Raw genomic sequence first — 60,948 nt, forward strand, 5'->3', positions numbered from 1 at the left:
GTAGTGACATGCAGCCACACAATATTTCACAACAGGATGAGGGATGCTAGCCATAGTGTTTGCCATAAAAAATTCAGAGGTCATATGGTGGCAAGAAAGACATATCTGAATACTGACCACCAAGTTCTGACAGTTCCAGCATCAGTGAGATTCACATGCAGCCATATAATGCATTGGGTAATGGTGATCCAGCAATATTCCCTCAATATTAGATTCTGTAAGGTAGGGGAAAAAAAAGCAAGCTGACTGGTCATCTATATTCCAATGCAGGGCGTCAGAGATGACCATTGTTTGTGGCAAAATGATGAGGTACTGATGACAATGGTAACACTCTAGAACCAGACATACATCCATAATTATGGAAAAAAGATTGTAACTGCACAAGACCTGCAGTCAAACATAAGGAGAATAGAAGACTTCATCCAGAATGGAGAATGGTGTGTGGGAGAGGATATGACATGAAATACTGCCTTAATGTACACAAACAACAAAGGTATCTGCATCAAAAGGAATGTGATGCAGCAAAGGCGGAAGATTTGGGTACAAGAGGATTTAGTTCAGGATGTGGTTAGAATATATCAGTGATACTAAACAGTGGTTACAGTGATACTAAACAACTGTACAAAACTACTGATATAAAATGGAACGCAAGGCATTACATAAAAGGATCGCAACAATCATAAATAGATGTGGCATGTCAGTGCATAAAGATGGTCATCCAGGTGAGAGTAAAAATCACCGAGTTGCTCTCAAGAACCTGCTAGTGCAAAACTTGCAAGTTTAGAGGGATCTGAGAGTTACTTCTTGAGTTTGAAATGTGGCTGCCCAATAGCTTATGAAGCACAAGTCAGACACTAGTGGACAGTCTTTTCCTGCCCTCTCCAAAAGTAGTTCACCAAATACAAACAGTGTTCATTTTGTGAGAGTTTCTCTCTGAAAGCTGTGCCTTGAAAGATGCCAATACACAAGAGGCACAATTACCAAGAAACAATCACTTATCAAAGTCCACATGCAATGTTCTCAGTGTTCGAATTTTTCAATAAATATGAGGTGATATTTATTTATTGTTTATTACATGAAATAGTCGCCTACATTCCTACCTGTAAATATTTTCCTTTTAGAGCATTATAAATTGGTGGAGCTACTTGTGTAACTATCTGACCAATCATGAACACAGGGATGCAAAAGAGGTACATGAACAAAACTACTGATATGAAATGGGATGCAAGGCATTAATTAAGTGTGATAGGAAGGGAGTTCACCTTAAATTTTGGCTTTTGCGAAGTGATAAAACTATTTTAACATCTAGTAGTCTTACCAGTTGCGAAAAATCTTAAGGTAACTGCCAATCTATCCCATACTGATGGTTCTTATCTCATTTCTATGTCCTTTTTATAACTAATAGCCCAACCAAATCTGTAATAAATGCACTTAACAGCACATTAACTGGCAGACTGTTCAAAATTGCTAAAGATCTTTAATCTAGAGATCATAAATTAACACGTGTGTTGCACCTAATTGACTTCTCCAATGTTTCCGCGATTTAACCTATTTCCTAGAAATAGTTAGTCACTGCAATGGCGATGACTTGCACCTTGCGTAAACTCTCCACTGCTGACTGCAAAAGCTGCCTAGTGAGCACTTCCTCTAGTGAGGTCAAAAGTAAATCTCTCAGATGGACACAGATCTGAAAATGAGTCTCAAAACTTACTTTCAAAAATTCTCTCAACCAGACACCCACCCCAAAACTTGTATATGCTCTGACATGTGGTGAGTTTCATGTTGTAAAGCAATGTGTACCAAGCAATATTCTTTGTGTGGTTTCCTTTGGACCATTACCTTAAGGGTGATTTGGGAGACAATATATCTTTGTATTGGTAGATGCAATCACTGAACACATACATCTGTTAGTTGTATACAGATATACATGTTCAGTGAATGTGTCTAATACAACTAACTGGAGTACGATGACACACTGTCTTCAGATTCTGATACAACTGTGCATACCAGATGCTGGAGCATGCCTCAATATGCAGTTCATAGAAGTGGAAGAATTAACTGATAAAGAATGGAATAAAAGTAGCGTTCTCATTAATCTGCAACCACCAGTCAAATGTAGCCAAACAGTACTTGCAACAGTTGGGTGTATATTTTAGGATATTAGTGTTGGATAAGCACTCAAAATAGAGATTCTTCTTTGAAGAAGTACATTACAGTACAGGATATAGGCTTGTTGATTTATACTTCAAGAAAAGAAATCAAACTTTAGCCAAGAAGATTGTAAAGGTCAAATCATAGATGGGGCTGAAAACCTCACAGAGAGAATCAAAAAGGCACAAGAGTATGTACTAGATAAGGCTAACAGGAAAGCAGAAAGAGTGGGGGGATGAGCAAAAGAAGGCTTACAAAGTGGGAGACTACATCCTCATCAAAAACTATGAACTATTTGACATGAGGAGAAAAGAAATAACAAAGTTCTTCTATATGTATATTTAGCCTCATACAGCTGAAAAGGTTGTAGTGTCGAACACTTATCAGTTAGAAGAACACATGAGGGAAGTCGGAACCTTCAGTGCAAGAAATAGGAGGGAGTATTTCATAGTGTAAGGGTATATTTATGAAAGAAAGTTAACATCAAGTATGAATTGGGTGGTGGTGTAGTTAATGATAATTTGTTAGTTAATGAGAGGCCTATGAATGTGATAATTTTGCTGTATAAAAGAAGTGGGCAAAAGAGGTTTGTGAGTTGAAAATTAGGGGACTATGAAGGTAAAGAACTTTCACAAACAGTGAAAAGCACAAGTTTTCATAACAGTCAACTGGAACTGATGAAAATGAAAAAAAAAGACAAATATGAGAAAACAGTGACAAAGGACATTGTAGATGAAAATCAATGAAAGAACTATAATATCCAAATCAGTTGTGTTTACTTATGAGAGTGAATAATCATTTTCTTATGTTTGATTTTCTGTGGATTACTATATTTATTTTCATCTCTCTTGTATAGTTATATGTATTCTGTGTGTATATGAACATCTGACATGAACTTGTCACCAAAACACATGATAAATATTTTCTTTAATTTTGATATAAACTATGATTTTGGGCTACAGAAATTAAAGTATTTTTGTTTTCTCTTTGAACATATTTTTAAAATTGTATATGCTTGACATTATAAAGTTAGGGGGTGATCTAGATTAATGTAGAAACAGAAGTACAATTTCAAACAGCCAAGATTGCCATTGTACAACATGTATTGTGATGACTGGTTTCAGCAAACTATATTGCCATCATCAAATCTTCTGCAGTACATTTCACTGAATAGTGATCAAATGCATACTGCATCACATATCATAGAATGATGTTTCATGAACATGAGAACAACAATGCAAGCATTGATGATATACTATTATTATGGTGTCTAGAATTTTGCTTAAGTGTGTGAGACGCATACCAAATAGGACTAACATGGAATATTGAATATACGCAGTGAAATGCAGCACAAATGGGCACACATTTGTTTGAACCATGGGAGAGGAAATGCACTGGAAGGCTCTTGCAGATACACGTAAACTATCCTGAGAAATTCTGTTAAATAAGTTTTAAGAACCAGCTTTAAATGATGACTCTAGGAATGTGCTTCAATCCCCTACATATCATTCACATAAGGATCATGAGGATAAGACTAGAATAATCTCATCATGCACAGAGACATTCTTCCCGTGCTCCATAAGTGAATGGAATGAGAAGCAACCAAATAACTGGTGCAAGAGGACATACCCTCTGCCATGCACTTCACTGTGGTTTTTCAGAGCATAGATGTAGATATGTTGCCCTATTATACATCTACATTATGTGATCAAAAGTATTCAGACAGCCTCAAAAACATACGTTTTTCGTATTAGGTGCATTGTGCTGCAACCTGCTGCCAGGTACTCCATATCAGCGACCTCAGGAGTCAGTAGACATTGTGAGAGAGCAGAAAAGAGTGCTCTGCAGAACTCACGGATTTCGAATGTGGTCAGGTGACTGGGTGTCACTTGTGTCATACGTCTGTGCGCGAGGTTTCCACATTCCTAAACATCCCTAGGTCCACTGATTCCGATGTGATAGTGAAGGGGAAACATGAAGGGACACGTACAGCACAAAAGCATACAGGCCCAACCTTGTCTGTTGACTGATAGAGACCACCGACATTTGAAGAGGGTTGTAATGTGTAACAGACAGGCTTCTGTCCAGACCATTGCACAGGAATTCCAAACAGCATTAGGATCCACTGAAAGTACTCTGATAGTTAGGCGGGAGGTGAGAAAACTTGGATTTCATGGTCGAGCAGCTTCTCATAAGCCACACATCATGCCAGTAAATGCCAAGCGATGATGCCTCGCTTGGTGTAGGGAGCATAAACATTGGACAATTGAACAGTGGAAAAACGTTGTGTGGAGTGACGAAACATGATACACAATGTGGCGATCCAATGGAAGGGTATGTATATGGTGAATGCCTGGTGAACGTCATCTGCCAGCATGTGTAGTGCCAACACTAAAATTTGGAGGCAGTGGTGTTATGGTGTGGTTGTGGTTTTCATGAGGGGCTTGCACCTCTTGCTGTTTTGCATGGCACTATCACAGCATAAGTCTACATTGATGTTTTAAGCACCTTCTTGCTTCCCACTGTTGAAGAGCAATTTGGGGCTGGCGACTGCACCTTTCAACACGATCGAGTACCTGTTCATGATGTACGGCCTATGGCAGAGTGGTTATACGACAATAACATCCGTGTAATGGACTGGCCTGCACAGAGTCCTGACCTGAATCCTATAGAATACCTTTGGGATGTTTTGGAACACTGACTTAATGCCGCGCCTCACCTACTGATATCAATACCTCTCCTCAGTGCAGCACTTTGTGAAGAATGGGCTGCCATTCCCCAAGAAATCTTCAGCACCTGATTAAATGTATGCCTGTGAGAGTGGAAGCTGTCATCAAGGCTAAGGGTGGGCCAACACCATATTGAATTCCAGCGTTACTGACATAGGGCGCCACAAACTTGTAAGTAATTTTCAGCCAGATGTCCCGATACTGTTGATCACATATAAGATTTTAGAAAGGTGTCATAATGCTCAACCTTTGTATGATTGTGTTGGTAATTAGTAATTTTTTTAGAACTGAACAAATATAGCAGGAAATGTCAAATGTTATGGTTATCTTAAATGCAACCTTTAATAACTCCGAGAAAAAGTAGTAGGCCAAATAGTTAAGTATATGTGTGTCATGGAGAGATCATAACTTACATGCAAGAAATTTTTCATGCTGTTAAAAATATTGATCATTTAAGTCATGAACTCTGCAATATATCAGCCACACCAGGTACTCAAACTGCTGTCCAGACACAGTAGCCATCTGGTACTGAAGCTGGGAAATGCCTTCGCAGTTTGGACCTGAGTAAAGGCATAGAGTGTTCCATCAGTCTCTGTTGTACTTCAAAACAAGAAGTGGACTGGTTGCCAACCCACACCACAAACTGGAGTGAAAACAGATGTTTGTAGATTTAAAGTTGCTTTTTGGGGGCAGAGATGACAAATGGACACAGTATGTCTGTACTTAAAGAACAAGATGCAACTTGCCAAGTGAAGAAATCCCTTCTAGAAATAACTTACTTGGCAGTTGTCTGTATTCTTTCAACTGTGGGAATTGTGGGCAGTACACAACAGTTAAGAAAAATTACAAAATAATTTAACTAGACGGAAGAAGATCATAAGCTGGCCGGTCGGATGCATGGACATATCCATGGAGATCTCAGCATTCCTTGATTTTGAGACAGCAAAGAAGACACTTCCCACTGAACCTTAATAGCAGAGATAACAGCTCAAGATACCAGAGTAGGGACATTAATGACAATCTTGCTGTCTTAGCTTGTGAATATTGCTACCATAAACATTGGACATTCATTTCTGGCTGCTGCTGATAGACACACACGTACATGCCACTGCTGGGATATGCTGCAAACTGACTGCATTGCACATTCAGCTGTGCCACCAACAGCCTGATGTTTGCCCGTACATGACCTGCACAAAGCACAGCACTCCCTCAAAGTCTACCTGCCATTTCTCTTAGTCTCTTTGCAAACATCAATAAAGTCCAGGTTATGACCCTGAGAGTTTTATTTTGTTTATAAAGTATTTGCTGCAATAGTCCAAAATACTGTAGTTTGTCAAAATGGGACAATCTATTACATTCTTTTACCTGAAACTCCTAATCTCTTTATTAAATATGCAAATGCTGCACTCAAGTACAAATAAAACTAAATGATTTGTAGCTAATGATATACTCATGTTTTGCATTTATCTATGCTCCACAATACACTGTATCTTGGTAGCACACAATACATGGTGTGATAGAATCTGCTGTGTCCTCGTCAATGGATGCAACTGGAGCTGGCATGCTGAGACAGTTTTCAACAGGCACCACAGGCAGCACTTTGAAATTTGCCATCAGCCATGAGTGTGGCTCAATCGGCAACCTCCGCACTGCTGTCAGTGACATGGACTTCTACAATGTGAAAAATGGCAACCACAGTCAGCAACAGTCCATATTGGGCATTAGCATACATCAGTTCTAGTACAGAATTCCAGTCTTGCAGTTAGTAGCTGTAGATTATAGAGGAGATCAGCCTGTGTGACTTAGACTACAAGTAGAGTCACCTGTAGCCTTCACATAGGGACAACTGTTTACAACAATGAATGGCAGTGTTGTCCCCAGGACAGACATAATCTTCTTGACATTGTATTCAGTAACGCACACCTTGATAGGCCACTGCTTAGTTGTATCTGCCAACAAGCAAATCCAATGTGTTGCTATACAACTTATGTAAAGTGTTGCAGCTCAATAAAGTGTATATTTGTGTGCCACTAATTTGTTTGCACTGTCGGAGTTCCTCCATCCACCTCCGAGCACCTAAACTTAATATGACGTGTGCGAGTCATTCTACCCAAACAACCCGTACACATCAGAATCATTCCACCCTCTCCTCCTTACCTGTTCCATTTCCAGTTGATGAGCAGGAAGAAATATTACTGGCACCCCTCTGTATACACAAAAATTCCTCTAATTTTAATCTTATAGCCATTCAAGATAGAAAGTTGTAAAAAATGTTTTTTCTTTCACTTGTATTATAAATAGGTCACTGAAACTTTGCACTGATGCATGCATTTCAAGATGGCAGTGTAACAAGTGAAGATTGAGAGCTATGAGGTGCAAACCAATCACAGTGCAGTAACAACCGCCGTTCGTGATGTGACATCAAAGCTCTTGAATTGCCAGCTTTGTTTCGTGTGAACACGATAATGTGCATTGTGAATGGTTTCTACTATGTACCTGTGTTGTACTGTGCTTTGTTTTGCTGTGATTTTACAAGTTCTGGTACTTGGAAAATTCCACTGAAATTACTTCATTCACCTAGTGTCAGTCCTTTGCATTGGGATGTGCTGAAAAACAGCCAGGCAGTGTGGAGTTAGTATAGAGAACTCATGAGTTTTATGAGCAGAAGAAAGTGCACAATCATCAATTCCTGACGATAAAATTGTTAAATGAACATCAAAAGTGCTTGGAGTTAGATCAAGAACAGTAGTTAGTAAGGGAATGTTACTGCAAAAGTTGAAAGATTGAGACATCAGCCATGATTCTGAACCGTCATGGCTGAAATAACCTCAGTTGTTATGTATTTTGTAAACTACATACAGCAATGTTTTCAAGATATCAGTCGTCATCAAAGGCTAATTTAGTAGCTGGGAAGAAGCAAAAGCAGTCCCGTCCTGTCACCAACTTGCTCCTTTTCAGACTAACACAATTCATAAGCATTATTTTATGTTTACTGCAGCATGAAAGAGTATCCTAATGTAGCAAAGCTGCTAATGTCATTAAGGGAAATTGAACTTTTCATGAGTGACAAAACAGCACTAAAAGTTTTGCTGAAAAGTATGGATTTCCATTACAAAATGCTACAAGGATGCAAAATCCTTTGAGAAAAGACGCATAATGTAATGGCTCATGTCATTTTGTTACTCGAAATTGTGGGCAACAACATTCATTTCATAATATGGCTAGATGAAATGTGGGTTAATGCTGCGGAAGTTGTAAGTAAATGCTGGTCCAGTGACACTCCTAGCAGGAGTGGTCATCAGTGGATGAAAAGAGTAGCTAGATTAATTGTGGTCCATGCAGGCTCTTCCAGTGATTTTTGTCCCCATGGCACTTACAGCCTCTTGGCACAAAAACACAGGTGATTACTGTAAAAACATGATCCACACATGAATTGTTGAGTGGTTCAGTAATCTTTTAAAACAGTTTCCTGTCCCTACAGCACTTGTAATGGACAACTCAGTGATATAGAACAAAGCCTCAATCACAAATGATTGCAGAGAACTTATGGTGCAGTAGTTATAGGTGTGAAACGTTACCTCTAATGCATGATGAGATTTCTTTTCTATTCACTTGTTAAAGGTAAGCCTATGACACCTACATTTGTAGTAGATGAAATCATTATGAATCAGCATCGTATTGTAATAAGTTTGCCACCATATCAGTGTCATTTTGATGCCAGTGAGTTAGTTTGGAGTGATGTGAAGATGTACATAAGGAATAGAAACAAGTTCTTTACAATAACAGAGGTCGAAGGGCTATCGCATGAAGCTCTTGCGACTATGAATGCTGCCTCATAAAGGGAAAAGGTCGAGCTTGCTGAAAAATTTATTCGAGCAACACATACAATGAAAGATATCATCAGTACTCACGAAAAGTTAACAATTTGTCTTGGTGATGACAACAAATAAGGCAGTTTTGGTGCTGATTCTGACAGCAGTGACAGTGGGAAGCTGGATGGAATTGTGCCAGTGTTGCCATAAACTGGCGAGAGAAAAACTATGAATGTCAGCTATTTATTGCATCAGTGTCATTATGAAATGTAGAGTGTGATGTTACAACCTCAGTTGTTATGTATTTTGTAAACTACATACAGCAATGTTTTCAAGATATCAGTCGTCATCAAAGGCTAATTTTCTATATTTCTTTGTGCCATTATCAAAAGTGTGTACTTAGATATGCTTGTATCTACAGTGCTATGCAGTTGTTGTAGTAGTAGTAACCCAAAAATGAATTCTTATATACATTGTTATTACTCAACAGCTTAAATTTACGAGATGCAATGGAAAACCTTATCGGCTGTTACGTGTATTAAAAGCTGCTGTTGCAATATCATTGTTCCAGTGTGTCAACCTAACTTGATGTAATACAAACTGTCAAGTACAATGTTTCTCCACGGCAGGTATAGGATGGCGGTTGGAATTTTGAAAGTAAGGCTTTGTCATGTCTATGATGGGTAGTCTGAAGGCTGTACTTATAAAAGGGTGTATACGACCCGGGGCATCCGGGAAAACCCCGGGAATTTTTTTGAATTCCGGGAATTTTTCATTGTTTTAGTTTTCAGTTAAATTTTGGTAGTTTTGACTGGTAAGAACCATTACTCTAACAAAGGATATTACTGTATCCCGCTACTGCAGAATAACACTTCAACAATAAAACATGAACGAAAGAAAAAAACAATTAAATTGTACAGGGAATGCAAAATGCATCAAAGGCTTTAGAAGGATTCTGCAATGCTTCTCAACAACAAATTGCTTCCTATGAGCGTGAAGTCACAACTGTTTACATTACATTAGTTTCAGCAGTTACGAGAGAGCTCATGCGCATACGAAGTTGAGTTGCGTTTGAGTAGTGGACTCTCCCGCTTCTGGCTACAGGAATGTGGCTGTTGGCTGTGCAAGCAGCCGCAACAAGCAGCTAGGTGTTATCGGGAAAAGGGGCCACCAAATTCATATTCTTGAGGAAACAAAAATCTTGTTTCACAAAGCGCCTAGCATCCAGCGCACGTTGATCTATCGATTATTCATATTATTTTGAAACGCATCCCTGTTGGTTTCTGGACATTTTTGAACACATTTTAAGTTGATTTCTGAATGAATCTTAAGTTGATTTTTGGATGCATGCATAGTGTACGTGATGTGTCTGTCAGGTGAATCCTTGTCGCATCTAGAAATAAACTTTCCGCAGACAAAGGGGGACGGGGCTATACGAGCTGATCGGAATAAAGCCGAATGCATGAATGCCAATCGCTGTCTGATTTTGTGAATGATCAGCGTTGTTATTTTTACTAGTGAAATGCATAGATTCGGACTACCAGAGTGGAAATAAATGACTAGCAGGAATAACAGGCAAGAAAGATTACGTATTATCTTCTCGGTGTATCCAAGAAAATGATTTGAAATAAGTTTTGACAATGGCAGGAATAGTTACAGAATTAGCGATGACAAGATTGTTTGTTAGAACGAAGAAGGAGAAGGAACAAGGTCATCACATAATTCATGGAAGAATATGACGATTCCAAATGTATATAAACATTTCTTACTACTACTTTTCGATCTCATACTTCAGTAACTGAAGCATGTGAATGAAATGTGAAACTATTTCCTAACAGAAAGCTTTTTGCCTGTAGTAGGCACTACATGAATCATATTCTGTCGTGTTATAAAAATGACCATTTGCGTCAAAACAGTTTCATTTATTTGGTGTGTGTTACAATTGCTGCAATATTAGAAAGACTTATCTAGCAGATAATGAATGGTATCTTTCAACGTGTCCACATAGGGGAAGTCCACGACTTGTTAGCTTCTTCACTATTGTAAGTACCCTTTCAAAACATTGCGCTAGTAGATTTCTTCTATCTCAGCATATTACTCTAAATGGTTATCTATTGTTCCAAGTGACTTTTTTCTTGTTAAGAGTGATAACTCAGAATTTTTGTTTTCAAGTGAATTCTCAGGATGAGATAAAATATTAGAAATATTTTTCCAATCTGCAATACCATTAGTAACAATCGCTGCCTTACCTCCAAACAATTTACATGGTACACAAAAAACAGCACTGATGGTATAAGAGTATACTAGAAAATCACGCAGAGTTGTTCGCTATTTAAAAGTTTACGGTAAAATAAATTTTTATTCATATATCTGGTTTTACCGCCTATTGATCTTCTTGAATTAGAAAAATCACCGTTACAATTTTGATTAATGCCACGTTGAAAGAGGATGTCAATTGTTGATTCATTGACACACCATTCTTCAGGGTCATCACTAACGAGGTTATTTCCTTTTGTAATGTCTGACTCGACACACAGTTTTTCGTGAAACTCGAAATCAGGAACAATTTGCTTTCCATTTTTAACTTCTGTTTCTGCAGTGCCAGAAATATCACATGTACTACTATAACCAGCAATATTTTCTGTGAAAAATTATCTATCCTGCCAATCGTTTTTAGAACATTGGCTTCTCGTTTTCGCCTTTCCTGCGATAATTTAATGCCACCCCACTTAATATTCCACGTTTGGTTTTTTCACTGTTATTCGTGTCAAGGCACTTGTAAAATTGTCAACCAACAGACAAAATAAAAGAATAGAATTCTAAAAGGAAAGAAAGAAAGACTGTATCCATTTCAAATCGTACTACACCGCACATGAGCACAAAGCTTTTTACTTTAAATACGGTACCCAAACACAAAGATTTTTCCTTTAAACACGAAGCGATGAACTGACCAACTTGGATTACTGGACGGTACTGTGCTATGAAAGAACGACAATGCAGAATAATTTAATTTCATTGTCACCTGTTTCTCTATGGTCGGTACACAGTAGAAGCACACCTGCCAGCTGGAATTCGTCTTGTGAAGAAAACGGGAGAGTCCCTTCTTGGCTTTGTTTCACACATTGCAGGAATTTTAGCTGGGACGCAGATATGTTCTGAATATTCTTGAGACTGTCTTTCTAATTTAAAAATCAAATAATTTTTGCAATTTCTTGCAGTGAGGTGCGCTGGATCGACTCTTATCCCACTTATTCCTTCAACATTTTATCGGTTTCTGTGGGCAGAGAAGACAGACTTCAAAGTTTAAGCAGTCTTGTTGGCAGTTGATGTGGTGTGTTATCATTTGTGTGAACTCTACACACAAATGCACCTTTTGTTCCAACATAAAATAAAAATAACTTTCCTTGAAGAAAAAAAGCTTAGTCAAGAAATTTAATATAAAAATTTGCAATACCAAGTACTTTTCGATTGCACAGAGCAGCAACTTTGATACTGTGCACAATAAATGAGACAAACGAAAGTTGGTTTCTTTCTTCTTTTTTCGCCAAAAAAAGTAACTAAGTAAATAAATAAATAACATTTTTAAACTGTTGCAAAGTGTATTTCACACATTATTAGATATTCTGCTTATTTTCTTTTCATATAAACATGTGTTTAAAAACGTAAAACATTCCCAGTATTAACATGTTTTGTTAAACGGATGTCATTAAATCAAAGCTCAGATATTGAGGACCACAGAGCTTTCATGTTAATTTCAGTAATGGAGCCATGACTTGATACTTCCCTGTAATTTATACAAGAAATTTAAGTAGAGTTGGGTTTTATATGCTGAGGCCCACACATGTTACAGCATTTAATAAACTGCTGATTAGTTTATCACAGCTATTCAGGGGTCTCGGTATTTTCATGGGGAAAATATGGTAAGGTTAAGTAGAAGCTGACAACATTCTCGGAGTAACAACATTTCAAACATTGTATTGTAGATTGCCGTCCTGACAGCTTCAAAATATTTTGAACAATCATGAAAATGATACCAGACAGAAACACAATGTTAAATTTCCATTCGGTCACCAAGTAATCTATGTATATTTCCAAACTGGTATTGTCGAGTTTCGTTCTTAAGGCTTATTTAAACTAGCAAGTTGTTTAACAACATTAAAAAATTTTGTCATTCGTAAGCACAGTTATTTTAAAATGTAAAAGGTTAAAATGAGTATAGAGCAAAAAATGCCGCCGCCCTTAATGTGCCGCGCCTAGGCCTGTGCCGCCACTGTATGTGGCCACCCATTCGGAACGCAGCTACATATCCACATCGCTGCCACCACCACCCTCCCGCCTGATATGAGTGGTCGCTTTGCGAGAGGACGCGCCGCGCTGCTGTACACATTGTTTGTCGAATCAGACACAATAGAATGCGCTGTTCAAGTTGTTTTTAAATTACTCAAGGCCTGCTTCAGTTTGTATTTGTCAGATTTTCAGAAAAATGACATCGAAACTTAGACAAGGAGGTCTTCTTTGCTTTTTTTTTTTCACTGAAAAGGAAGAAAGAAGAGGTAGAATCGAGCGAAAATGAACCAGTAAGACCTGGAAAAATATTGGTGACTTATCATTGTCGACTCAACGTTCAGCAGGTACATCTTTCTGATTATTTTGCATGTAATTCCATGACATTCACACAAACACAGTTAGTAGAGTTTGTGACTTATTATTGGGTTCAGTTGGCTGATCTTTCAGTTGTTGTGGTGTGGGTGGCTGTGGAATGGACACTGGATCAGTATTGCAAAGTTAGTAAATTTTCCCACAAATTTTGATGGTTTTGAGTACCTGCCTAGTGTGCAGAATTTGCATCCTATGGCTGGCGTGAATTATTGTCGATTTTCAAACGATGTGGGTTGTTTATAGTAAAATTACTTTTTAAAATCACTTTATCCATTCTACATACAGCAAACAACACTATTTAATTTGCTAACGTCTAGTAGCTCTTAAATTTATATCACATAAACATTTACAATACACAGTACTTTATCTTCATTTCTGTGTTGTTTTGTGGCTGTGTTGTTATGCACCCATTTTGTTATGCACTCTAGTATTAATAAACCTGCAATTGAATTTACAGCGCTTATCTGTAGTTGCAGTGGTAATGTGGTGCTTCAAAAATCACTTGCTGCTGTTTTAGTGCTAAACTTATGTAAAGTAAAGGGACACTATACCCAAAAATTTCGTGCAGAATCACTACATGATAGTAAATTTGCAGACTGGCTAGAAAGAATTCAAGGTGATGACACAAGAGCATATTGTAAATTTTTCCATAATGTTTTGTTAGCTTGTTCTACCGGCATAATAAGCCACAGTGATGTAAAAAAAGACACAATACAGTGGCAGCACCATTGCCAACAAAGAAAAATACCTTTCAAAACCGTGAAAGAGTATTCAGAAGTGAATCAAGCTGAGGCTTCCCTTGCATTATTTGTTTCACCCATTGTCTGATCATGTCATGTCATCACTTAACTAATTTGTGCAAGAGAAAATTCACAAACAGCAAAATTGCCAGGAAACTTAAAACATGTACAACAAAATGTAGTGCAGCTACAAAAGATGTAATAAGGCGGTATTTTGTGGAAAATTTGTGGCAAGATATTGGTGACAGCATGTATATTATTACAATTAATGAATCAACAGACATTAGTGTGACCAAATTTTTAGGAATAACAATAATATATTTGAGAGCTGGAAGCAATGCAATCATTTCAATGTTTTTGAAATTAGCCGATCTCGAACATTATAATACACAGTCTAGTATAACAGCAATTAAAGACATGCCTCAAGAATTCAATTAGATCTAAAAAAGCTGTAGTGTCTTGGCACAGACAATACGAATGTAATTGTAGTTGTTCACATTGGTGTCAATCCAATTTTGAAAAATATAATTCTGGATTTGATTGTTTTAAAATGTGTAAGCTATTCAGTTCAACTTGCTACTTCTGCTGAAAGTGAGACGCTCCAGGAAGCCTGGACTTATTAGTTATTGACACAAATTTGGTTTTTGCATTCTTCAACTCACCAACTGTTGAATAATGATCTTTATCAGAGTTTCAAAGGAGCAAGATGCCTTAAAACTCCACACACATGTGATACACAATGGTTGTCCATAGAGCCTGCAGTAACAAGAACTACGGACCAGCAGTTAGACCTTAGAATGCACATTGAAATAAAGTGAATCAAAGACAACTGTTACACTGCAGAAATGCTTTATTCAGTGTTTTCTGATGAATCCAGTTAGGTGTATTTAAATATTTTCCAAGACAATTCTTTCAAATTTACATCTAGTTAATAACATTTTGAACCCAACACAGAGGACCTGTTAAATAGTGCAAACAGAATTATTAATAAAAAAAGTTTTTGTCCATACATATACTATGCAAAGAATATTAAATTTAGACTTTGAAAACGACTTAGATCCCGAAACATATGTAGGATATTAGTTCGAAAATAAGATTAATGAATTGAGGAGATCTTAATTATACTCAGAACAAGAATATGTCCTATGTCTGAAATGCATCTAGTTTGTGTACCAATTAATAATTCAGTTCTTGCAACGATTTTCAGACACCAATGAAATTTTGAAGATAATTTCACTTCTTCCAGTGTCCAGAGCTCTTCGTGTCGTTAAAGAGTCATTGAGTCCTATCCTTGAATCATGTAATATTGATTATAGCACACTAACAACAACTGATTTTCAGTGACAAAATTCACTCTTGTCAAATGGTCTGAAACCGACGATGTCAATTTCTGGTGTGAAGTGTTTCAACACAGAGATGAAAATTACATCAACCTATTTCACGAATTGACAACTTTTGTGCTGCCACGACTAATGTTACCATGGTCGAATGTGGAAGTGGAAAGACTTTTTAGCCAGATGAACATTATAAAACGAAAGCGAAAAATAAAATGAAATCCGAAATGATGAATTCGCGTTTGTCGATTAGAGCAGGAATCGGAAGGAAGAAATAAAGTTGCCACAATAATGACCTGCCAACAGAAGTGCTGACACAGGTAGGAACTCGCTACTTTGTAACATGGGCAGTTACAGCCATTGAAATACATGGCGACTAGAAACTGAATGAAACCGCAGACAGCTGTTAACTGATGGTTTATTTACCCGACCGGTTTCGCTGCACTAAAGCAGCATATTCTGGTGTAAGTGGCGTCACATAAATTAGCACATGGGGCTGCTCCCAACGTTCATAGTCAGAGAATCCACTAGTGCTGTACCTTTACGACTACTGACTACAGTTGCCGCATCCCCTGCACTATTCGCCCCAATGTTTCGCCGATTTTTATTCGTTGGACACTTCCCCTCTTCATGGGATTGAATTATCTGACTACGAACGTTGAGCGCGTCGCCATGTGCTAATTTATGTGACACCACTTACACCTGAAAATGTGCTTTAACGTATTAACAGACAATCAGTTAACAGCTGTTTGCGGTTTCATTCAATTTAATGTGACCTGTTAGGAACTGTTAACGACATATAAAGCATCTGAACATACTTTATCCGCTACTACCTCTGCCTCTGGTGTTGACAACGACGTTGAGCTCTTCATTTTCTTTTAGCTTAGTTTGCTGTGCCACATTCCATAATTTTGTTCTACCTTTAACAAAGGGATAAATTGAATTGTCTCATACTTTTGGTTACTCTACATACTCAGTGCTTAAAAAATAGCAATCTAACGGTTTTGTTAAAGGGACGATAAAAAAGTAGCGGTTTTAAATAAGTTATTTAAGCAGGAACTCTCATTTCACTGTTGACAAAAACATTCTCCGAATGCTCGATCCTCTATACCTGTTCTACAAGGGACAGCGTGAAGTAATATTTAGCATAAATGATGCAATGTAATATCAATCATCTTGTTTGTTTGGTTTTGAATTCTTTTTAAACTATATTTCTTCGCGCACATACCAGTGTTGCCGCAAATTCCACACTTTTATACCGCGTTATTTACGTAAAATCGGTAAATAATATTTTAATGGCTTAAAGTGTTCATCAATAAGAATAAGTTTCACTGTGGGACCAACTTCAAAATCGCGAAAAATGATCTGTTTCATACATTTTTGTCGAGTAGATTAGTTTGTATGTAACTGTTACAGGGATATCTGATTTCAAGTATGTACCATAATAAAATAAAAGCTTCATCTTAATGAGTTTTATTTTAAACCCTGAAATGATGATTGGCCTTTTTAAATAATCATGTAATACAGCTCTGAAGAGTTATTTTAGTTGTTAGTAAGTCGTTGATTTGTTTATGTATGAGTCTCTGATTCATGTACAAGTTGTGGTTTTTGTTTGCTGTTGTTACAGAAATGGAACCAGTGTCAGTGGGAGTGACTAGTACATCAACTACTTGCACTGAAAACCCTTTTGATATTTCTAATGTGGGAGGAAAAGTACTTCATGACGAGGAAAAATATGAATATCTGTCGTAGTCTTCAGAACAACCTCATAATTATTAATATCCGGAGCAGACATAGGGTGGACAAGAAAGAAAGTTCTGTTCCAGTTGGCTAAAGGAATACTCTTGGCTAGGTTGTAGCCAACAACAGAACGGTGCATATTGTTTGTCTTGAGTACTTACCATTTTCTGGTCAAGATAGTGAGGGCAAGCATTCTCTGGCTCTAAGATCTTTTATCACTCGTCCACTTTGCAAATACAAAAAAGTACACATTTCAAAAGTTCATATGAAACTGAAAATGATTAAATCAAAAAGAGAGCGGCTGATTCCTATAGTAAAGACAATCATATTATGTGGTCGAGAAAATATACCGTTAAGAGACCACCGATTGATAGTACACTGAGGGATGAAATCAGCCAAGGAAAATTTCGAGCACTTTTAAAATTTCGCGTTGAGTCAGGTGATTCATCTCTGCAAAACCATTTATAGACAGCGCCAAAAATGCTACATATCTGAACAAAACAACTCAGAACCAGCTGATTGATTGTTGCCATTCTGTCATTATGAAAAAAGTATTCGACAAAGTCAAAGAAGCAAAACATGCTGTTCTCGGCGACTAAACAATGGATGCCAGTGGTACAGAACAACTCAGTTTATGTGTCAGGTATCTGAATTTACAAAAAAGCGCAATACATGAAGACGTCATAAACTTTCTGTCTGCAACTGACAGAACTGGTGCTGCATTAAGCGATCAAATCGTTCAAGAATTAAAACAAGTCGTCCTACAAGTTAAGATTTTGAGAGGTCAAGGTTATGATGGAGGTGCCAACATGTCTGGAAAGTTCAGTGGTGTACAATCCCGAATAAAGCAGATCAAACCGCTAGCGACTTGTATACATTGTGTAACACATAAACTAAACCTATCTATCTTGAGGGACTGCAGCTTGCCTAGTATTCGCAATTGTTGGGAGTTGTAAGTAGTGTTACTAATTTTGTGCTTGAGTCAGCAAACAGGTTGGAACATATCAAGCGAGCTATCCTTGAGAAACACCCAGAGGCGAAAAGGGTTAAGTTACAAAGACTTGGTAGTACACACTGGCGTGAAATGCATGATGCACTCATTCAATTCAAATAACTCTTTGACTCTGTCATACAGTTCCTTGAATAAATGGATAGAACTTCTCTGTCATCAGAAAGTGCAAGTCTTCTGGCTTCTATTCAGCGATATGACTTTATCTTAACTTTGATGGTAACCGCCACTGTGTTTCAGATTACCATTTCGTGATGACTGGGTGTTGTGTGGTGTCCTTAGGTTAGTTAGGTTTAAGTAGTTCTAAGTTCTAGGGGACTGATGACCATAGCTGTTAAGTCCCATAGTGCTCAGAGCCATTTGAACCATTTTTAGATTACCATTTCATTTTCACGGTAACTTCAGGCTGTTGCACTAGAATTCAACCTCTGGTATGAGATGGTAGACAGTGTAATAAGAACACTGGAACGATACAGAGAAATGAAATATGAAGAAATTTTCCAAGAGACGTGTCATATTGTAGAACCTTTGGACATCCCACTGCAGGCACCCAGATTCGCCAAACGTTTTGCTAATCCTTCAAATATGGAAGCACTTGATGCTAAGGAATACTAAAAGCAAAATAAACCTTAAATACATACACATACTTTTTGCTAGCTGCAAAATTTCTTTCTTTTCTGTTCTTTCGAGATCGAGAATAATATCATGTATTGTTTTGTTTCAGATTGAATTAATTCTTTCCTTTCATCGATTTTGTATTGAAACAGTTGAGGAGTCGCTTTCTGAGAGCAGAGCACTCTTCATTAACTCTTAGGAAGGAGCTCTGGAAAGACAGGAAACATCCCTCCCCCAAATAGCAGCAGAGGCACATCGAGAGACAAATGCATTTTTTCCTTATATAAAAAATCTTTAGAAGATTCTCGCTTCATTACCAGTATCTGCTTATAGTGTGGAGCGTAGCTTCTCTTCGCTTAAACTGGTAAAGTCGTACCTCCATAGGACAATGGCGAATGACTGGTTGAATGGTTTGGCTGTCATGTCTATTCACCGAGATATATCTGGCAGCCTACAACCTGTCGAAGTCATTGAAGAATTTGCCAAGCGTTATCCGAGGAGATTTGCTATGTGTTAAATGAGCAAAATAAAATTATGTGTGCTTTTTAGTATAATAATCTTTGTCTTGAGAAAGCCTACGCACAGTTGAGTCAAGCCCCTCCCAAAACACAGCTCTGGATGTGTCACTACCAGCTGGTGACCGGGGTTTCGCGAATTGAAGTGAAGTGACGGACAGTGTGAAAACACCTTAACGAGGCGGTGACGTGACGCAACGGTCAGTGTGAATTGACCTTCGACCCTTGTAGCAGGCAAATGAAATGACCTTGCATTCATTTCTTAAAAGCTTTAAGCCAAGGTCGTTCCAGATATCAAATTCAAACTATGAAGATGACTATGAGACGCATATGCCTAATAAATGGCGCTTCTGAACGGGATGTGCCTGTACTAGCGAAGTTAGTGGCATTTAAAGTCTTCAGAGCGTTTAAGTACAAACTTCTTCCCCACCATAATCTCGTAACTGTCGACGTCTATGTATGTAAGCGGCTAAAATTCTGACCTGTGCATCTGAATTCTCACTCAATGAATATGTCTATTCTACGCAGATCAACGGAGACACAAAAATAGCTATATGGCAGAATCACTTGCGCAAGCTGGCGATAGTTCACAAGGCAAAGATAAAGCATGCTGCTGTATGTAAGTGCGCATGTTATCTATGCGTCAACAAGTGGGTGGTGGGTGTTGGCTGTTAGTTTGTATGTGAATACAATGTTGTCAAACATTACGCATTGTTTTTGGTTTATGTTTATCGTATTGGTGTTGCTGCCAGCAGGTTAGAGATAATTCAATATGTGAATTTTCGTTAGGATTATTAATACTTTGTTGATAATCACTTCACAGATCAACCACCCCTCTCATTACATTGATCGTTTTATTATTTTTTTTTAATGAATGGCTCAATTTTAAATACATACATACATTTCAGGCGAAGCTATACGATGTTACCAATGTTCATCAGCCGAGGATCCGAAAGGAGAAGATAACTGTGGAGCATACAAAAAATTTGACAAGAGTCGTCATATCGCAGTTGATTGCGGCAGCGATGAATCTCATGTTCTTGGAACATTTTGTGTCAAGAAAACTCAGCAGGGTCCCAAAGGCTTCATATGTAAGTACGCTGCACGTTGATATTGTCTGTTAAAATTTGCACCACACTATTAAGCATTTGTTTTCTCGCTTGATTTCAAAACTACAAATCACAAATACTCAATTTCTTGAATATCGCGTATACAGATAAACTTATGATTTACAATCGAATAGGAATCTTGTATAAAAAATAAATCCATGTTTGTCATATCCATCTCAGTTCACAGTCTGATTGCGTTTCGAATTGTTTAAAAATAACTGTCATTTAGGATACAAAACTTTTCTGAAAGTAATAAGTTTCATTCTCATTTCGCCTGACACATACTTGCGAGCATTCTTTAATAACATATTTTTGGCCTGCCCATGCCGGTTCAAGCACTGATTAACAGTTTGACCAAGCTCTGGCAGATTAGTCCTGACATGAAAGTTGCCTGTTAAATAGTGCAGTTCAGTGAATAGTATGATTTTTCGACAATTTAAACCCATATCATTGTCTTCTTGCAAATATTGTCACTGTTGTTAAACTCCATCATTAGTAGTTCCGCTAAATTTCGTTTGGAAATCAGAAAGAACACCATAACTTATATTAGAAAAAAATAATGTTTTGTATCTATCATTGAACAGTACACTGATAATACTGGTATTTAATTTATGTACATGCTATTTTTTGGAATGTATGTTGTGATGACAGACTGATTTGTAACAAGGTCTAGGTTAGTTGACGAAGTGGTATCAAATGCCTCAGTTTATCCTTAGGCATATTTGTTTACTTTCATTGTCATTAGATTAAGACCATCCTAGTACTAGATTCAGTAGGCTTACTTGTTTTTGGGGCAATTAATTTCTTGTTATATGGCATGAGAATATATGAGCTAAATGTAGTGTTAATGGAAAGACCATTTCTTAGCACTGTGTGAAGGCAGTAGTAGGTGTTAACTACCCATGTTTAATGATTTATAATATTTAGTTGCTTGGTGTAAGCCTAACCCCAACATAAATTTCACTCTTGGAGTCTGATATCAGCATGGGAGAGATGCTGTTCACATGCTTTGTAGAACGTGTTTATCACACTGGACATTAGGTTGTTGTCTTCATAAGATTTCATACATTCTTATTTATCAGCCCAAACTTGGATGTTTTGCACACCACACCCTCACCTTCATGATCCTGCTTCATACTTGTTGAACTTGAGTTGTAATGCTTATCCAGTGGTAACCAACCCAAGTATATGCTGCTTAGTTAGTTGTGGTGAAGTATCTACAGCTGTCACCTGCTAAGAAGTGTAAAAAGTGTGACAGCATGCTCTTTTAACTATCAGATATATTAAGGTTGATTTACAACTAACTCACAGATGGTTTGTTAGTATGTTATCATCTCTGCAATCTCAGTGACATTGATACCTAGGCTGCCGCATTTGTAGTTTTTACCTTGAGTACCTAAGCAGATTTATGCTAGAATGAGATTTTCACTCTACAATGTACTGTGCACTGATATGAAACTTCCTGGCAGATTAAAACTGTGTGCTGGACCGAGACTCGAACTCGGGATCTTTGCCTTTCATGGGCAAGTGTTCTACCATCTGAGCATCCCCAGCATGACTCACGCCCCGACCTCACAGCTTTATTTCTACCAGTACCTTGTCTCCTATCTTCCAAACTTCACAGAAGCTCTCCTGCGAACCTTGCAGAACTAGGTATCCTCGAAGAAAGGATATTGCGGAGACATGGCTTAGCCAAAGCCTGGGGGATGTTTCCAGAATGAGATTTTCACTGTGCAGTGGAGTGTGCACTAATATGAAACTTCTTGGTGGATTAAAACTGTGTGCTGGACCAAGACTGGAACTTGGAGCCTTTGCCTTTCACGAACAAGTGTCCTACCATCTGAGCTACCCAAGCACGACTCATGCCGTTCAAGTCTCGGTCTGGCACACAGTTTTTATCTGCCAGGAAGTTTCAGATTTTTCCTAGATATAGTGTCTTTTTTAAAGGTGGGAGCAGTGTTTCTGTTGTATGCAGCTCCATTTTAGTCTGTGTACTCACATTTGGAAGTGGGGATTGACTCCTCATCTAACCATCCTGAGTTAGTTTTTCCATTGTTTCTATAAATTGATTCATGTAAACACTAGAATGGATTCCTCTTGTAAAGAACACAGGTAATTCCCTTCTGTATCCTCATTGTACTTGTGCTTCTTGTTGATGGACATTCTAGTTTGCTGACACAGCTTTCATGTCGACTTTCTTGGTGAACGTACAATGCGCAGATATCCTCCAGTCAGGCCCCACTTAACACTGAAGGTCAGCAAGAACGTTCCAATTCCTTCAATCTCCCAGTGTTCCTTAGTGATCATACATGAAATCGTTAATCTGTTAGGCACCCTTGTTTCAGTACAAGATACCCTAAAGTCTTTCAAGCATTTTGAGAAAGATTGTAATTTGAAGTAACTTTCAAGAATGAACACATGTTCAGCCTAGGAAAAACATATGATTGTTTGCACACAGCTAACTCAGCACTGACATCGAAAGGGCGGGAACCTGTTTGGCTGTCATGTGTGATGTGTCTCTCACAAAGTCATCCATTGCCAACACAGACATTCCCACCAGTAAAAAGCTCAGTTTTAGATTCCATCTACAGTATTGTTTTTAGATGTAGGATTGCATAAATTTAGGTTCACCCTGTATATAGTGAAACCAATAGCTACCTTCTTTAATTATTGTGTTAAGTACATATTTTTCTAGAGCTTCCATTTGTCAGCACATGTTGGCAGTGTGCCTCTGGGAGGCACCCAATGGAAGGATAGTATGTGGCAGTCAGTGAACAGCAGTTAACTAGATACCTTTTGTGCAGCTAACATTTATGAATTTGTAACTCTCCCTATCTGTTTCAGGATGATTATAGTTCATCCAGTCTATTGTGACATGGGCAGTTTATATAATACTAATGAACTGCATTTCTATGAATTTCTTATTTACTTTTGGATCTGAATAGAAACCAATAGACTAATCCAACTACAGATATAATCCTGTTCTTGCCCAAACATTCATGTGCAGACTAAATACATCCCTCAGCATTCTTGTCAACTGCTGGAATTTCACCATGCAGTATGCCGTATATAGGCTAATCAGTTATATTTCTTTGGATTTCACTGCAGTTTATTTCTGGTATCAATCAGCTGTGTGCAGAGTATTATATGAGCCTTACAGTTTTTTTAGTAATGCTTTAGACTGTCACTTGTGAACTCTATTACAGCTATCCCTTTATTTACTTTCCTTTTTACTTTTTCATGCCCAGAGATCAAAATTTTTCAGCTCAAAATTGGTCTTTGACCAGTTCTTCCATGCTTTCCTGTCATAATTCATTGTTGATACACTATGTGATCAAAAGTATCCAGACAACTGGCTGAAAATGACTTAATAGTTTGGTGCCCTCCATCGGTAATGCTGGAATTCAGTATGGTGTTGGCCCACCCTTAGCCTTGATGACAGCTTCCACTCTCCCAGGTATACATTCAGTCAGGTGCTGGAAGATTTCTTGGGGAATGGCAGCTCATTCTTCACAAAGTGCTGCACTGAGGAGAGGTATTGATATTGGTCAGTGAGGTGTGGCATGAAGTCGGCATTCCAAAACATCCCAAAGGTATTGTGCAGGATTCAGGTCAGGACTCTGTGCAGGCCAGTCCGTTACAGGGATGTTATTGCCATGTAACCACTCCGCCACAGGCCGTGCATTATGAACAGGTACTCGATCATGTTGAAAGGTGCAATCGCCATTCCCAAATTGCTCTTCAACAGTGGGAAGCAAGAAGGTGCTTAAATCATCAATGTAAGCCTATGCTGTGATAGTGCCATGCAAAACAGCAAGGGGTGCGGCCCCTCATGAAAAACACGACCATACCATGACACCACTGCCTCCAAATTTTACTGTTGGCACTACACACACTGGCAGATGATGTTCACCGGCCGTTCGTCATACCCATTCCCTTCCATTGGATCGCCACATTGTGTACCGTGATCCGTCACTCCACACAATGTTTTTCCACTGTTCAGTCTTCCAATGTTTATGCTCCTTTCACCAAGCAGTGTGTCATTTGGTATTTACTGGCATGATGTGTGGCTTATGAGCAGCCGCTCGACAATGAAATCAAAGTTTTCTCATCTCCCGCATAACTGTCGTAATACTTGCAGTGGATCCTGATGCGTTTTCGAATTCCTGTGTGATAATCTGAATAGATGTCTTCCTATTACACATTACGACCCTCTTCAACTGTTGGCAGTCTCTGTTAGTTAACAGACGCTGTTGGCCTGTATGCTTTTGTGCCATATGTGACACTTCATGTTTCCACTTCACTATCACATCGGAAACAGTGGACCAAGGGATGTTTAGGAGAGTGGAAATCTCGCATACCGACATATGACACAAGTGACACCCAATCACCTGACCACGATGGAAGTCCGTGAGTTCCGCGGAGTGCCCCATTGTGCACTCTCACGTTGCCTAATGACTACTAATGTTGCTGATATGGAGTACCTGGCAGTAGGTGGTAGCACAGTGCACCTAATATGAAAAACATATGTTTTTGGGGGTGTCCGGATACTTTTGATAATGTAGTGTACATTACTAGAACAGTTACAGCAAGTCAGGAGACATTTCATATCCTGATATTCGCCACGATCACATCTGTCAGCATATTAATCTATAGTGCCCAATATAACACCCAGCTTGATCTGGTTTATCTTCACTGGTGTTGTGCACATTCTTCCTTATCAAATTCTTGCCACTGTGTATCTCCTGTAGTGTAGATTTGTCATTTGAAGTCCCCTCTACCATCTAGTTCTTTGCCCAAGGGTCTCTTGCAACATTTTAGTCTTCCAAATCCACAGGAATCTCCAAATAAGGAACACTGGCATTCATTGAAGGTGCATAAGCTTCTCAGTGTGTTAGTGACCTGCTATTTGGGAGTTGGGCCGTAAATCCAGTCCCTTTTTTATAATCGTTAGGCAGCATACCGGTAGCATTCTGATGTAGTGCATAGAGTGTATTCTGTGTTTTGTTCTACCTTCCCAAAACTGATTTCGTGAGCTTTGATCACCAGATCATACACATGCAGAAATTACTTGTGTAATTTAGTGTTGTTTGGTCATTGGCATAAAGGTTGAATAGGGTGGGTCCTGGACATTATCCTGGGCAGCACAATTTTATGCCATTGCCAGTTGCTAAACAGCATAGAATATTCTGTGCAGTGAGGCAATGATTTTTACATGTTGGTAATCTTTAACTGTGTCACACAGTTTGGTCATGAGTGGCCTGTAATTCACTGTGTGATATATACTGTCAGCTCAAAAAGTTTCAAGGCTATATTAATAAAAAAATAGAGAAAAGTTAAGATAGCTTCAGGTGTTCTGCATATTCTTTCTCCACTTGAGTACAATGCACAGAAAGTTCACACAACCATTTGAAACTGCGAGAAACGTCCTTTTAGATAGTGGCAACTTGTGTGTCACTTATATTTCTACATTATTTGCGTATTTTACATGTTTTGTCCTCCACCATGGATCCTTGTTCCTTCCATCTGTACCAATACAAAAAAGTTTCCTTATCCCTGGCCAGAGACCAGCCCCACATACTGTTCGTGCATTGTTGCTTGGCTCATCAAATCCCACCAAATGGCCTTAGCATCAGCGTGCCCTCCTTCCACAATGGCCTCCACTCCTTCTCGTGGTTCCTACAGTGGAAACACTTTTTCACCACCAACCCTACCAATCAGACACAACATAAGACCGATGTTGAACCCTGCCTGCCTCACTTCACTCTTCCTTACAACTGTGATCCACCCCCACTGCCTCCAAATCACCTCTGTTAACTTTCCAGAATTTCTTAATCTCGAACCATGCCTCACCATCATTCTCCAAACCCATCAACATGCGAGCTAACCTTACATCTGCAGAAAGAAGTACAATTCACCACTAAAATCTGATCCTGACCTTATCCTACCTGCTGACAGAGGATCCATCACTGCTGTTTTGAACCACAGGTATTACTTGGCTGGAGGACTCCTCTAGCAGTCAGATTTGTCCACCCACAAACTCTACCATAGTGACCCCATTCCAGAAATCCAGCAGGATTTCTTGTCTCTCATCAAATTCTTAGGTCCATCCCAGAACCTCTCACCAAAGACTGTCTGTCTTCTCACCCTATCACTCGCAGCCTACCCTCCTATATGAAAGATATCAACCATCTTCTCCACCAACTCTCCACAGTTACTATTCCTTTATCAAATGGTGCCCTGCTCATCGCTATTGATGCCACTTCCGTTTGCATTAACATCCCTAATGCCCATGGCTTAACCACTATTGAACATTACCTTTCCCAATGCCTTGTGGATTCCAAGCCTACCACCTGCTTCCTGGTCAGCATGACATTACAACCTCACCCACAATTATTTCTCCCTTGAAGGCATCACCTAGAAACAAATCCAGGTACTGGCAATGGTCTCCCGCATGGCACCATCATGCCAACTTATTCATGGGCCATGTAGAGGAATCCTTCCTAACCATTCAGAACACCAAACCCCTTACCTGGTTAAGATTCATACATCTTTTAATCTGGACTGAGGGTGAGGACACCCTATCCACATTCCTCCAGAACCTCAACACTTTCTCCCATTTTCGCTTCACCTGGTCTTCCTCAACCACAAGCCACCTTCCTCGATCTCCACCTCAAAGATGGCTACATCAGTACCACTGTCCATATCAAACCTACCAACCACCACCAATACCTCCACTTCTACAGCTGCCACCCATTCTATACCAAGAAATCCCTGCCAAACAGCCTAGCCACCCATAGCTATTTCGTCTTTAGTGATAAGCAATCCCTCTAGAAACATACCAAGGGTCTTACTGAGGCCTTCACAGACCATAATCAACCTTCTAACATTGTACAGAAACTGATCTTACATGCCTTATCTCACAAGTCACCCACCACCTTCCAAAGTCCCACTGTCGGGCCACAGAGGAGCATTCCTCTCATGACTTAGTACCACCTAGGACTTGAGCAACTGAATCACCTTTTTTGCCAATGTTTCTACTACCTCTCGTCGTGCCCTGAAATGAGGAATGCCCTAACCACTATCCTCCCCACCTCTTCCACAGTGGTATTCCACCGTTCACTGAACCTACACAATATCCTCACCTATCCCTACACAACCTTTGCTCCCAACCCTTTGCCTCATGGCCCATATCCCTGTAATAGACCTAGATGCAATAACTGTGCCATACATCCTCCCACCACCACCTACTCCAGTCCCGTCACAAGCATCACCTGTCCTGTCAAAGACAGGGCTACCTGTGAAAACAGTCATGTGATCTGCACGTTAAGCTGCAACCACTATGCTTCACTCTACGTGGGCTTGACAACTAACAAGCTGTCTGTCCGCATGAATGGCCACCGACGAACAGTGGAGAAGAAACAGCTGGACAATCCAGTTGCTGAGTGCACCACCCAACGCAGCATTTTTAATTTTAATGACTGCTTTGCAGCTGGTGCTAACTAGGCCCTCCTTACCAACACCAGCTCTTCTGAAGTGTATTAGTGGGAACTATCCCTGCAATATGTCCTGTGTTCCCGTTACTGGCCTGGTCTCGACGTTCATTAGTCATTGTTCTTCACCTATCCCCTGTCCACTTCATTAGCTGAATGGTCAGTGTGTTGGGCCATGCGTGGGGGCCCAGGTTCGATTCCCGGCGGGGATGGGAGATTTTCTTCCCTCAGGGACTGGGTGTTGTAATGTTCTCATCATCATTTCATCATCATTGTCGACACCAATTCGCCCAGTGTGGCGTCGCACTCAATAAGACTGGCACTTGATGGCTGAACTTCCCACCTGGGAACTCATGGCCACTGATGCCATGCAATCATTTCCATTTTTAGCTATCCGCTATGCCAATCATTTCCATTTTTAGCTATCCCCTTGCATGTTCCAATTCCACAGCCTTCTGTTCCACAAGCATATCTACAATCTTCTTACTTCCCTCCTTTTCCGCTGCTCCCGCCATCTGTCTCCGAATTGCACCTAGCTGCCGTACTTTCCCTCCACCTCATTCCTGTATTATGCTCCCAGAAACAGCACTTGACCATCCCCCTCCCCACCCCTGCCTCTTCCTTACCCCTATCACCCAGATTGCCTCTCCCATCACACGCAGTTGCTCATAGTCTGGCCCCAATTGCCGGAGGTAGTCGTGTGTGTGAATTGCATTTGCATGAATGTGTGTGGTTTATTTCGGAAGAATGCATTCTGCCAAAAACTTACATGTTTAGCATACTTTTTGTTGTGTCTGTATGCAACTCGGCGTCTCTGCTACATGCTGAGTAGCAATCTATCCTTTCCATAATATGGTCATTATTGCATCCTGGAGTTTCTGTTGTTTCACATTGGCTTGAATGTCGTTTGTCTTCAGAGTTAACCCTTCATGTAAAAATCTGCACTTTGTTGTTTTATGTTAGGTTCGTACTGATAACACCAAATCGTGCCACCCATGATAATTTTTTCCAGCAAAGAATTGTCTGTTTTGCATGTCAGTCAAGCCACAGCATGCATCGTTGTTTTTGTTCAGGAGTCAACATCTGCAGGACAATTTTCCACTCACTTTTCCTATTAAACATTCTGGAGAAAGTCTTGAACATTTCATTTAGAGATGTTGCTCCATTCCAATTTGCAACAACCTTGACACATTCCAGCCATACATCCACTACTTAATGCTGCCTGCTCACAGTTGACTGATAGAGTCCACTTCTGTCGTTTACAGTTGTTACTTCAAGCTGCCACCATTGTTACTGCATTGACATCACTTATGTGCCAGAAATAAAATCAGTCTTGGAATTTTTTGGCTGGACGGTGTAGAGCTTAGGTTAACCAAGGCTAGTCCTGTTATCTGTTTTCTTCAGTAAGGGCCAAGATTTGGCTGCTGCAACATTTTCCTGGTCTGCAGACTTTTGGAGGGTGAGTTTTGGTACAATGATGCCTAATGAGCAGTTCAGTATGAGTCATTGATGCAGTTTGTATAGAAGCTGTAAGAGCAATACTGGATGATAGTACTTCTGGGGATGTGGGTCTTTCCCAGACTTTAATATTGCCGCTATCTTTGCTTTTCTCCACGTCTAGGAGCCATTCCATGTCGAATCGTCGAGAAATTTTAGGAAATGACATCCATCATCCTGCAAATCTTCAAAATTTTGGGTAGTGAAAGTTTACCTAGATATGTTCACGTTTGCAAAATGTAAATGTTGCAGATCAATTATTTTTCATTTATGATAAAAAGAAGTTGTGTAGATTCAGGAATCCAGTCTTTAATAGACAAGCTCCTTGTAATTTAAAAATGCAATAGTTCCCACGGTTTTTGTGGTGGAAGATTGAATTTTTTTTTTTTTTTTTTAGTTAAAGAAGAAGGTTTATATTTTTATAGTTGTGCTTCTTATAATGAATATCCATCATCTGGAGCTCAGAAAATATTTAAATAATTTCTTTTAAACAAAATCCATGCATGGACATCATAATTTTTTGAAGGTATTGCCCCCTCATAGATACCTTTGAAAAATTTACAATATTATTATAAATACTCCATTATGTCACACTAAAAGGATAATTTATGATGTAAATAAAATAGAAAGAAACTTCCACATGGGAAAAATATATTAAAAACAAAGATTCCAAGACTTCCCAAGCGGGAAAGTGCCAGTAGACAGGCACAATAAAATAACACACACACAAAATTACGAGCTTTTGCAACCGGCGGTTGCTTCGTCAGGAAAGAGGGAAGGAAAAGGAAAGATGAAAGGATGTGGGTTTTAAGGGAGAGGGTAAGGAGTCATTCCAATCCCGGGAGCGGAAAGACTTACCTTCGGGGGAAAAAGGATAGGTATATACTCGCGCGCACACACACACACACACACACAGACACATCCATCCATACATATACAGACTCAAGTAGACATATTTAAAGGCCTTTGTGTGTGTGTGTGTGTGTGTGTGTGTGTGTGTGTGTGTGTGCGCGCGAGTATATACCTATCCTTTTTTTCCCCTAAGGTAAGTCTTTCCGCTCTCAGGATTGGAATGACTCCTTACCCTCTCCCTTAAAACCCACATCCTTTCATCTTTCCTTTTCCTTCCCTCTTTCCTGACGAAGCAACCGCCGGTTGCGAAAGCTTGTAATTTTGTGTGTGTGTGTTTTTTTTATTGTGCCTGTCTACCGGCGCTTTCCTACTTGGTAAGTCTTGGAATCTTTGTTTTTAATATAAAAGGATAATTTTGTAGAAATAATGGGAAGTGTGAAAAACAATGTTATTGTAAAAGAAATGTTGGAGTTCCTAATTCATGACTACCATGTCACCACTAAAAAATTTGGCTATACTGGATTTCCTTAGGAACAAATCATATCTAAGAACACTGTTTTATTGCCACTACATGTATTGCATCATCCAGTTCCTTTGTTTTGAGTTATGTGTTCACTGAGCATGCAGTTCTGAGCTCTTGTACTGAGTTGTTCCCAGAGTCAGTTATTGGTTAAAAATTCAATTGTTACAGTTTACTATTCATTCCAAAACAAAAGTTAATCCCCTTAATGTTACAAGAATAATACTTTTTAGGTTACGCCAATCATCTTTTGAATTATTTACGACAAATATTGGTTTTATGACTGAAAGAATATGGAAAGTACAAGTAGGCAGTGTTTTCTTGGACAGTATCTGCAAGATATATGTGATAATGGCCTGACTTGTGTGAATGAACTGACCAGTGAAGAACAAGAACTTTTATTATGGTGAAGCAAGAGTCATTCATACTGCGATTTAAGTGTTTCATGTGTGTGTGTGTTAAACACAAAGACAGGTACCTGCGCAGATTCTCCCTACGTAAGAAAATTTGCTGTGATCCCTTCAAGCACCATAAACCATCTGTTTCATCTGGATTGCATGAAATTAGTTTTGAAAATCGGGCGCATTAAGCGAGAGCTCTTTTAAAGGAGAAGGGTATTTTATCAATAACAGTGTATACTTGCTGGTTCATCAGGAACACATACCGTATGTGTGTACATTTACCACCAGAATGTTAAATTGATTCTAAATTCCATTTCTATTATAGAAGCATACCAAGATCTAATTAAAATAATATGTGATATAAATAACTGTGGTTGTATGCTTCGTCTGTATGAAAAATGCCCCATCAGTTCACTGCTTCAACCCACTTAGAAAATGAAATAGAAGACTAGATCCTGATGATATGGTTCAGTACAGTCAATGGGTAGCAACTGATAGAATGACTTTAAGTGTTCAAATCACTTCTCTATAAGAATTGCGTGACACACTAATTAAGAAAATTGAAAAACTTACTCCACACTCCGTTATTTCTCAGTCAAAATCTGATTATCTGAAAATGAAGAGGGAAACACAAAATGAAGTTGGAAACACTTACTGAAGGATTAGTGTTAATTTTAATGGAGTTCAGTGAAAATCTCAATTTGTTGTTCAAGATGAAGTACAGGAGTACCATTGAGACAATGGCAGCTGCACTCTTCACACTGTCCATATATATTACAAAAAGGGCAAACTGTTGCATGCAAAAAGCATTTGTATTATTTCTGATGATGTAGAACATGATGTTGCCTTGGTGTACCAGACTGAAGACTGTACTGAATTTTTGTAAATGTGCATTTTCCAGAAATTCATCTTGCATTTGTTGAATATTTCACTGATGGTTGTTCTACACAATATAAAAAGAATTGTAAGAATTTCAGAAATATCTGCTACCATGAACACGACTTCAACATAAAGTGTAGCTGATCCATTATTGCTGCCAGCCATGACAAATCTCCCTGTGATGGTATTGGTGGCACTGTTAGAAGACTTGTAACAAAAACAAGTTTGCAAAGTGTTAATAAAGATCAAATACTTACAGCTTCACAGGTACATCAATTCTGTCATGAGAACCTGCAAGGCATTTCAGTTCTCTTTGTTTCGAAAGATGAAATTGTCCAAGTCAGACATTATCTCTCTCAGCACTGCACAAGTGCAAAAACAATTTGTGGAACACGATCCATTCATTACATTGTACCAATACCACCAACCAAGACGGAGAAAAAAAAGTCTGAGCTGTGATATGTGTTTTAGTGTTGTGCATGTTTCTCAGATACACTTCTGCCACTAATGCCGGAATGCACTGTGCAGCCCAACTGTTATGTTGCATATGGATGTGACTCTTCTTGATATTTGGGAATTGTTGAGAAGGTGAATTGTGAAGGAGGAGATGTTCCAGTAAGGTTAATGCATTCTCATGGACCATCCCCATCTTTTATTGGTCTGATAATGATGTTTGTGTTGTTTCTTTCTCTCATGTTCCATGTGAAGTTGATATCACCACAGCAACAGGCCATACTTAAGCTCTAAGCAAAGAGTCCTTAAAGTTGGTGGAAGAAAAGTGGTTCTCATAAAATAATAATAATAATAAAAATTCTAAGCATCAAAGTGTCTCGTCACATGCGTAGTTCCGAATCAACTTGAATGCAGATTGGTACCAGCATTTTGTGCAGTGTTGACAACATTGGCTTTTGACAAAATGGTTATGGCAGAAGAAAGAAAGTGTTCATATGTCATGTAATGTACAAGTTTCCCTATATTTTACAATGTGTAATTTTGTTTCATATATTGCAATTTTTGTTCAATTTGAATATTATTATGTGTACGTATGTTGTTAAAGCTTCTTGGGTAGTAATATAATTTTTTACCCAGTGTCGTTCATTTCTCAAAACTGATTTTTTTGTGTGATGAAACTTTATTATTTGTAGAGCACTTTCTAATTTTTTCAGTGTTTTCCAGAGGGGGGGGGGGGAATTGTCCAAAAATTTATCCTAATTTAACAATAAAATTATCTAAAGTTTACAAAAATTTTGTTGGACAATTCTAACATGTTTTCAGAAACTACACATCCGAAAGGATATTCAGGGAAAAAAACAGTGAGCCTACTATTTTTTACAATGGAATGAACACCCCTAGCTGCTTACGGGCATTGACATACATCAACGGGGACAGATGAAAATGTGTGCCCCGACTGGGACTCGAACCCAGGATCTCCTGATTACATGACAGATGCTCTATCCATCTGAGCCACCGAGGACACAGAGGATAGCATGACTGCAGGGATTTATCTCTGGCGAAACCCACATTCTCAATGTATTGTCCCACACTACATTCATAGTGCCCCCGCCCATTATACTCATTACTCGCAGCGCGTTGCCGATTCCCATGAGAGTTCGGGCACTGTTTGTGCATTCACACAGAAGAAGAAGATGGTCAAGTGGCCAATGAGCCTTAACTATATGTATATATTAAGATGGTATCTTTCGGACATGTCCGAAAGAACAGATACCATCGGTGACCATGCATCTCAGATGGATAGAGCGTCTGCCATGTAAGCAGGAGATCCAGTGTTCATTTCATTGTAATTTCATTTTAACGAGCTGCATGGTCACCGATGGTATCTGTTCTTTCGGACATGTGCGAAAGAACAGATACCGTCTTAGTATATTATTTTTTGTTTAAAAACTGCAGCCAATTTTCAAATTTTTACAATTTGCTTTGAAGTAACGCATTGCATTGAACTTTCAGCAATTGCTACCAACAGAATGTATATAAAGCAATAAATATTGGCAAAATTTCATGATACTAGATACCAAAGCAGTACACAAGATCTAAGTTCACAACTGGATAATGGGTGTGGTCTGGATGACTTGACATGGAATGACCCTGGAATCTTGCACATTTTGAGGTAGTGGTTGACAAAGCCCAGACTCCATTGTTTGCTTCAGGACCAAAGTGTTTTATGTTTCACACAGATGTCATTCTCCCCGATTGCTTTTCTGTTTTCATCGAGGTTAGCCCTATGTTGAATTCTTTTAAGGCAATTGCTACATTTTTGTTATTTGATGCTGAAAGTGGGCTCCTGCTGATTTTGGACTTCAGTCTCTCTTGTTGGATTTTCCAGTGAGTTGGTGTTACTTTGGATGATTTTTGACTACTTTAGGCTTACAGCTCTTCATCTTGTCTTTTCTGAATCATTATTTCCAATAGTGCTATTCCACTAAAACCTTAATATTGCGAGGTATTGGTAGCATTTATTGGTGTTTCACACGAATGTTTTGTGGAGTCTTCTGCAGGGCTTGAATGAATAAAGAGTAGCATAATCAAAAGTAACTGTGTACGCATTCCATACAGAGTCAGTTCCATTTGTCAATGCCTCTGCTGTGTAATGTGGGCAGTACTGTTTAGGGGGACCTTACAGTTATAATACAACGAATTGCCTTCTCAGATAACCATTTAATAATTCTTTGAAAAACATTGTTTACTAACTCTTCTAGTGTTTTCTCTCTAGTGGAATTTATTGTAACACTAGTATTGTGTACAAAAAGTACAAATTTTGCTTGTTGAATGTTAAGTGGTAGGGCATTCACATGTATAAGTAGTAGTAGGTGGACCCAGAATTAAACGCTGTGGAATTCCCTGTGCGATTTTACTCCAGTCACTAAAATTTTCTACAATTCCTACATTGTCTGAATTATCCAGTTTGTCAAGTATAATTCAAACCAGCTGTGTGTAAAGCCATCAGTTCCATAGAACTTCTAGTTTTTGAAGAAAGTATTCTGATCTACACAATCGAAGGCTTGGAGAGATCACAAGAAATACCAGCTGGTGATATATTATTATTTGAGATGTGTTGTGTTACATGAGTGAATGTATAAATAGCATTCTCAGTCGAGCAAGCTTTCTGGAAAGCAACCTGTGATGTAAATGGTCTCCACTTACGTGTTCGACCACTCTTGAATACATTATTTTTTCAAATATTTTGGAAAAAGATGTCAGTAAGGAAATTGACATAACTGTTTACATATTACTTATTAAGTTGGAACAACTTTTCAGAATTCTATTTGAAATTTCATCAGCCCCACAATAACTTTCAGTTTTTAGAATTTTTACAATTGTATTAATTTCAGTGAATGATATTGTATTAATATTTTGTCTTGCTTCTTCAACTGAAATGTTTAATCCTGTATTTGCTGCTACATTTAGAAACTTATTGTTAAAAGTATTTGCAACTTGTCAATTGTTAGTCATAACATAGTCATTTAGTTTAATTATTACTGAATCGTCTACACTGGCTGTCCTCTCTCCTATTGGACAATGTGCCATTGACACAAATTGACTGTGGAATACATTTTGACATCAGCATCTCTTCCTACATATACCTCATCCCATATCAACCCTCTTAGCTTACTCTTAAAACATTGTATTCTGTACATATTAATAAGCCTCACTGCTTTGTATGAACCGGCCTCCCAAGTTGAAAGGTCCCATATTGTTTATTTTCATTAATTGTACACCATGATAAGGTAGCCTGTTAGCAGTTGGGTACACACTAATTGTTTCAGCCTGAGCATTGTCTATAAAAATGTGGTCTATCCATGATCTGCTTTTTTGCCACACATAAGTGATTACTGAAATTAGATTGAAACACCCAAATAGTAATTCTGTTCATTTTTCCTATGCATATCTTTTAAGAAATCCACATTGAAGTCCCCACAAGTTACTAACTGTTTATTCTTGTCTTACATGTAGCTCAATAATGCATCTACATTCCTCATAGATATCTAAAGTTTCCTTGCGATCTGTAGACAGTTAGAATTATCATAGAAGTATTCTGCAGTAACAACTCATAAGCACATGCTTCTACATTTCAATCAACACAAAAACTATTTGTTTCTATATTTTTCAGTTTGTGTCCAGCTTTTACATACTTTGCAACTCCTTTCTCAAAGTTAACTCAACACGAAAATGATGCTAATCTGTAATCCTTCGTAACTTATTCCACCATTGGCCACAATCTACAATTGTTTGCAGTTTGTGCCTTTAATTGCTGGTTCTTCAAACTTTCTAAGCAGGCATTCACAGGATACTTTCTGTCTACCTTCAGACGTTTGCCACTTCAGTTTTGTATGTGCAGCTCTGAATTATGAGGCGAGTAGACCTAATCAACTATCAAAAATATGGGCAAATATGTTATTGACGCTTCTGTATTTTCCAGTCAGGTTCAGGTTTATGTTAAAGGTACAACTGCTAAGTATTTATTAAGAAATTTAAAAGTACATAACATGTTTCAGAACTTTAGTCATTTACTGCTGCTTCTGTATAGCAGAATCTTGCCATTGTTCCAAAACTCTTAGTATTTAGAACACAACATAGTCTGCAATTCAAGTCTCTCACATGTCTTTTTGTATTTATTTACATTCTATTTTTATCTTTGTGTGTTTTGTTTAGTTAATAAGCACTATTTCCGTCATGAGTAAACCACATATAAAACACATAGTATATGAAACTTTCATGTGCATTTTCAGGGGATGGGCGATGGCGTCAGGTTATCCGTCAGTGTGCATCTGTGGCAACTTATGGAGTGACTGGAGTATGCAACTGGGGTGTCTATGACAATGGTGTGTACTGGGAAGAATGTTACTGCTCTGAGGATGGATGTAATTTGGCACCATCGTCAAAAATATCAAAGCCATTGCTTATGATTTTATCCACTGTTGCTTTGTTGACTTACATGTGGCTTCAGTGAAGCTTTTCCATGTACCTCACATTTAAATATGTGGACAAGATCTCGTTATTGAGAGTTGAATCTCAGAATCAGCAAGTAGCCTGTTACACATTTGCCAGTATTTTATCAGCATTTTTGGTTCCAGTCAACTGTATAGGTAATATGGAAAGTGGCATCCTAGAAAGCTTTCATGCACAGTTGATGTAGTAGAACCATTGCAAATTGTTGTAAAGTTTGTAAATATATTTTTGTTTAAGTTTTATGGGTGACACAGCACTATCAAGCTGTATTTTATATTTATATTTTAGGGCAGCTGAAGACAGAATATGTTTGTAGATGATATGAAGTTACTCATTCCCTTAGGCAGGGGACCAGATGATTTAGTCAATAAACAATTCAATATGTATTTAGGTTCTAGAAACTAATGTATTGCCTGAAGGTTTTAATGTTCATACATTTGTATTCAATTTCTCCGTCTTAAATTTTATGCTGTGTAATTATTTCACCCCTGTGTTATGAAAATATTTAATGGTGGTCATATAATTTTTAACCGTTCATTGACAAATGAGATAAGTTTCTCTTATGAAATAACTGAAAATGACTATTAGTTGTTCTGGTTAGCCACTGCCTATCCGTCCACTTCCTAGTATATATTAGTTAATTTGTAGTTGGGCCTGCTGATGATTGTCCAGCTATAATCATGGTATACCTCACTGACTACTCATTTTCCCATAAAAGAGTAGTAGTCGTATGATTCAGACTTTACAGACACATGTTTTCACATTCCAGAGACTGATGATTATACTTGTCATTTCAGCCCATGATGTCACTGTTATTTGCAGTTGCCACTGCCAGAGGCATGTCATAAGTTTGCAGACTTTTTTATATTGAGTGTGAATACCATGTTCTTTAGGTGTCAAACACACTGTTATTTCCTTAAGGCAGCTGTTTTGTTTGTGTCATGTGTCTTACAAAATATAAGGGGCCATAATGGACTGCCCGTGTAACCTATCCAAGTGAATGATGTGCCTGGTGAACACTGGGATGTTCTCAAATTATTTTTTCCGTGTGCTAGTACAGTCGGTAGTGCCGAACAGTTAAAACTGAATGTCTTTCTGTCTTGTACATTTACTTTCTTGTCCTATGGAAGAGAATTATTCTACCTATGAGACATTATTGCTTTACATTTATTGCTGAGTATTCACATAGCTTTCAGTCTCTCTTATGAAGCACAACTTGCCAGTGTACTGCCTGCATCACCAGGCACCCACTTCACTTGGTTGCACTGTAGTAAACTAAAAATCATATGTGAAAAAAATTAAAAATGTGGTTTTTGTAAAGAAAACATAAATATTGTTTGGTACTGAAATCGTAGATCTAACTCTAATGCAGCAAGTGATAAAATTGCGTGGTACATGAAAATATACTGTAATTCCCATGAATAAATTGAATACCAAAATTGGGATGTCATTTCAGTCAAAAGATGATATGACAATACTGTTACTGAATATGCTTTGACATGTAGCATTGATCTTTCTGCTCAAACGTCATACTTAAATCCATTAGTTTCCCAGATGTAAGATTATTAGTTATATTCTTTGACAGTTTCTCACTCCAAAAAGGCACTCTGGCAAAATGCACATTATTAAAGTGAGTATAGAGGACATCAGATAAAAAAAAAGCCTTACTCAGCTACTTTGCTTTGTGAAGGATTATTTGATTCCAGTCACTCTGTAATATTGTGACCTTGTGTACAACAGACTCAAAAGAGGTGGGTGCATGTCAAGCTTGTTAAGTAACAACAACTGGCCTGGTTTTTACCTCAATCACTGTGCAACTGCACAAATTAATAAAAATTTGAAAATATGTATTATATTTGGCATTGCAAAACATGCTTGTACTGTTGTTTTTGTGTTGTAGGTTTATTTGCATGTGAATCATATGTTTCAGTATTTTGGAATTCTCTGGCAAGATATAAAATTACATTTCATTTAAACTTATTTTAAGATTATGTCAAAATATGAAGTTTATCTTGTTAGGTGGAACTTTTATTTTCTTTCACTACTTATATTCTGCATAACTCATCTAATGCAGTAAACATCAATTTTATTATAATTTAACATAATTTCAATTTTTCCAGATTCATTTCCTTAAAGTGTTTTTACAAATTTACATTAGACAATCACTAGTTTGTGGCATGTTGATGAAAACTGCTTTCCTGCTCAAACAATCTGATGCCCTTATTTGCTAAGATACTTTAAATGATCTGTGTTTTATGTGTAAGAGTTGACATATAATTAATGACTGTATAGGAAAGTGGTTACTATATGAAACTAATATTACATTTTTCCGTCCGATCACGAAGGTACATCCGTCGACATTGTGAAAAAAAAAGTATTTTCTTTATAAAAGAATGAATACATCTTACAGTTTGTATCAATATTAGCAGTTAAGAGTTTTACACATATTTTTATATATTTTTTTCTACGAGAAAATAAATATTTTCCAAACATATACTTTGTTTTGTCATAACAAAACCTGAGCGAGCCCTAAAATATCCCTTTCTGCCATTCTTGTTGTATTGCTCTCATTTTGCATATTGTAATATCAAGTTATCTTAGAAGAAAGATTAAGGAAAGGCAAACCAACATTTCTAGCATTTGTAGACTTAGAGAAAGCTTTTGACAATGTTGACTGGAATACTCTCTTTCAAATTCAGAAGGTGGCAGGGGTAAAATACAGGGAGTGAAAGGCTATTTACAATTTGTACATAAACCAGATGGCAGTTATAAGAGTCGAGGGAGATGAAAGGGAAGCAGTGGTTGGGAAGGGAGTGAGACAGGGTTGTAGTCTCTCCCCGATGTTATTCAATCTGTATATTGAGCAAGCAGTGAAGGAAACAAGAAAAAATTGGAGTAGGTATTAAAATCCATGGAGAAGAAATAAAAACTTTGAGGTTCACCAGTGACATTGTAATTCTGTCACAGACAGCAAAGGACTTGGAAGAGCAGTTGAACGGAATGGACAGTGTCTTGAAAGGAGGATATAAGATGAACATCAACAAAAGAAAAACGAGGATAATGGAATGTAGTTGAATTAAGTCAGGTGATGCTGAGGGAATTAGATTAGGAAATGAGACACTTAAAGTAGTAAAGGAGTTTTGCTATTTGGGGAGCAACATAACTGATGATGGTTGAAGTAGAGAGAATGTAAAATGTAGACTGGCAATGGCAAGGAAAGCGTTTCTGAAGAAGAGAAATTTGTTAACATTAGGTATAGATTTAAGTGTCAGGAAGTCGTTTATGAAAGTATTTGTATGAAGGGTAGCCATGTATGGAAGTTAAACATGGACAATAAATAGTTTGGACAAGAAGAGAATAGAAGCTTTTGAAATGTGGTGCTATAGGAGGATGCTGAAGATTAGATGGGTAGATCACATAACTAATGAGAAGGTATTGAATAGAATTGTGGAGAAGAGGAGTTTGTGGCACAACTAGACAAGAAGAAGGGATCAGTTGGTAGGACATGTTCTGAGGCATCAACGGATCACAAATTTAGAATTGGAGGGCAGCGTGGAGAATAAAAATCGTAGAGGGAGACCAAGAGATGAATACGTTAAGCATATTCAGAAGGATGTAGGTTGCAGTAGGTACTGGGAGATGAAGAAGCTTGCACAGGATAGAGTAGCATGGAGAGCTGCATCAAACCAGTCTCAGGACTGAAGACCACAACAACAACAATATAGAGTGTACTTCCTCATAAGAAACACACACCATTGTTTTCCTCAGGCATACAAAATTAGTTAGTAAGAGTTATACATGCTGGTGTTGCTATGAAACTTCACTCCCATATGCTGAACATTCACACTCAGGGGTTCTCCCACCACTATTGCAAATGAATGCAGGCAAAAGTGTGTGGTATACTTTACCAACCATGGGGTATTTTACATATGTCTGAAACATGAAGTAAGTTCCCAGAAGTAAAGCTGTGAGGATGGGGTGTGAGTCGTGCTTGGGTAGCTCAGTTGGTAGAGCACTTGCCCGTGAAAGGCAAAGGTCCCGAGTTCGAGTCTCGATCCAGCACACAGTTTTAATCTGCCAAGAAGTTTCATGAAATAAGTTAATTATGTGACACTTGCATATTATTGCAATAAACACATTTTATGTCTATCAGAAGTAACCATTCAAAACTTTCTTTGCAGTAGTGGGAAAGTCTCAGCATTCAAAGTACTTGTGGAAAGATGGCAGGCCAGGTTTCAGCCATGGTCCTGACATATATGTTACATTCACACTTAAATATAAGAACAGTATTTGGTTTTGGATCTGTGTTGAGTGTTAACACAATAGTACTTATGATTTACTGTTATCTCGTTATCTTTCAAATGCCTGAACTTTCTTGAAAAGTTTTCTTTATTTTAAGCATATTCCCATATTTGTCAGTTATGTTGTAAATTGGTAACTGTTAGCAAGGGGTGAACAGCATCCTCTGTAAAGCTGTGTTAATTGCATGTACAAAAGGTTCTAGAGAAGAGGTGGACGTTATGCATGAAAAATTACTACACCTTATTGATGCCAATCACATCTTACAACTATTCCTCTGAATCTAGTCAATGAATGGATGACTGTTGAGAATGTGATGTGTCATACAATGAAATTTCAGTCCCTATGCTGAATAATACTATTACAGTGTTATATGTGGAAGACATAGGCTGAAAAGAATTGGATGAGTCATAAATCAGTGAATCATACAATTAGATGTCAACAAGAGATGACATTTGCTTCATGTGCATAGAATACTGCTACATATGGTCGGAAGTTATTATTTATTTTATTTTTTAGACAGTTTATGAACATTTGCCTTGCTATGGGTGTATTTGTATTCTTTTGTGTAGTTAAACCCTGGAGAGTAGCCAAGATTCTAGGGGAAGAAATTACTTTTTCAGTACAGTAAGGTATCTGTGAATTCACAAAAGAAATGTCGTTCTTGATTTGAGGTTGGACTAAAATAGTGATTGAGAACCCATGTGGTGCTAGATAAATCAATGCCATCTCCACCATTGTGTAATCGTTTCATAGCAGGCAAACTACTGGAGTGATGGTCTGTGTTATGTTGGGTAACATGAGCAACCACATCTGATTGTAATTGAATATACTCTCAACAACAGTAATTCTGGGGAAATCATGTAGCCGAAAAATATACTCTTCTTGCAAGAGGATAGGCACACCCACGTGTTTCAAAGAGTACCCCAAGTATCCTTCACTAGGTAACAAGTCCTGATTGGTTTTTTAGCCTTGACACTCATGAAACATATCTGAGATTTCATCCGCCATTGACTAATCTATCCAGTTGGTGAAACAAGGTTGACTTAAAATGAAATCTGTTTGGGATGCAACACAAACATATTCAATTTATTTTAAATTAAACTGCACAACTTATTGGTTCACATCAAATGCTCGTTTTGGTCATGTAATATTGTTTCAGTTTACTATACACATAATTAGTTTTTTTTCGTATCCATAGAATGCAACAAAAGAAACACAGTCAAAATTTTAGCTGCTGAGATGCACAGCAAGTATTTTTTTTAAAAACTGTCAAGTTACTCATTTTTGTTGCATCAAGAACAGCGTATGACGACAGTTTGTATAGCCCTTCCTGCCTACTACATGATTGGCCATGACAAGAGAGTGTAGCATCATACAGTACTAATATCTGAAGCAATAGAAGTGAAATTGATGCACCTAAATCATATGTAACATATCATTAATGTATTAAATAAAGAGATAATGCATATCAACAGCTAAACTCCTGCACACGTAATTCTTACAAAGACGACTAGCAGAGGAAAATAGATCAAGGCAGGGTTAAGTGTCGCATTACAGTGTCGCATTACAGATGACGTCCCTCAATCATAGCTTAATTTATTGAAATGAAATATTTCTTACACATACTCCATTTTATAGCAATTTCTGTAGCACAGTTATTATTCTTATGCATAATGTATATTTTAGTAACAATTAAACAGTTCGTTGTTTATTCCCCATAGTTGTTATGATTAAGTTCTGTGTCATTGGAGTTATGGAAATGAAAAAATATTTTCCTTACACCACGCACACCTGATAAAAGAAAAATTCACATTTTCAGGCACTTCATAGCAATTATTGGTCTTATTTAGACTGAACAGTGTGGAGTGAGAAATAGTTGGCCTTTGCTATGCTTATTGTGCTGCATATCGAGCATACTTAAAGCTACTCATAAAATGTGTCGATGCAAACAATGCACAAATGACTGAAATGTAAGAATTCTGCTCTCCTGAAATGACATGTAGCTTTCTGATATTTTATTGTTCAACTATTTTTTAAATACTTTCCAAAGTCAAAAAAAGAGAATTTCCTAAAAAAATTCTTTATCAGTAGTCACATCAGATATGTATTAATGGCATCTGCTCTATTTGATTACACCACTGTTAATTATGCTCCTCTGATGGTTGTTCTGTGATATTTTTTATGAATATTTGGTTTCCCTCTGGTTCTGTGGTTGTGTACATTTTTGTCCTGTAGCAGTTTGCCTGTTTTCAGGAGGTAGTTCTTAGTGAACAAGATAGTTTCATAAATGAATAAACTTGGAACATTTAGAACACCAAACTCAGTAAAATGGGATTTACAGGACTCCATATTTTTAATGCCACAAATTAATCTTAGAACTCTTTTTTTTTTTTTTGCATTCTAAAAACCATTACACTGTGAGTTGAGTATCCCCAGAAAACGATCCCATATCGGACTATTGTGTGGAACTGTGCATAGTATGCCTGCAGTACTGTTGTTTTGCTTGTTGTAGCCTTTAAAATTCTTAGGCCATAACACACACATGATAGTTTTCTAGACAAGTTATTTATATGTGTGTCTCACTTTAAGTCTTGCTGAACCCATAGACCCAAACATTTTGTGACACATTTTCTAGGTGATCATTTTTTAATTTTGCTTGAAGAGGAATTTGATTAGTTGGAGGAATTAAATGGAAATGGAAAACCACAGTTTTTTCAGTATTTATAATGAGTTTGTTTTTTGTGAATCATTCAGAAAGCCTTTTCATAGAACTTTCTGCTGTGGACTGCAAAGTTACTGGACTGGATCCAGTGAGCAATATGTTGGTGTCATCGACAAACAGGATAGTTTTTGTGGGACTCATATATTCAACTAAGTCGCCCACATAAATCAAGAAGAGCAGTGGAACTAACATTGAGCCCTATGGTACACCATATTGGATTGGTAATTTGATAGAAAGAAAGGAGTTGTTTCTTGTTTTATTCATTTTGTTGAATTCATAGTGAAGTGATACTTTCTGCCTGCAGTTTTTTTAGGTATGAAGACAACCACCTATGTGCTACACCTCTTACTCCCTGTCTTTCTAATTTTTCGAGCAGAATGTTATGGTTCAAGACGTCAAAGGCTTTTGATAGATCTAGAAATATACCTGCAGCTAATTTATATTGATCCGAGACATTTTAAAATGCAGTCTAAGAATTCAAAAATTACTGTCTGTGTAGATTTAGACTTTCTAAAACCATGTTGTACTGTAAGAGGTGCATAATTATTTATGAAACTTAAAAGCCTGCCATAGAAGAGTTTTTCTAGAATTTCTGAGAAGGAACTTAACTGTGACATGGGTCGGTAGTTTGATATTTTTTAGAAGAACCTTTTTTTAGCAGTGGTGAAACTTTTGCTATTTTAAAAAATCTGGAAATACACCAGTTTTTAAAGAGAGGTTGAAAATTTTTGCCAAGGGGTTTGCTACGTGGTGAGCACATGCTTTTAATATGAAATCAGGTACTTCATCAAGACCACTTTACTTTTATTGCTTAATGATGTAATTTTACTTATAATTTCATTGGGGTTTGTTTCATAAACATACATAGAAGCAGTCAAGATCACTGACTTGCTGGAGAAACTTGGGACCGGTTCTTGACAGTGTACTTGAATGAGGTCTTCAGCTAGTTAAGTCAAGTATTCATTGAATTTTTCCACAACTGAATTGGGGTCTGTGACTTTTGAGCCTTCTGGTGTTAATCATACATTCTTTTTCTCTGGCGCTGAACTACAAGTTTGTTTCTTAATAACTCTCCAAGTGGATCTCATTTTTTAAGATGAGTTTCTTATCAAATTGTCATTCCACATAATTTTTGCCTCTTTGACTACTATACCATAGATTTTTTTGTAGGCTTTTGAATTGCGAGTTCTTGGGTTACTCTATACGTCTTACAACAGTACTACACCTTTACTTGAAGTAAACTTCATTGTTTTACGACTTCCTATACTATATGATTTCTCGAATCTGCTTACCCAGTCTGAAGTAGACTAGAAATCTGCAGTATTTACAAAAATTTAACTGAAAGCTAAAACAATAAAGAAATCCCGGAATTCCGAAAAATTCCCGGGTTTATCCCGATTTTCTCCCGGATGAAAAAAATCCCGGGGCTTTCCCAGGTCGTAATTTTGACTGCAGAATTGATTCTCTAGCTAAGAATGTTATTGTATCCTGCTACTGAAGAATGATACTGCAGCAATAAAATGTAAACGAGAGGGAAAAAATAAAAGTTTAGTAGCAAAGGAAATGTGCAATTTACAACAACAAAACACCGTGCACGCACAAGCTTCTGCAAATAGCAAAAAATGTCAAAGGCCTTAGGGCGCAGACTAATTCTTCGTAACAGTAAACTGCTTGCTATGACCATGACGTCACAACTATTCACATTAGGTTCGTTTGACCAATTGCCATAGCTGTATCGGTAGTAGCAGCAAGCAGCCAGATGCAAACAACCTCGAACATTTACATAGATGGAATTGTTTTATAATGTAGATTTTGCAAGAAAAACGTTTCGTGGATGAAAAAAGAAAGTTTCAAATAGGCCAGCATGTCAATACAAGTCTTCATATCGCAGTGATGCAGATGAAAGGACCACTTCTGACGTCCAGTTGCAGTAGCGGGGATTTACCCAAAGATAACCAAAAAAGTCGGTTTAACATGGATCTATGTGAGCATTCACTGCAAGCAATATTCCTCTTCACAAACATACGAACCCTATCCTCGTAGACATACCTGCGCAAATATTCTTAAATCAAAACATACCAGATGAATAAACTTGCGTAAAAATTACACACTAACAATATATGTAAATGTTCTGGAAGAAATACGTAATCAACTCAAGAACAGTATATCTGGATTTCCATTGACAAAACTACAGACACTTGTGGCTGTTAGATTGCAAATTTTGTTGTTGGTGCTTTAAAAGAAGAGCCTTCTTATTCCTATTTAGCGGTCTGCAAAGAACTTGAAAAGAAAATCATTCTATGATCATCATGTTTGTGAATGAGGATATTAGAAAAATATTTCCAGAATCTCCTGCAGATGAAATGGTGTTTGTGTTTTGTTTATTTCAGATGCTGTTCCCTGTATGAAGAAAGCAAGAAAAGCCCTCTGAGTTTTATCCCAATTCGATTTGCGTGATGTGCTTTGCTCATGGAGTACACCGCCATGCTAAAGAAGTACGTTCCACATTTTTGAACGTAAATAATTTCACCCACAAATAAAGCATTTGTAAAGGCTCCTTCTCGCATCAAGACCTACAAAGAAAAACTACCAAAAGTGCCTCTACCTCCCGAACCAGTGGTACTCTATGGGGTATGTGGGTCGAAGCTGTGTTGTTTAACAATGAACATCTAGGCCATTAGAGGAGTAGTAAATGACTTCCACGGAGCAGAGGCTTTGACAGTTTGCCAGTGCAAGGAAGTTTTAAAGGATTTAAAAAGACACTGCTGCGATTAGCGCTCATATGTATTAAAAAGCTTGAAATTCAAGGTTTGGCGTTGAATGAATCTATTCAGTTAATGAATAAAATTATTTTAGTGAACTCCTCATTGCCGGCGGTATTCCCAAGAAAACTTAAAGAAATTTGAAAATATTTTAAACAATAACCCAGGCTTTGAACCCTTGTGCCAAATTGATAGTCTTATTAATGGAATGAGGGAACTTTTACCAGTCACATTCTAATACTGCCCAGTTACCTTAGTTTATGTAGAACGGTACTTTTCTGCTTATAAAAATGTTTTGAGTGATTGAAGACACAATCTTACTACTGAACATTTGGAACAGTACTTGATCGTTTATGGTAACAATAGTAGAAAAATGTAAAATAATTTGTAAATGATGCTTTGGTCCAATAGTATTAATTAAAAGTTAATACTGTTAAAAAAAAATCATCATTGAATGTTGTCTTTTAAACACGGTTCCCATCAGATCACCGAAGTTAAGTGCTGTCAGGCTGGGCTAGCACTTCGGATGGGTGACCATCCAGTCTTCCGAGCGCTGTTGGCAAGCAGGGTGCACTCGGCCCTTGTGAGGCAAACTGAGGAGCTACTTGATTGAGAAGTAGCAACTCTGGTCTCGTTAAGTGACATACGGCTGGTAGAGCCACATGCCCTCCATATCTACATCCAGTGATGCCTGTGGGCTGAGGATGACACGACGGCCAATCAGTCCCGTTGGGCCTTCCAAGGTCTGCTCGGATGGAGTTTAGTTTTTACGGAGTTTTTGAGTGTGCCCCTCTGCATGCGATGTATCACTAAGTTGCTCCTGTATATATTGATTGTTTCGCTGCGAGTCAATCGCATCGCATCTGCTTGTTACCGACAACAATAGCAAAGGAACAATTCTTGAAATATGGTATGCACCCCCAAATTTGTAGAAAATAATCCCAGAATTGCCCCCTTCCTAATCTCTACCAGAAAGTATTCACAAAATGATATCAGCATTCTAAATGTACCGATTTTTCGTGTGGCCAGCATTTTTTTAATTATTATTTTTATTTTTTAAATTATTATTTGATCTTGCATATTTTAACGCCTTTATGATGCATATAATCCGGTCTCTATACATTACAATCACTTTGCGATTTTCCTTATAGAGCTAAATGCTTAATATCCCTCACATTGGCTTTAACAGACACATGTCCTGTGACTAATTATCATCTTTCATCATCTGAGATTTTTCGTAGCCAGACAATGTTGTATGGCCAGTTAGAGAGTAATCCCAGCAAAATCGATTTTCGATCACATATGGATCATCTTCAGTGCTTTAGCATACGAATTAAAGCTCACAGGCACTGGCGTCTAGTTACTAGCAATAACAGAAGATATGAAACTATCTGCCCGCAAGCTTTAATTTGTACGCTAAAGCACTGAAGATGATCATTATGTGACCGAAAATCGATTTTGCTGTTGATAAATCATCAAAATTACGGCCAACGTTGACCTTCATTCTAATTTCATTTATCATATGGTCTCTGTACACAAAGCACTCTATGGAGTCGCCAATCAATAAAGCTACATTCCTCTTCCTTAAGCCAGTAACCATTCAGAGACAGTATTTCACACCATACTTTTTCTCAGAATATATCCAATTCTGGGAGTTTATTTGCAACAGTATTATGAAAAGGACAGATAGCTTCCAGAATGAGATTTTCACTCTGCACAGGAGTGTGCGCTGATATGAAACTTCCTGGCAGATTAAAACTGTGTGCCCGACTGAGACTCGAACTCGGGACCTTTGCCTTTTGCGGGGAAGTGCTCTACCATCTGAGCTACCGAAGCACGACTCACGCACGGTACTCACAGCTTTACTTCTGCCAGTATCTCATCTCCTACCTTCCAAACCAAATAGCTACTCTCCACATACAGGAGACGCCGAGTCACATCTGGGCACAATTAAAGAAATGCTGAACTGTACATTTTCAGCTAAGAAGCCTTCTTCTGAAATAGAAAAAACACACACTCATTCACTTACACACGACCACAATCTCTGGGCATTGTGGCTGGACTGTGGACTGCAACTGATGGGAGAAACAATCTGGCATGGGTGGTGGGGCAAGGTGTAGGCATGCGGCAGGGAGGCAGATAGCATGTCAGGGGGGAGGTAGGTGTAGTGCTGCCTGTGGGAGCATGTAGGGACATGATGGGGACAGGGTAGGGCTGCTAGAGGGGAGGGAAGCAAGTGGAGTAGAAAAGGAGGGACGTACACATACAGAAGTGGAAAAAAGTCTAGTGGATGCAATACATGATTAATTAGTGCTGGAGTGAGAGCAGGAGATAGGTAGGTGAACAACAGGGACTAGTAAAGGACAAGGCCAGGAGGTTTGTAGTACTCTAGGATATTTTGCAGGGAGAGTTCCCACCTGTGCAGTTCACAGACAAACAGCCTGTTAGTTGTCCTGCCCACATAGAATTGTAGATTACTGGACTGCTTTCACAGGCAGCCCTACCTCTGACGAAATAGAAAATGCCTGTGACAAGACCGAAGTAGGTGGTGGTTATGGGAGATTGTATTTAGGCCCATTGCAGTGATATGAGCCATGAGAAAGGGGCTGGGAGTAGGGATGGACAAGGATATTGCATAGAATCGGTGAACTGTGAAATGCACTGTGGGTGGGGTGGGAAGGATAGGATAGGATAGGATATGGGACATTCCTCATTTCTGGGCAAGATGAGAGGTAGTCGAAACCCTCAAAGAGAATGTGAATCAGTTGCTACAGTCTTCAGTGGTACTTTATCACGAGGAGTGTACTTCTTGTTGCTAGATGGTGGGTATGTGGGAGGTGACTGAAGATCCAAGGCACAGGAGGTCTGTTTCTATAACATGATTGGGAGGAAGTTTCTTTCTTAGACGTAGGTTCACGTAGAATAAGGTTGTGGATTCATTGTGCAGTTCAGGTGAGCTTACCATAATTTCTGAAAAGGTTTTATCCTAAATTGCTGTCGTTTCTGAGACAAACATACATCTATAACCTCTCCTTTGGCTTCAACGGCCTCAAGCTGAGATTATAGTATCTGCTCTTGTCAGCTTAAAGACCTGGTCATACATTTACGGATACAGTCTTAACGCTTAGCCTATAAAAGATTTGGACAATAGGAAAAGGGAGACATGGATAAATAGTAGGAGAATATGCTCTCCAGAAAAGGAATCAAAGGAAAAGCCACCTGGCAGATTTTGGTCCAAACCATGTAAGTTAACAAATTCTTGTGTGTACCATTTTCGTACTGAGGTGGTCAATTTTTGTAACCTGGAAACTGGCAGACAGACAGAAACAGCTGTGGGAAGACATTTTAACACTGTAATACAACATCAATGACATCAGGGAAAGACCTTTGGAGCCAAGTAATCTGGAGGCACAACCAAATCGGGGGCTGCATGATGGTAATTGGTATATGAATCAAAGTATGAAAAGGCGTCACAATGGGCGCATGAACAAAAGATACAATGGTCATGGTAACCCGCAGTGGTAGAGTAACCGTGACCTAGGGCACAAGTACAATGAACAACCAGCACAGTGGCAACCAAATATGGTGCCACAATGGGTACACTATCCCAACCAACCTCCAATTATGGCAGCTGGTTAGAGCAACCAGCAACAATATCCAAATAATACGGCTTATTAAACTACACCACAGGAAAGGCAAAACAGCTCGGCCATCAATCATAATAATAATCAAAATCATAACGTGAGGATAGTGGAAGTGACCGACAACTGTCAACCCCCTATAACCGACGAGTCAAACTAATAGCATCCACAGTCTGCTCTCCATTGTTGGCTGTGAGAGGGTGTAGTGAGGGCACATTCCACGCACAAGACACAAATCTAACACTGCTGAGGTACTATAATGGAGTTAGCACTGAGGACAAATTAATGAATGTACCTCAGATGTTTCAACAAACCAATAAAGATGTTTTGTAGGCTGTAATACAAGCAGAAATCTATGGCATTTCGATCCAGATGACAGTGGACACAGGTGCATTGACGAACGTCCTGAGTCTAGAATTGCACAAGCACATTAAGTCGAAATAACAGTGCACCTGTCTTACCAGTTAAAAGTTACCTAGCAACAGGCGCAATGGATGCACAGTCTCAAGTGATAAGGCACCAGTGCAAGTTGAGTTCAGGGTGTATATGAAGCCATAAAGAGCTTGTTCCTATTAGTCAAAGGGCTGATATATACAGGTGCAGGTTTATGTGGATCAAAAGAATATTACAACGAATATATAAATGAGAAACAGAAGAAAAAAGGGAACTCATAAATAGTAAAGTGTTGGAATTGGAATATTTGCCTCCTGCACAACAAAAGGAACTGACTCACTTGCTAATACAATATGAGAATGTGTTCTCGGAGAGGCCGGGTACTAACATGGGATATACCTACAACTTAGAACTAGTGTCTCATAGCATATTTTCCCATGCTAACTACACTGTCTCATGGTCCCCAGAAAGGAGACAGCAATGAAAGAGATATGAAAAATGATGCAATCGGAGATAATTGAACCATCCTTATCTCTGTATAGCAGCCCGCTTGCTGCAGTAGCAAAGGCAGACGGTAGTACATGTCCCGTGCTTGATGCACGAGACATCAATAAAATTATTGTACCTGTGAGAACATGGCCAGAAAACCTGGATGAGGAAAAACAGAAATTTTTCGCGATCAAATATTTGACATCTACTGATTGAGATGGTCCTACTGGCACATCATCCTTCCTGAGTCGTCAAAGAAATATGCTGCTTTTCTATTTTCTGGGAGAAGCTACCAATTCAAAGTTTTGCCATTTGGCTTGACTGTCAGCAGAGGAGCTTTTGTAACAGCACTAGACACAGTGTTGAGACCCAATCTATTGGGCCGTGTAACACTATATGTAGATGACTTGTTAATAGCTACTCCCGATTGGGAAAGCCACATTCATACGCTAACCTGAGGACTAAAACAATTTTCGGAAATAGGCATAACAGCAAACCTGACCAAGTCAAAATTTGGTAGGGAAAGAATCAAATTTCTTGTGCATGTCATCTCACCTACAGGTATCGTGTCGGATGCAGGGAAAATGAGGGCAATAGAAAATTTTCATCATCCCAAAACAAAAATACAATTGAAGGAATTTTTAGGCCTAGTATCTTTTTTTCCGACGGTTTATACCACATCAATTGTTAAATGGCACTGCACTCCTTGGTTTGCTGAAGAAAAATGCACCATGGGCCTGAGTGACCAATGTCAGCTTGCATTTGAACATATTATGCAAGCCCTTTTGAATGCTAATTTGTTAGCACATCCAGATATGTCGCAGGAATTTTGCCTGTGACAGACTCATCCGCTTTAGGGTTGGGAGCTTGTCCTATCCAGGTTGATGAAAAGGAGGGTGCAAAAGAGATAAAAATAATTGGGTTTATAAGTTGTGTGTTATCAAGTTGTGGATGCTCTTACACTGTTACAGAAATTGAAGCCCTGGCAGTGGCAATGAAAAAGTTTTGATACTATGTGTATGGAAAGAATGTTAAAAGCACTAAGCTTTCTATTGACGTGTAAATTAATGCATGATAAGACTAACTAGGTGGGTATTTGCGCTCCAGGAGTACAAATTCCAAATAGTGTATATCAAGGGAAGTGGCAATGTAATCCCAGACCCTTTACCACGTTTGCCACAAGGGTTGCTTAGATTAACAGCTATGCTGGAACTGGTGTCTGAATACAAGATTTCAAAACTTCCTCCAAGCATGTAGTTGGCAAGGTTACAGTATGAAGATCATGTGCTAGGAAAAGTTAAACAAGAACTCCAGCTTCCTGAAACAAGTGGAGTAGCAAATATTGTGTGCAAAATGAAATATTATATTACCGAAATGATGCTAATCATGAATTATGGTGTATATGTGTGCCAGGGATATGCATTACAGGCTTAATATGGCACATACACCTGTCATGGGGGCACATAGGACTTGAAACATGCAGAGCCTTTCTAGCAAAACTGTTACTTTAGTAACGAGAAGAGAGTGGTTCAGAGCATAGTAAGAACATGTGTAATTTGTCAGAAGGTGAAACATATCAAACTGCCCACTGTAAGTTAATTGCATCCAATAGTACCTACTAAACCATTGTGTTTAATTTCAGAGGATATACAAGGACTGTTGCCCACTACGAGAGGGGGTATGAAATATATCTTCGCAGTATATGAAGCTTTTTCCAAATTTTAAAACTATATCCGGTAAAACCCTCAACTGTTACACCCCTCATTTGAAAACTACAGACTACTTTGCGAAAATTGGCAAACCTCACACTATAGTCTCACTCACGAGGATAAAATGGAAGAATATCAAGCATACTTTGATAGTTCGCTTTCATCTTGAGAGTAGTGTGGCTGAGCACGCATTTAAAGAATTAAACCCGTTTGTGCACAGTTATATTCTTTATCTTCATACAAAGTGCGTGGACTATGTTCTAGCTTTTGAGAAGCTACACAATAACTTGCCACACACTATCACAGGATAGATGCCAACAGAAGTCATATATGGTAAAAATGGGACTGACAGTTGGCTGTCATCATTGCCATCTGTTCTGCCACAAAATAAATTGCATGACCAAATAATCGCTGAGGCTTTCAACAATTCAACAAAGTGTGCAGAAAGGAGAAGGAAAAAACTTAATGAACGGATTAAGAGAGTAACGTCATATGAATTGGGTGACTTGGTTTTACTGAGACACACCCAAACTATTCACTTTTGGCGAAGAAAGATAAGAACCACTTAATAATGAATGAACAATTTGTCATACATAACTTCGCACTCACCAATATCACTGCAAAAATCAAACACACCCTACTGTATTACCGAGGTCTTGCAATATGTAATAGTTCAATAACAATGAAAATGGGTTAGTCTATCACTCCGCCAAGGTTTTCACCCAGTTTCCCTCAGGCCTTGCCAAATTGGGAGTGGATAGCCACAATCCCTGGGAATTTGCAAAATCTTAAGACTATCCTATATATAAGTGCCTGCGAGCACAATTTTGAGCTGCAACAGCGAAAGTAAGATTACAACCTAGGTACAGCAATATGGTTACACTATTTCACAAAACCAACCCACAGAAGATTTATTCACTGTAATGTTTATCTAGCTTAAATACTGTGTCATTTCATGTTTTGTGTAAATGACTACGAATGTAAGTGAAATCCAAAAGAAATGGTAAACTTGATGAGATGTTGAAACTGTTACTAAAGTGTGAACAGTAATGGCTTTACAAAGTGTGCGAGTGCTGTGGATGCATGGAAGGAAATATTAGTGATAAACAATTAAATAAAATTTAGGTGCCATGAACATTTCCAGGGACATTGTGCCATTCCAGCAACACTGAGAAGTGTATCTCGCAACGAAATAAATGTAAACGAACCTTATGTGTTTCACCAACCGCATAGGAGGTGTAAAATTTTCCTGTTTTACAGCAAATATTAATCTTAGTATCAAGGAATGACCTCCTTAAACATAATAATTTGTATGCATTTAATAAGGGAGAACAACACTCCTAGATTGTTGACTCTCCCCCTCTCTTCTCACTTGTTTCTAGTAATAGAAAGCAGACATATTCTACCATGAAAATAATGTAAGCATTTATACCATTAACTCTGATAATATAGTATGTTAAAGTTTATACAGGGTGAAAAGTATTTAAACCGACAAACTCGGGGAGGTTGTAGGGGACGTCAAAACAAATATTTTTCCCTAATGTCATTTTTTCTATGATGAGTATTTAAACCGGTGGGGGCCATATTACGCTCTTCAGTTGTTAAAGGCCGTATTACGATCTTCAGTTGTTAGGGGCCGTATTACGATCTTCAGTTGTTAGAGAGCGTATTGCGCTCTTGAGTTGTACGCAACTGCTTTCCACCAGTGTAGTAGTGCATTGTCTCTGTTTACTAATGGTGCAATACACCTGGAGTGAATACACTGATATGGTTGGTGCGTACTACGTAGCGCACCACAATGGACGAACTGCACAGCGCGTTTATCAACAACAACATCCTAATCGCCGTATCCCGCATCATACAAACTTTGCATTTGAGTGAGACCAGGTCATTTAGCAGATTACCTGGACAGGGACACCATCGCACGGAAAGAACGCTGCAATTTGAGGAAGCTGTCTTGCAGCATGTGGAGGGGGACCCTTCAATTGCACTCGTGCAATTACACGTAACATGAGGACGAATCAGACAAATGTAAGAACGGTCCTTCGAGAGCAGTTGTAACGACCATTTCATTTGCAGTGTGTCCACAACCTGGAACCAGTTGATCATCCACCCAGAGCACAGTTTTCGCAGTGGTACCTGGAACAGATGAAATGCATCCTACATTTCCATCCTCTGTGTTGTTTACCGATGAAGCAACGTTCGGGCATGGTGGAGTCTTCAACATGCACAATTCGCATGTTTAGAGTGAGGATAACCCACATGCCACAGTTACTAGTGCTCATCATGTGCCGTTCTTCGTTAATGTGTGAGTCGGTGTTGTTGGGGACTATTTAATTGGGCCGTATCTGCTACCTAGACCATTAAATGGCAGGCACTATTACAATTTTCTTGCCAGATTTGCTCGAAGACATCCCGCTCCCTACAAGACAACGCATGAGGTTCCAACATGAAGGGGCGCCGGCACATTTCAGTTGTCGTGTGTGTCGATTCCTGGACTGACGGTTCCCAGAAAAGTGGATTGGCAGAGGTGGTCCTGTACCATGGCCTGCTTGAACCACAGATATGTCCCCCCCCCCTCTGGACTTTTTTTTTTTTTTTGTGGGGAGAGATGCGCAACTTTGTTTACGCAACTCCTGTTGCATCAGAAGAGGATCTGGTTGCCCGGATAGCAGCAGCCGCAGGAACTATTCAGGATACTCCTGGGGTTTTTGCCCATGTCAGATAGAACATGATCCGATGGTGTAACCTTTGTTTACGTGTCAATGGAGGAATTTTTGAAAATCTACTGTAATTGAAATTGGGTTGTGTTAGAGTGTTGTCTCTTGGTCATATATTAAAAAAAAAAAAAAAAAAAAAAAAAAGGAAAAGTGTTTGTTGATTTAATTAATTTGCCAACAGAGAAATCTTCTGCTACCTGTTTAAATACTGCTGATAGGAAAAAATGACATTAGGAAAAAATATTTGTTTTGATGTCCCCTACAATCTCCCAGAGTTTGTCGGTTTAAATACTTTTCACCCTGTATGTGAGTTACTTCGATGTACAGTGAGCCCTCTGTCTTGTTACTTGCACTGAATTAATTTTTCTTAAGACGTTCACAGCTCCACAATTTTAGCAGTCGCTGCTTCAATGGATGCCATTATGCATCAACCTAAAAAGCAAAAATCATAGCGAAAGTGCAGATCACTCGCTTTAACATTAAAGGTTGTTCAATTTTAACAACATTTTTTTTACAGCACTGAGCCGCAGTGGAGAGAAACATTAGTTTTAAGATTTTATTTTTCAGCTTATGCCAAGAGCCAGGATTCGACTACAACAGCCTGAATATGGGGGTAAGAGGAGCATTCTTCAAGTGTTGTGTGGGTCTACAATAATTTTAATAATTGAGTCCATACTCTGAAAGTACAAATATGGTGACGCTAATTATAATACTGTTATATTTTCATTTTCAAGTAATTTTCTTGGAAGTAAATCAGTCCATTACGTTTGATGATTTACTGCTCAGTTGTGAGTTATGTAAAAGTGAAACCAATTTTGGAATAATTATCTAAAATAGTTAAATAACTGAAAAGCCAAAAATCAAAGCATATATTTAAATCTCTTTGAAGGATAAGATTTCAAGTAAAAATTGTTTAACAATTTTTGCATATTGGACCACAGAATTACACTGATGCGTGTTTTTAAAGACACCGAACAAATGAGAAAAACATAAATAAATATACTACTCCCAAAGACACACTTCAACATGAAACAGCTTCCGTTCTGCACCGTGTGGATGACAGAATATTCGTATTGCCGTGCTACATAACTATAGGAGGCACATAAAGCAAATAATAGACAAGTATACTAGGACAAAGACACTAAAAGGACAGATTTATTGATGACACAATCTTTATTCTGGAACAGTTACTGTAGAACTTAAGTTACATGTGTGTCACTGGCATTTATAAATTTCATGTTTTCATTAATATTAATCTGACTGTTGCAGACAAGATACTGATGATCAGCTCCTGTTAAGAGCAATCAATCAAGCTACACGATATCTAGACGTGGTAACAGAACAGTAAAATTAGTTTATTGCCACATGGGTGTACATAGATAGATAAGTTGATAACTTAACTATGATACAATTAATGATGCAAATTACAATAAATTTTGATGAATAACACAAACCCGAATACATGACATGAAACAACACTGTACACATATCTCGTTATTTATGCACATTTGTTTTGCACCATAATAAGCATTTTAAGGATAATATTTTTTAGCATGTATTTTGGGCACCAATCTTCATAGAATCAGCACTTTGACTTAATTTTCTTGTTTCATTAGCATGCACACAATGCCATACATTAATAAATTATGAGTAATTTAAACTGAACTTTTAACACACGTTTCTGATTTCAATTTGTGATGTCAGAAGCCAGGATGTTCAGAAAGCCCATTGCACAAGTAGTTGTGATCATTGGACAACTAACATGGAAGCCTCTTGGCAACGTGTGGTTTTGGTTTGGTGATTGAGTTTTGTGTGATAGCCAGCACCTGTTCAACACTAGCTTGAGCAGAGAAATGGCCACACTAATGGATCATGTAGATGTTTTACAGCTATTTAATTTAATTGATATTGTGAGTTATGCTGAGAATTGCAACTGGTTCAATCAGTGACTTTGGACAATGGAACACTAGGGGAATATTATCACTTCAATAAGAAAGTGGACATATGAACTGGATTCATGTCTACAATAAAATGAAATGAGCCTATTTTGCTGTGTGGCTGCTTTGATATAGCTTAGGCTCCCTCATCTCAAAGTAATTGATAGTTAAGCTTAACTTTAACTGACACATGGATGATCCTGTGTGTCACTTAAATCAATTTTTTTTTAACTAGTCAACATCTGTCGTGATTTCAGAGACTTCCAGCAGGGCATTGCACACTTACAATTACAGGGAATAGATTACAGTGATGCACGAATGCCCCTAAGAGCATTTTGTGCACCTGACTGTTCCACCAGTAGTAGTTTAAGTCCCTAGATTGACACTCTCCACAATTTATTACTTGTAAGCTGCAGATTAAAACTGAAGAAATTGCAAAAAGGTAGAAAAGAAATGAAATGAGGCCTGGATAAATTGAAAGAACCAGATGTTGTTAAGGGGAGTTTTATAAACTCACATAGTAAGTATTTTATTTTTTAAATATAATCTACACCGGTTGAAAATGTTAAATTTTTTTTACATGCATTACTTCAAGATCTAATACAATCGGTAATTTTTTGCATAGAAGGCTGTGGATAAAGGATGGACACCAGGCGGAGGAAGTTTGAGAGACAAGAAACTTTCTGATGGTAAAACCTTTTAAGAGGCAGGCTGATAGACAAAATGATTGATGAACTACAGCAGTATTATGGGAGGACCATTAGATATAACATTTAGGATTTGTTGAATGAAGAAGGCAGTATGAGCTACCTTCTTCCACAGACTGTCAACTGATGAAAAACCAGTACACCACCTTTGCCCTCCTGGACCCGAGTCGCAGTACAATCACCGCAACACCCATTACTCAAACAGTTCATACAGCCATAAACATTCCATCCCAGCAGCACTCATGGATATCATAAAACCTATTTACAGAGACCTGGCAATTTCTGAAGAAGAGTGTGCATGGTCAGACGCAGAATCCCGATGAGTCGTTCAATAATTCTTATATGAACTCGTTTACCAAAAAATATTTTTGTTGGAATGAAGACACTAGAGTGGGGGGTCAGTGATGCTGTTATTGCTTTGAAGGATGACAACATTAGTAGGATGAAAGTGCTACAGCATATGGGAATTAATCATGGAGCAAACTGTATCAGAGAACTTGAACGGATGGGCAAGGTTCGCATTGATAAAGCAGAGTATACAGCACAGTTAGCATCTAAGGAGTCTAGAAGGAAGAAATAGCTTGGAAAAAGGTCAAGAGGATGATATACAGTATGGTGCAGGGTGCTTCTGAGTAACTAAAAATAAAAAAAATTAATATATGTTTAACTGAGTTACTGTCTTTTGAAACTTTAGAAGCTGTTCCTGAAAATTTACATTTTCTGTTGCATTTTACCCTTCCGAGTATAGTATTCAAATGTTCAAGGAGTAATAACATACATATCCTGAGTCTAAAAGAAGAACATAATGTTATGTATAACTAAAATTATTTAGGATAACAAACAAAACCAAGTACACAAAATTTTAACTGTGCAATTAAAAAATTGTAAATCCGAAAGCAGTGGCTGAAATGGGGTTATTGTAGTTCAGAACATACAGTTTAATCTCCTGTGTAAGTTTCATGTCAATGGCAATGGTGGTTCCTGAAATACAGGGAAGCCAAGTCACTAAATTTAACATTGCCGGGGTAGGTAACTCTGAGAGATGGAATGATGAAAGCAGCAGAGCATCAAATAGCTAAAAGGGGAACATCTATTATCAATTCTTGGATAACAAAGGGAGATGCTGATTTTAATTAATTGATGAAAAAACAGCAAATGAAAGAGAATACATACATTTAAGAATAAGACTGAAAGAGAGTGTAAAATGGTTGAGCAGAAATGTCTGGAGGACAAATGCAAGGCTGTAGAAGCATGTATGGTTACTGAAAAGATAGATCCCGTTAAAGGTATCTTTGGAGAAAAGAGAAACAGCTCTATGAGTATCAGAGCTGGGGTAGCAAGCCAGTACTGAGCAAATACGGGAAACATGGAAGGAATATATAGAGTTATACAAGGGAAACAAACTTGTAAACAATACAGAAGAGGAAGAGGCAGAAGATGAGGATGCAATGGGAGATATGAAATTGTGAGAGGAATTTAGCGGAGTACCAAAAGACCTAATTTGAAATGAGGCCCCTGGAGTAGATTCTCTCAGAATTATTGTGACAAGTATTTGGGTAAGCCAGCCACGACAAAACTATTCCACTTGTTAAGCAAGATATATGACACAGCTTAATACCTCAGATTTCAAGACTGTTATAATGATTCGAATTGCAAAAAAGGCTAATGCTCACAGGTGTGAATATTATCAAAATATCAGTTTAAGTAAGACATTGTTACAAATACTAACATGAATTGCTTGCAGAAGAATGGAAAAACTGGTAGAAGCCAAACTCGGAGAAGCCCAATTTACATTCTGGAGAAATGAGGGAACACAGAAGAAGCAAGAAAGACATGACTTAGAAGATGGGCTGAAGAAGGCAAACCTTCATTTATAGCATTTGTAGATGTAGAGAGAACTTTTGACAGTGTTGGCCGGAATACACTCTTTAAAATTCTGAAGGTAGCAGTGATAAAATACAGGGAGCTAAAGATTAGCTAGAACTTATACAGAAACCAGACCGCAGTTATGAGTCAGAGGAATTGGAAAGGAAGTAGTACAGTAGAGTGTCGATTATCTGAAGTAATTGGGGGACATGGGTGTTTGAAAAACTGGTTTGTTCAGATAATCGAACTGTACATGTTTATTTGCCAAAAAGAAGTACTGTACAGTAAATTTATTCATAAGAACAGGCATCTCTTTTAGTATTGCAAAGTTAACATACAGAGGCAACTTCAGTAGGAATATACAGCATGTGGCACAGAAGTGTGCTGATTGTTGAAACACAGCGACTGGCAGCTTGGCCGGTCAGCAGCGCCTTGTGAAGGCCCCATTAGAAGCAATGTTCCGCCAGGGGTGACCCAGTGCGGCGACTACTGTGGGAAACTTGGTTTGGGAGTGAGGGGGATGATGGACGGTAGGGTGGGAGAGTAACAGGTGCGAGCGAGTACACAGTTCAGTTAAGCGGTCGTTCGGTTGACCGACATTTGGATAATCGATGCTCTACTGCAGTTGGGAAAGGAATAAGACAGATTTGTAGCCTATCGCTGATCTGAATCTGTACACT

General features: G+C 38.3%; 1 protein-coding gene and 1 non-coding gene across 2 annotated transcripts; one reads left to right on the forward strand and one right to left on the reverse strand.

The window, feature by feature from the left end:
• The first annotated feature begins 19,922 nt into the window (after positions 1-19,922).
• Positions 19,923-39,514, forward strand: LOC126336568 (uncharacterized). Its single transcript, XM_050000418.1, has 3 exons — positions 19,923-20,059; positions 20,213-20,395; positions 36,801-39,514. Exons 1-3 carry the CDS (start codon positions 19,996-19,998, stop codon positions 37,019-37,021), a joined length of 468 nt encoding a protein of 155 aa, XP_049856375.1. The 5' UTR covers positions 19,923-19,995; the 3' UTR covers positions 37,022-39,514.
• On the reverse strand, positions 33,456-33,529 carry Trnat-ugu (transfer RNA threonine (anticodon UGU)). The gene has a single exon. It is a non-coding gene; the product is annotated as a tRNA-Thr (tRNA).
• Positions 39,515-60,948: the final 21,434 nt, after the last annotated feature.

The sequence above is a fragment of the Schistocerca gregaria genome, chromosome 2 (assembly GCF_023897955.1).
Source record: "Schistocerca gregaria isolate iqSchGreg1 chromosome 2, iqSchGreg1.2, whole genome shotgun sequence".
Lineage (NCBI taxonomy): Eukaryota > Metazoa > Arthropoda > Insecta > Orthoptera > Acrididae > Schistocerca > Schistocerca gregaria.

Bases quoted from the DNA above. Each gene is read 5' to 3' on its own strand.
- LOC126336568 (XM_050000418.1), top strand. From the start codon at position 19,996: ATGTTGTCAAACATTACGCATTGTTTTTGGTTTATGTTTATCGTATTG. The intron at 20,060-20,212 runs GTTAGAGATAAT...CATACATTTCAG, and splicing joins ATTGGTGTTGCTGCCAGCAG to GCGAAGCTATACGATGTTAC. The intron at 20,396-36,800 runs GTAAGTACGCTG...GTGCATTTTCAG, and splicing joins GGGTCCCAAAGGCTTCATAT to GGGATGGGCGATGGCGTCAG.